The sequence below is a fragment of the Dicentrarchus labrax genome, unplaced genomic scaffold, assembly GCF_905237075.1.
Source record: "Dicentrarchus labrax unplaced genomic scaffold, dlabrax2021, whole genome shotgun sequence".
NCBI classification, from domain to species: domain Eukaryota; kingdom Metazoa; phylum Chordata; class Actinopteri; family Moronidae; genus Dicentrarchus; species Dicentrarchus labrax.
In genome coordinates this window covers 14,508,840-14,569,787 of record NW_026136723.1, presented here as the reverse complement: position 1 = coordinate 14,569,787, position 60,948 = coordinate 14,508,840, and the positions used below count along the sequence as shown (strand labels likewise).

Here is a 60,948-nt window from a genome sequence, read left to right as displayed (position 1 = left end):
GTGTCATTTCCAACCATCAACCTGATTGTATCAGAGTGAAAGCAAATACTTACAAAAGTGTTGATGATTGATTCCATGAATGCTGAGGGGATTAGCTGCCGATATAAGATATCTGGCATTAAAGCCTGAGAATGCCTGAAAGTCATTTAGCCCTGTCAGTCATTTGGATATGCACAGGATCCAGGGGGGTTGTGATAAACAGCTGCTGAAAAGCCTTCGCAGAGACCTGATCTTTGTGCTTTGTACCCATCTGTAAGTCAGATAGCACCTTGCTGCAAGTGGAAGCTTTTTAAAATCACATGTCCTGAGGCTAGGCCTTTAGAGATAGCAGGTCAGCTAGGATAAATACACTAAAACAAAGCATTCCTACAGTGGGATGGGCTCATGCAATCAAGAAATGCCAGGACCTCAACAGATCAGCCATTTATACCCAAGATATATCCAAAAACAGTCACATGTTTGTGTTTTTGGAAAGTGCAAATCAATGTCTACACAAAGCTAAACGGAACTGGAGCTAGTGTTTGGTTTGAATTACAGCCAAAGCCATACTGAGCTGAAATGTATACGCCTCGCTGCGCTGCTTATTGTGGATTCACACACAGATGCTCTAAAAGATGGCTTTTGTTAAAAGTCATGATCTTGAGAGCAGTTGGGATCTCGCAGCATCCTAAATCCCTCGCTTTGTCTACATGTCACCTTTCGTCTGCCCAAAGCTAAACAAATGAACAAAGCAGCACCAAAGCTTGATGCAGGCACAGTGTGTCAGGCTGACAGGGAGCTCCATTACAGCGGCCCCTTAATTCATGCAACATGAACCACAGCCTTTGGAGAAGTGTGTGTTTCGAGGCACAGATGTTTATACATACACATAGGCACTGATGTCCTATTGCACATCCTCTGACATTATCGCATACATACTCGCACACTGTAAAACTGGATAATGCTTGTAGGCAGGGACAGTACCAGCATGTGCAATACATTCATGAGGCATGCATGGGCCTGGACTTAAATACTATAATCACAGGATATGGTTAGCTTGAGGTGAGGTATTTCAACTATATTTATACAGATGATGCATTTGATAACTTGAAACTAAGCACAAGACTGAAATATTCCTTTAAACTAATGTTCTTTGTCACCTGGTGTTAGTGTCTGAATTCTTTACTCTTTCTCAGGTTTTACCTGATCACGATCAAGAAAAAAGGACCAAAAGAAATTGATTTCATACTAACTGTAGTGAGAATGTCTGCCATAAAATGTGTCACCAGCAGCTTTTAAGCAAACTTCAAACAAACAAGAGGTGAAACCGAATATAACTTGAACTAAAGATTAGCATTTTGCATACTTCTATTTAGTTTAGTACGATCCTGATTGATCTGTTATTGTCTTGGTTGGTAGCTGCAGACAGTTAAAGGGCTTTTATTAAAGGAGATCTTTGATAGGAAAAGGAAATGTCAGACAAAAATGTTTCACAAAAGCTATAAATCTAAGCCCTGCTGGGTCAGCCAGTGGAAACAGGCTGCTAAGAGAGAATAATGATAGTCTTTAAAAGCCTTTGGTATAAATCATTTTAATCATAAGCAAATTACTGTTCAGCTTTTGGCCCTGGTATGTGTACTTGTGTGTGGCAATGTCTGCATGCATTTTCACATCCAATAATTGACTGTGTATGTGTCTAGCACACCACTTTTCATTCAAAGTGTATTATGCAGACAACAGCATTGAGCATAAAACTAAAATTGTTTCTGGCAGGGCCATGACTTAGTAAATGATTGCAAGATGTGGGTTTTTCACTTAACAACAAAAACACAAGCATGAATGGAGACTTGTTTTTTTTATATAAATATCTCTCTTGAAGAACTGTAAGTTACTAAAGGTGGATGATCATTTACAATGTTGTGCAATCTGTCAGAGAAATAATACATAAATAATTACATAATAAATCAAAAGTTTAAATGGCTAACAGAGTGGAACACAACTTTGTTTGAACTGTACCTGTGTGCTGTTGACTCTACCAGGCCAACAGTGTTACAGTTAAGTGGTAGACAGTGTTAAGAATTGCTCGCTATTAAACTGCTCCGAGTTCATGCAGGTTTCTTCTATCTGTGGAGCCCAGCAGATGTTTTCCTCAGTCCATGAGTCTCAGACCACAGCTATATAAAGACAGTCTAATTACTGGACTGGTCTGAGAACCGCCTGCCATGCCCTTTCTCTGTCACACACACAGATACACACAAACAAACAAGCCACTCATATAGTTTATGCATGAAGGCATAGGCTACATATGGCTCACAGAGTTCAATCGAGTTTAAGGGAATAGAGATTTATGTAAACACCCAAATACGCTTTCTTGCTGAGAGTGAAAGTTTCTATGCTAATTTCTGTACTGTGAATCTGAAGTATATGTAGCCAGCAACCGATTAGCTTAGCTTAACATACAGTCTGGAAATAGGGGGAAACCGCTAGCTTGGGTCTGTCTGATGTAACCAAAGGCTTTGTTTACCTACCAACACCACTAAAGCTCAAAAATTAACATGTTATGGCTCATTTGTTTAATCTGTGCGAAACACAAAGTATAAAACAACACGTTGTGGTTTTGCAGGGACTATTTTTAGCAGTGCACAGTCACTTCCTGAAACACCCCCCCCCCATTAAAACCACAATGTGTCGTGTTAACACTTCAGTTTTTGTTCCTGAACAAACAAAAACAAGATATAACCTTTGAATTATTGAGCTGTAGAGGTGCTGGGAAACGGATCTGGCTAGTGTCAAAGAGAGCAAAGCTAGCCATTTCCCCTTTTCCAGTTTATGCTAAGCTAAGCTAGCCATCTGCTGGTGGCATCTTAGAGTGTAGACATGAGTGTAGTGGACTGTGTAAGGGTTATTGTCTGATTTAGATATTTTACTGTTGGTTTTATTGTAATTTAAATTTAATCTAGATATTCTACTGATATCAGCATATTGTATTAATCCTTGCACTTAAACTTTCAAACTTCCCTTTAACTACCGTCAGTATGTTTTTGCAGACTGATAGTTTTGATCCTGAGCTATTTCAAGCCTCAGAGAAAACACACACTGCTGTTTTAAGCAGTTTACAGTCTTTTATGAGTGCACTAGCCGCATACGAGTGATGTGATGTTCAGAATTTTTTTCCCACACTAGTGGTGTACTGTGAAGGAACTTTTTTTTATGCATCACCTCAGCAGTTTTTGGTCGCCTCAAGGTGTTGTAAATTCATTCTCCCATTCTAAGGAGGATTACCAACTCCACTTGACTTTGAAGCTCAAAGATTTCCAAAACACGGTTTGACTTCAAGGCTTCTCTGTGAGTTGAGAGGATTTTAATGAGGGGATTTTCAGTTTGACCAGCTATGCAAGACTTGAGTCATAGATGGTCGGCTCCCGTAATCAGGCCATCTATCACACTTTAATACCTAGAGTGTTTTACTGGCTCCTTCATTCTCGTGGGACAGATACAGCGCGGTACTCAGGGGGTGATGAGTTTTATTCTGCCATATTACAGGAATGTGATACAAGAGTCTAGGGGTGAACACGCTAGTATACGGGTGATACAGTGGGTCGGCGATTAGTAAGGTTGATCTCAGGTTCGATCCCATGTATGTGTGTATTTCTACCCTGATCAAGTGGACACTTTTAACTCACCATTGATATAAATGAATGAGTGATGAAAAAGTGTCTACACTACAGTGTTCCCTGCACTCCACCCAGTGCATGATGGGATATCTTCAAGGCCTGAAGAAAATGAAAGGAATATCGTTTTGGAAAATACACTTTTCAGAAAAGACCAATAGCTTACCACTGTTGTGTCTGTCCACAAAATATAAAGCTAAAACAAGTGTTTAGCTTAGCTTAGCAGAAAGTGGTGGATTTAAGAATTGAATTCATACACTAGCGCTCTTTGTTTCACTCTCTGTTAAGCCATTTCCTACAACAACTTTTAACTTGAATCATTCAAGGACACACGTGCATTAAATGAGTTGTTGGAAGCTTTAGCCTAATCATTTCTCTACTCCATGCTGGCTTTGAGAGGTCCCTTCTTTACAGAACTTCAGTGATTGGGGACAAAATACACAATCCTCCTGATTCTGTGCATAAATATTTTTACAAAACAAGCCAAAGCCAATATGAGGGTCAGTCTCAATTATTCAAATCAAGTGGGTATTAAAATCTTTTTAGTGTGAAATTCCCTCATACTGCACTTGGAGCTAACTTGTTCTTCACTTGAGTATTTCCATTTTCTTCTACTACACTGCACTCAGAGGGGAATATTGAATATATCAACACCCTGAATTGAAGTAGGCTGACAAACTGAGCCCTGTATCCACTTCATGCAAGAGCAGAACAGTAGTCGCCTCAGACCTGGCTTTCATTTTAAAATATTTTTGCCAAATGCAACAGACACATGAAGAACACTCACAGGTTTGCACATATTCTGTTGGTCCATGTGAAGCTGTGCAGTTAACACTAACTAACGCTATCGTTATCAGACCAGAAAATGGAGGACAGATGCTGACATGAGCATGAATGGTACCACCTGTGGTTTGAAATCTTTCTTTCCTGTCTCTGATGTTTCAGTGGAGGAGGGCAAGGCCTTTGGTGTGTGAGACAGCCAGTTTGTGACAGACGAGTAGAGGAAGGATTAAAGAGAGAAGAAAAGAGACAGACTGTGTGGGTAATACACAGAAAATCAATGTTGAATGAAGATTTATAAAGATCTTAGCTTCTTAACATCACAAACGTAGTACCCAGATCACTGCTAATGACACACATACACACACAGTAATGGGTGGTATTTTTGTGTATTTTGTGTTTAATCATGTTACCATGTGCAGCTGAAACTGTGGCCATATTGTTAATGTTTTGAGTCCAAATTGGCTCTTTGTTTGTGTATCAATGAAAACACAGACTGCAACTGGATAACTACATACATCCAAGCCAGAGTCTAGATCATACTGTATTAATAGTACATCACAAATTGATTTTGTATACAGAGGGAATCATTAAAGAAGTCAATCAGCTATGGGAAAGGGAATCAAATGAGGTTAATGAAATCCTCATACTGCAGAGAATAGGATCAAATTTGAACACTGGTGCTGTCTTAATTACACTAAAAAAGAAGGTTATATAACATTTCTACATTTAGTCACAGAGTGTCCATGGTTTGCACACATCTGAAATAATCCAAACCTTTACAATAGGAACACTCACTTTAGGAATTCAACATCACAAAGGACATAAGGACAAAATCTAATACAAAGAAAAGATACAAAACCTTAAACGGCACAGAGTAGGTAACACAGGTCTGACCAAATATACAGATGAACTGAACTGAACTGAACTGAGGTGAATGGAAATGGATTGAAGTGGGACAGAGAGAGAGAGCAACAGAGACAGAGAGAGTGGGTTCATTGTGCTGCGGAGGGGTCGGGTCGTCCCAGTCAGAGCAGAGAGAGAAACGCTGCTCAGATCAGCTCAGAGGCTGACAGCTCTCTGACAGGAATAAGAGGACTGCCTGTAAATAATAGGGGTTCAGACCTGGGGCACCTTACTGCTTGACAACATTCTCATTTCTGATCTATCACTCTCTATCCCTCTCTCTCTGTTGCCTATAGTGTCTAATTCTCATTTTCAGTGATATTTTCAGACCAGTGACATGAGACGTTCAGCAGAACTGAAATAAAAGATATTTTCCATATGGTTAAATAGCAGAAGCACTCTAAAGTGAAATTCTGTTGGCCCCCGCCTGTGTCGTCTCAAAGAAAAACATTCACATTTCCAGGGAAAATAGAAGGAAAGCAAAGTAGCAGAGTTTGAGATAGATGACATCATTGATTTAAACTGAACATCTGTGGGCCAGACACAGACCCAGCCTTAAAAAAAGAAACTGTAGGTATAAGGTAGGCTACCTGTATGGTATATTTATTCACCGCTTCTGAAAACAGATGCTTGTTTCAACAGTTTGTGTGCAGGTTCAGATAATTCTTGGAACAGCTACGGCTGAGTCATTTGAGGTGGAAGCAATGTGGCCTTAAAGAGTGTGAAGATGAGACCAGATGAGGTGAGCTCAGATAAATGAAACATCAGCGACTCTTTGGGGTTTGATTAGAGAGCAACAGTCCTTAATCAACGCTACTCATCAAACCAAGAAGCCTATGTTAAGATGTATATCGCAATTCAAGGTATTAAATACAACACAGTACACAAGGTTGAAGAAGCAGCATGACTCAGATTTTACCATTGTGTCATTCACAGCAGCATCTAAACCAAATGTGCAACATGTGCAAGACAATCAGTTCACAATCGAGCTCACTGTGACAATGTGATAAATGGTGGTGTGTAAGATTACATTCCCCTATGTACTGTGCCTTTAAAGAGTTACTGGCATGGGTGGAAGAGTTATTCAGATGCTTTACTGATGTAAAAGTAGCAATGCTACACTATGAAAATACTCCATTACAACAATTGACAATATTACTTAAGTAAAAGTAAGTATTATCAATAAAATGTAACACAGAAGTACTCATAATGCTGAAAAATTACCCCTTTGAGTATTTTTCTAATGTACATTGTATTATTACTAATGCATGTGTAATTATTAACATTTTGCTCTTGTCCAGGTAGAGCTGATTTTAACTATTTTGTATAGCCTATTGAGGGTTAGTTTCATATATTTTACATCCAGTGAACTGATGCATGATGCATTGCTATTATGTTTTATAAGTTCATCATGTTTTGTTAGTAAAATATCTGAATGCATAGTAACAGATACATGCAGTGGAGTAAAAAGTACAATATCCCCCTCTGAGTGCAGTGTAGTAGAAGAAAATGGAAATACTCAAGTGAAGAACAAGTTAGCTCAAAGTGCAGTATGAGGGAATTTCACATTTCATTTGAATAATTGAGGCTGACCCTCATATTAGCTTTGGCTTGATTTGTAGAAAAAAAACCAAAAAAAACTAAAAACATTTATGCACAGAATCAAGAGGATTGTGGATTTTATCCCTTCTCACTCAAGTCTCATAGGCAAAGCCAGCATGGAGTAGAGAAATGATTAGGCTAAAGCTTCCAACAACTCATTTAATGCACATGTGTGTGTCTCTGTCCTTTAATCTTAAATGAAGCAACAGCAGCTCAAGTGTCAAAGAGACCTCTGCCTGGCCCTGAGCGTCTCTGGCTTTCCAGACACGCCCTAACCACCGGGACTGCCAGTGCGCTGAGGAGGAGGATCGGGTGAAAGTGGAGCGGAGGGAAAAGCAAAGAAAGAAAAAAAAAGAAAAAACCCCGTCCCTCCTGTCAGAAGTATGCGGGGCTTGTCCTTACAGACCTTACGTCAGTCTGGACTCTTTAACAGGCTGTCAGTCCCGGTCCGGACACACAGACAGAGGTGCGCGGAGGAGATGAGAGCCACGGGACGAGGATGTAGCACACCTGCGGGGAGCGGCGAGCCGAGCGGTTAAAGCGGGACTCATTCTGGACTCAATGCATTTGCGGTTCCTCACCAGTGATGAGTTGGCTCCTGTTGTGGATTCTAACAGCAGCCGGGATTCAACAGGTGGGGTGGAGGGTAGATAGATAGATAGATAGATAGATAGATAGATAGATAGATAGATAGATAGATAGATAGATAGATAGATAGATAGATAGATAGATAGATAGATAGATAGATAGATAGATAGATGTGTGTAAGAGAAGCAGGGAGGTGCATTACTGTTATTCTGAAAATATGAGTTTCTGTTGCCCGTTGAACAGTGTCTGTGCTGTGTAGTTACAGCATGCAAAGATACTATAAACGTTCCTATAGAGACTTGGAGTGCGTTTGTAGAACTTCACAGTTTTAGCGGCAGTTTTAACTTTATTTTCCCAGCTCTTGCAATCATGTGTGTATAGCTTATGTCCCCAGTTTGACTCCCCTCGTGTTTGTGGTAATGTGTAATATAAATTAATGTAATGACCAAATGTTTAAAATGGGTTGGCTATTCCTGTAGGGACTGTTGCGTAATGTCCAATTATGACCATATAATGGACTTTCCTCCTGATAGCGCATCCTTCCTCCTATTATAGGGTTTCCATCTGTGGATGTGTGAACCCAGAAGATAAGCCATTGCTGACTGACTATGGAAAGTTGTGTAGATGCTGGCAGCTGCCTCACTGCAGCTTCACTTTCCATCGTTTGTTATATTTTAGTGCCACCTCGTGGTTCTATAGGAAACAGCTTTTTAATGGCTTCATCTATGTTTTTTTAAACAATACCCTTATTATCTATCTGTCAGTCTTGGATCAGCTTTTGGAAATTAGATGCTTGGGTAAAAGAAAGACAGCAGTGTCAGAATGCATTGGGATATTTTATAATCTATTACAAAAAACTGACATTAAATTCGTTTTGCTCAGACATATGGTCAGTTTTAACAACTGGAAAAATAATTTAAGCCTATAATAATTGTCAATATAAGATTTCACTCCGTACTAAAATGAGATCACATTAATACATTATATCATACAGGATGTGACTATTATCATTTTAGCTAATAATGTAATGTAGTCACACAATTTATCACATTCTTCTTGCTTTCATAGCATCTTTTAAAGTGTGAACATTACAGTTTGAAGCCATATTGTCTCTTAGACGTTGCAACTTTCTGCAGGGAAATCTAAGAAAACAATACCGGATTGACAGTTTGTTCCATTGCCCCTTGGCATTTTGGGAAAAAAACCCAAAACAGACCGGCTTATTTGAGCGTCTATCTCTCTCTCTGCTTGTAGTCTCGCTCAGATTTTCTTAAATATCTTTTTCTCTAATTCATTTAACATTCTGCCCTTCCCTGACTATGATGAAATTGAAAATTAAATTATGCTGTATTTAGTCAACAATGATGATCAATTTCAGGTTGAGGATTGCATTGGCTTATCATGTTTTCATAATTAGCTTATGAAACACTCCCTCCCTCTGCTATCTGTACTTTGTTTGGGTGATGGACAGGTTTTTTTTTAGTTGTGTTTGTTTTGTTTTGTTTTTTTGTTCTATGTAAATTAGCCTGATAGTTGCGGGCTAAATGAACTCCTCTGAGGAATGGCTTAGTGGCACGGCCGTGATTAAAACTCATTTATCTGCATTAGCTTTCAACACTGTGCACCGTAGTTATTAATATGACCATAATTCCATTGAAGTGCGGAGAACAAGCTCAGGGATATGACATAGGGTATGGCTTGCGTAAGATGATTAAGCTTGTTTCCTCACAATTAATTGCAGATTAAGTGTTCATGCATATGTGTGTGTTTATGCATGTGTATGTGTGTCTTGCGTGGATCAGAAGCTGCTTACCAAAGTGAAGCTCTGCTGTTACGAGCATATGGATGGAATTATGATTTATGAGTATACAGATAATATTGGACCTCCGATGCATTGTTTGCCTCCCCGTCTAGACCTAGTGTGGCTATTACAATGGACATGGTGTCTGCTACAACTTCAGTTTGTCTTAATCATAAAGACTGTTTATGATTTTATCATTACCTCATGTGCGTTGAATGAAAATTGAGATACATACTTGCCAAAAACATACACAGTTAGTTTGTTGTAGCAGAAAACGTGATGTAACTTTTTCTTTGCCTAAGAAGCAAATCTCAGTGTCTCACTCACTGGACAAACCATCTTCTGGCATTTCCTCAAGCACTCAAAACAAGCTGTATTTAATTTGGCCTCTACAAAATGTTATTTGTTGTCAGAAAGTTTCCTCTTCTGAGACTTATGCATCTGCTGTCCAAAACTGAGCTCCAAGTGCTGGGCTGTTAATGTGGCTCATGTGGCCTGTTTCAGTGAGAACATCTGCTTTTAAGAGCTGCAGAGCTCTTTACTGTGTGATCTTGGCTTGGCGGAGCTGCTTGTAAGAGTCAAAAACGCACTGAGGGGGAAGAAGTTGATTGAGTTTCATTGGCAGGGTTCTGTAACCGTTTAACACTTGCAGATTTTAAATACAATGTTGGAACACTTCCAGAGCGTGGAGTGCATACAGGACTAGACGTTGTCATTGATTTAATGAGATTATCTCCGCTGAGTGTTTAAGTCATTTTTTATAGCCTTATTTGATTTATTGCACAGCATGATCAGACGTTAGCAGGCTGCCATGTATTTCATCCATGTAGGCAGTGAAGCAGAAGTGTTGGGTTCAGCGTCTTTATGAGACAAGGTTACCAAAGAGGGCTGGATAGGAAAGAATTCCGGATTAAGGATATTAAGAATATTGCCTCACCACGGGGGGTCAAATACCTTTCTTGTAATAAAAGAAGGCATTTTGATTTTGCACAAACACAGAGAAAGAGTAGTAACTGAAGCCTTTGAATTTGTGTGATCAAAGCTAGTATTGTATAAATGAGGTTTATTCGTGATGATACAGAGATGAAATAGCTGCATAATGAGAAGGCAAAGAAAGAAAAACACTATGTTTTAAATATGAGCTGCACATTATACAGCAATAAACTGCATTTACTTTAAAGAAAGTTGTTGTTGTCTTTAAGCCTTAATTTGTCCTTTTTCCTCCCTCCAGGCCTACTCCCAGAATTCCACTGCCATGCCGCCTGCCACAGCTGTCACATCCCCGGCTGCGGACCTGTACAACCGGACGCAGTACTGCAAGTGGCCCTGCGAGTGTCCCAGGGTCACCCCTACCTGTCCGCCGGGTGTGAGCCTCCTCATGGACGGCTGTGACTGCTGCAAGGCCTGCGCCCGGCAGGTGGGCGAGGTATGCAACGAGGCAGACACATGCGACTACCACAAGGGACTGTACTGCGACTACAGCTCGGACAAGCCTAGGTACGAAAAAGGAGTGTGTGCATGTAAGTGTCACCCACCAAAACCAACAAACCCAACAACTGTCTTTAACACAGCAGGAGAAGGTTTTTTGTTTATTTTCTGATGTGGTATTTTAGCTTCACCGCAGTACAGGCTGCAGGAGACCAGATTGGATTTGAGCAGCGCAGGTGTTTGCTGCCGTATTGACACTGGTTGTCCTGGTAACAACACAGGTGTTACTTGATGTCTGCCTGCAGGTGTCTGCTTGATACCATAGGCAGCAGCAGCATGCAGTCTCTCACCTTCTATGAATTTATGTTTGTGATTTTTGTGGCTTGTAGTTGCATGAGGCGTTTTGATGCAGATACAATTAATCTGTATCAAACAGTTGCATGTGTACAAAAAAAAGCACATATGGAAGTGACATCAAAAGTCTGAATTTCATATGTTTAAGGGGTCTTTACACATTAGGGAAGATGTCATTAAAAAACGCTTTTAATATTAATAATATTCCTATTACGCGTCACACATCACAGACCAATGTCTCATTTCTAAATCTAATTTAGACGTTTTTTATGTTTCACTTTCCATGCTAAAATTCTATATATCAGTCTTGTTTTTATTTTTAGATGTATTTTATACTTTATCATTCACAGCATCTGTCATTTTTGGGAATGCAGTTAAGTTTTTGGCGAAGAAGGGTCTATCTAACACTGATATCTGTGCAGTAGCTCATGGAAAAAGTTTTATTGCTATTGTGTAATATCAGCTGTCAAACCACAATGTAATTTATCCTACAGTGTTTACCTCTGAGAATCTTTTCCTTGCCTTGCTTGTCTTTATAATCTGTGACTGCTTGTCATTGCTCTCTGTCAGATATGGTGGGAACCGGCTGTGAGCACGATGGTGTGATCTACCGTAATGGGCAGAGCTTCAAGCCGAGCTGCAAATACCAGTGCGTGTGTGTGAACGGTGCCATCGGCTGTGTGGCACTGTGCACAGAGTCCCAGCCTCCACGGGTGTGGTGCCAAACCCCCCGCCGGGTCAAAGTTCGAGGACAGTGCTGTGAGAAATGGATCTGTGATGAACCCAAAAGAGGGCGCAAGACGGCGCCGCGACACGCACCGGAGGGTATGTTGTTTTCTTTTTGAATTCCCAATAGCACTGCCAAGTCCGTTTCCAGTTAACTCAAATGTAACACAGATCACAGTTGAGTCTGACAAATTCAGGGCCTGATAAATCAAAAAGAATGCTTCAAGTATTGTAAGAGAACACAAAAACTAGGTCATACTGGGGAATAAACCTGGGATTTTATAAAAATGACTGGGCTTTTAAGGAGTCTTCCTTATTCTGACACAGTGTCATTGCTTTATAATCGTGGTTATTAAACTGATTCTTAGGTTCAGGCTTCTTGAAGGGCTCCTGTGATCTGGATGATATAGTTGTTTTTGTTCATGAGTAGATGCAGCTCTCTGAACAACTTCATAGGTACAGTTGATTATGTATTGTTCATTTAAAAAAAAAAAAGTTATAAGAGGTCAGGGAATGCATAGAGTCTATGGCCTATTGATTTTATATGGTCTTTGGATAGTTATGATAATACATTTGTGCTAATTTACAAGCACTTATTTAACGAAAAGAAAAAAATACAAATGTATATCTTGTTTTCCAATAGTGGATGGATATGGTATGATTTGATATGTAACATAGTTGCAGCTGTGTTTGAAATTGGCAGCCAAGGGTCTATAGTGTGAGTACAGTCTGTAGTCAAGGAGGATCGTAAGGTTTGGGTGTGTGTGCAGGGACAGACCAATCCTTTCCTGTGGAAGCCCTCTCACTGTTTCTGGGTCATGTCCAGTTTCCAGTCATTTAGTGCAGCAGTGCTGTGGAGGAAGATCTCTTTGTGTTGCATAAGGAGACTGATCAGATCCAGATTACTACGCATGTAGGAGAAATGTAGGAATTGTTCTCAACTGGCCCTCACTAAAAATGTTTAAAAATTTAACCGAGGCACTGTGGCTCAAATATGTTGAATAGGACTTTGATCCAGCAAGTTTGAATTATAGCTTTCAAAGCTAGCTCATTACTAGGCGATGTTATTAGAACTTTTCCCATTCAGGATACAGTTTCTTTCCTTTACTGAATCTGCTATCCTGCACCTGGCTAATGGCTGGCTAACAAATCCTCTGTATTATTAGCAGGTTTCTCAAAATATTTTAATCATTTTTCAGGGCTTTTGTCTTTCTTTGTTGTCATTATGTCCATATTTTTGTCATTCAACATGAGTTTATGCATTATTTAGTTTCTTGGCATCACTCAAACCTTTAAATGGAACCAGATGTATCAGGGTATCAAAATGTAGCAGTTTGTACACATATCTCTTTACCTCACCTCTCTATGTTGATGTAGCTTCCCCAGCTGAGAACAGGAGCTGGCACAAGAACTGCATTACCCAGACTACCTCATGGAGCCCCTGCTCAAAGACCTGTGGCCGCGGCCTGTCCCTGAGGATTTCAAACGCCAACGAGCAGTGTGAGCTGGTCAAAGAGTCTCGCCTTTGCAACCTGCGGCCCTGTGAGGTCGACATCACCAAACACATCAAGGTAGTCATTATGTTTTATATCTGAAGCCCTCAAGTGATAAAATGGCTGTTAACAAAGGTTCCCAGACTTTACATCTTTCTACTCCCTTTCTCCATCAGCCCGGAAAGAAATGCCTGAACATCTACAGGGAAGAACTGCCCTCAAACCTCACCATCTCTGGCTGCACCAGCAAGAAGCAGTACAGGCCCAAATACTGCGGCGTCTGCACCGACGAGCGCTGCTGCATCCCCTATAAGTCCAAAACCATCGACGTAGAGTTTGAGTGTCCTAACAGGACGGGATTCACCTGGAAGATGATGTGGGTCCAGGCCTGCTTCTGCAACCTCAGCTGCAAAAACCCTAACGATATCTTCGCAGAGCTGGAGAGTTACTATGGTTACCCAGAAGTCATGAACTAACAGGTTTCAATCATTCTCTCTCTGGGAGCACCCTGATGGTCTTCTGACTTCTCTCTCTTATGCAATGTTTTGTATTTGTAATGTGTATGATTATGTACAAGGGATTTTCTTATGGTCTTTTTTCCTATTGGAAAAATCTGTATATATGAAATATATATGTGTCTCCAGAATGGATTCATACAGCATGTGCTTTTGAAGAATAACTGCTTTGCAATTGAACAAATATTCATTCAGAGTGTGTGTGAAATATTGAAGGCCTAATTTATTTATGTAGCTTTTTGCATATGTAATAACACATGTAACGTTCTTGACGTGCTTTCAAGAACAGTCACTGTCTGTCTTTAAACTCACAAGTTAGATAATAAGGCATTACTGTATATATTTTCCTTTATATTTAATGGAATTTACTTTATGATACATTTTAATAAAAAGGCACAAACGGACTGAGATGCCAAAGACAAAGCCTTATTTTAGGACCACGTTTAAATATTCAATAATGACAGGATCAGGGATGATCAGTTACAAGTTTTTTATTGTCATTTTTTAATAAATACAAACTGTTATGTCATTTTAATGCTTTTCTACAGCATTAGACGGTTGTGCATTGCATCTTTACAAAGCTGTGTATGTGTTTTACAAAGCAAAATGTTGCTGTAGTGCAAGTAAAATACGGGAGTAAGAAGGTGTCAGGTAAGTTCTATGGCTATCCTCATGTTAACATGTGGACCTATCACTTCACTCACCCAAAAATCCACAACCACATAGGAGCATCACGTCTAAAAAATGAACAATTCCATGGCACATCTTTGTTCCATTGTGCTTGATTGCATAGAAATCATCGTAAAAAAGAGAAAAAACATTTTGTCTGAAGCCATGATCTGTTAATAAAGCATATGATGTAAAAGCTTTTGAATTTGTGTTTCAGAAAGTGTTTTGATTAATGACAAAGCATACCGTCTCATTGGAATGTACTAAATATGATCATTTGATTCCTGAAAAATTCATAAGTCACCAGTGAATGGATGTATAATTGTTCAAATAACAATGTTTGGAAGAAACTCAAGGATAATGGACATTGGCAAGATAAAATAATATTATTCGCTGTACATGATATACTTGAAGACTGTCCCTTAAATTTCAAAATTGTGTAGCAATTTGGAAGGCAAATTGCCATTTTTATTTATCGAAGTGCCTCCACATTTTCTCTCCACATCTACAAATCTGCTCCTACGTACAAACAACAACACTTCAAACATTGAAAATAAAGAATAAATGATCAAACAATTACAGTGAGAACAGAAAACAGTCATTTACAGTCAGGTATATTCGAGAAAGCTGTGTCAACATGGTAAAAATGGATAAAAACAAGATGAGGGAATGCAGAAATGGAAATTAAAACATCTTTTACATATATATCTGAGAGATTATGAGAGATACATGTACAAGCTGGTGTACTCTCCGACATTCTGCTTCGGTGTCCCCAGATGCTGCGTTGCCCCTAACTACACACTCACACTTACCTGACCAACGAGCTCAGGAGCATTCGGATATGTGTGAGTCCCTCAGAATGACAAAACCTAACCTCTCACTCAAAAGACATCATATTGTCAAATTGGGGCATCTCAACTGCAGTGAATAGACTGCAGGTGAGTGTCCATTGTGCGTTTTTACAATTCCAGGTATGCTATCTTAGTTTCCCTCTCCACATCGGTGAGTATGTGCATAGGAATGTGTGTGTCTGTGTGTCAGTTAGAGGCAGCGCAGCATAAGCCAAAGGGACTTTGAGAGGTTTGCGTGTCTGGAGAGTGGAGGTTCACTTAGCAGGACACTTCAGTGGACTTGGGCACAGCTTGGTCCACGTTGCTGTTGGCCGTGCCGTCCGTGGAGCCAGCTGTGTGGGAGCGGCCGCGCTGGTTCTCGGCCGTGTGGCTACGACTGCGGCTGCCCTCATTGGTGTGTGAGCGGGAGCGGTTTCCCTCGGTGGTGTGGGAGCGGGAGCGGTTGCCTTCGAAAGAGGTGACGCTGGAGCCGGAGGCGGTGCGGGAGCGGACCAGGCGAGTCATGCTGGCAGAGGGCACTGAGGGGAGAGGAGGACTTAGTAAATCCACTGCCACCTAGATACCTTTAAAATGCTGTTTACATGTTTCTGTATCAGTAATGAATATGTATATAACACCATAACTGGCTGGGTATTTTTACTTTAATAATTTAAGTAAATTGTACTTATAAGACTTTTCTTACTCGAGTGGTACTACTTAAATACTTATACTGCTGTTCTCTGCACACTCTGTAGTACAATAAACATCTGGAGTTGACCCTAGGCTGAGTTGAAGTAACACCCCAGTGAGTACATGGGTCATTTATCAACCAGCACAAAGGGACTAAAGGAGAATGTGAACTGTGCGAACTGTGTAGCCGAAGATCTCCATCTCACCACAAGGCGGCAGTAAACCCACATTTGGCAGGGAGTTGTATATAATTGGTAGTGGCAAATCTAACCTCAACATTCCTCAGAAGTAAAAAACATACTGCACGTCTCGAATACTTACTGTATCCCATGCCCTGAATGAAGTACTTGAAAGCCTCTGTCAGTTTGCCAGGCTGCAGAGAAGGAAAATACATGGAGGGAGATAATTAGTCCTCTTGTCATTAATTATTACACTTGTTTACACAACATTGACAGACTCAATCTCTCATCCAGCAGCTCACTGCTCTGGGTCTGAGATATGACAGCTGCTATGAGCAGGTGCTGCGCAGGGTGGAGGATTACAACCTGACAAGTGTGGTTCATGTCTGCCACTTGTTAATGCTCTTAAGTATAACCTTCTTATGCCATCCACCCGTCCACCTGACCCTCTGCGCTGATTATCCAGCCCTGTCCAACCTGCTCTACAACAGCGTCTCACAAAGCGTTTTTTTTTTCCAGTTTCTGTCACACCAACACAGACATACACACCTGGTCAACCTGGGGCATGCCTCCGCAGTCAGCCATCTGGAGAGAGGGGGGAAAACACAAAAGAGGCCATTAGCATTTAGCATGTTTGGTGCTTGTACATTCGCACTGCAGTGGACACACACCATTAACCCCTCCATTTGAACACGCCAAACACCTTGTCCATGCTTCGTCCAATCAGTGTTCCTCCAAACCCTGAACAGTTAACCCTAATAAACGGCACCCATTTTAGCTCTAACAGCCATTTGGTTTCAGTTGCGGATCATAAAAGGTTGCCATAGGCCAACACAAGTAGGTCAACTGCAGCAGATTGCGTCGCATACGCACGTCGCCTCTGAGGACGCATTCAGCTGTCCTAACCCTTGGTTAATATGTCACCAGATAATTGCTGAGCCAGTGGAATCTTATCAGCCGATACGTTTCCATCAAGGCTATTATAATCTGAATAAGGATATGAGACAGGAGGTGAAGGGAAGGAGAGAAACAGGGCTTTACCTTGAGCAGGGTAGTCTTTGTTGGGTCCAGCTTGGTGTTGCACTCAACCTGTGGATACAAATAACACTTTTTAGTAAAGTGATTATTTTTTGTTGCTGGCTTTTGCTAATAAATGCTAACAAATGAGTAATGCTGTTTGGCCTCCCCAACTAAAAAGCAGTATCCTTTAACATTAAAACTACTCTGCGTCACTTGATTCCCTTTCTCAACTTTGTTCTCGCCCTAAGTCATGCCGTCCTTAAGCATTTTAATCTTGCATATCTTTTGGGCTTAAACAAGTGACTGAAGTGAATGGAAAACCTGTTTAGCACATGTTAGCTGGGTTAACAGCGGTGGGAAGTCTAATCATTAGCATTAGGGCCTTGTTTTTAATGGCTGTGTTCACGTCAAGAGATTGTGTCTCAACTCACCACAGCCTCCACAGCAGGAGAGCTGTCGCCAACCACCAGCAGAGAAGGACACCTGGATAAGGGAGACACATACATGTACAAATCAGCATTGTTGAAATATTATATTCAATATATAGTGTGAAATAAAATATGCATATTGCTTGTTGTCCGATGAGAACTTACTTGAGAGTTCTGACAGTGGTTCCAGGGACCGGCCTCTCAATTTCAAGATCCCTCCGACTGTAGAGAGAGAGAGAGAGACATACAGGATGTTGTAGAAAATCTTCAAATTCCAATTTTTTTTTTTAACTAAAAGTTAATTCTACAAACTTTATTAACTTTATTTCTAGCCCTGGAATTCAAAGTTGTCACATATTCACTGTACTACCTGTGAAAGTAACTGACTGACTTTTATGTGTTTTCTTTACCTTTCGTAGGACTTGACAAAGAGATGCAGGTTGAACTGGTTCATGTCGTTGAGGATGTGGTGGCGGTATGTTCCAATTAGGTCGTGGTTGTTGTGGATCTCCTCCTGTGTTGACCAAACACAAAATCTGTTCAACTCACTGAGATGACCTAGAAAATCACAGTGCCCTGTACCAGTGAGATTTAGGTAAAAATCATACCTTTCCAAAGAGGTGGGTGATGATCATGTCAGGCATGGCATGAGTCCAGCCGCTGATCTGAAATTAGACGTAAACATTTTATAAAAAGCTTTAATGAATCATCTATCTCTTTTTTAGCTCTGCAAGAACACAATTCTTAGCTTCTTGTGCAAGCAATTATTTAAATGTTACTATATGTGTGTATGTTTGAGTTATTAATGTGTGTTACCTTGTGTGCAGCCCAGTCCATCCATCCCTCAGCACATGGGTTGATGTTGATGAGCAACAGCCCCTCCACCATGTTCGGGTAGTCCAGCTAAAACACACACAACATGAAATTTGAGATTTATTACTATAACATACAATGCTGCATTTAGCTAAATATATGTGCAAAAACAAACTGGTGGCCAATGTTTTGGGGGTACTTTAAAAAACTTTTTGTGTCATTTTTCATGATTTTAAAAATTTGCATTTCTGTTTAATGCTTATTTTGTTGCATATTCTCTGTTTTCAGACCAGGATATGTTTTAACTATCAAATAGGCTTCCTGATTAAAAACATTTTAAACAGAAATATATATGTATTCATTGTACAATGATGGACTGAAGACTGCAGCGAGGAGTTAATAGTTGTATCTCTGTCAGCCTTTTGTCAACAGAGTCAGCTTTCCCACTGAGCACAGTGTTAGTGTTGAGCTGATCTGGAACATTCCTGAGGCTTTTATGGCTCAGCAGGCTCAAGCAATAAGCAGTGTTATATTGCCAAAATCAGCAAAAAGAAGAAACACATTAACTGGCTCTGCTAATCCTAAAATGATTAAAACGTATTATTATTAATAATCCTGATTGAGAAGGGAAACTTACAGCGAATCTGGTCAAAATGTAGGCCCCGGCTCCAATGCCCATTCCAATTACAGTCTTCAGTCTGCGGTCAAACATACATGGATACTGTTAGAACAACAGGTTAGAAAAAATCTTAAAATAGAGTGTAAACAGTCAGTGTGAAAACTGCAGCTCAACTTACCCAAAGTGCTTCAGCACCAGAGGGAGGGTCTCAGAGAGTTGGTCCATAGAGGGGTATTCATATCTGGAAAACAAAAGACATTGTACAAAGCTTTAGCTAACAATCTAATAACAGTCACAATCTAATTGCCGCTCTTTATTGCTCCTTATTGTTAGCTGTTTCCATATCATGTTCAGCTCAGGTAGCACTAACAGGAGGCAAAGTCCCACCATTAAAGCAGAGATTAGGCTGAACGATATAAACACCTGTCCCAACAACACACATGTCAAATTAGGTCGCCTTAAGTACATCCGCAGGGATCTACCTGTAGAGTCAAAGGTCACAGACTGCTCGACATACATTGAGTTCCTGTGTGTGTATGTTTGTGTGTGTGGCTCACCCAGTGGAAAAGGTGTTAGCTCCCTCCTGTTGGCCGGGGGCATCGACATGACACACAGCAAAGTGCTGCATGATCTCTGACATATCCTCATGGTTGAAGAGCGAGTCCCAACAGGTTTTGTCTGGTAAAATGAGGTGGAGGTGGATATGTAATTCTTGGCTAATAAGTAGAAAGAACCTCAAGTAACCTGAGAATAAGTGTAAGACTTGCAGGGTTTGTTTCTGTACAACATGCAGGTGTTGTTCCCCAGTATCTTGCAAGATCTGACACGGCCATAAAAATCTGTTAGTGTAATAGATGTAATAGACTTAACAATATGAAGTTAGCTTGGGGAACCTAATCTGATCCCACGTGGTACAGTAATTCAAACCCAAGGCTTTAGTCACAACAACAGATGTTTCACCAAAGCTGAACGACTTACGGTTCAGTCCGATGTCATGGATCGTGAGAATGACCGGTCTGTCAGCCTTGGGGACCCCCTTCATTGTACAGTGGATTCTTCCATGAGGAGTCTCCACATCATGCTCCTACAGGTGCAGAAAAATGACCAGGCTTAGCATAAAATGTTTGGATAAAAAACATTTGAATAAAATGTAGAGTGAACATGTCAAGGAATTAAGTTTGAAGCTCAAAAAGATGAGAAAATGAGCAATGAGTGATATGTGAAACCTAAATACTTGCAATTACTACACTATCAAAATTTAAAACTTTTTTCTTTCCATTCTTGAAAACTACTCTCCAACCACACTAAAGCACAGCCAACCAAATTTAAGGATTGTCCACTTATTTAGGTAAATTCCTCCCAATAAGCCACAAACAAAAATATAAAACTATTCTCCACTTTGTGCTCCAACAGCAGGCAGCATAATCGACCAAATCCACTGGAAACCACTGAGCGCAAACATTTCAATATTAGTCTACTTACGCTGACTTCAATCTCAGCAACAATCATTTCCACATCAGAGTCCTCCAGAACCATGTTCGCAGGAGAGGAGGTCAATGCTGCTTGCAACTAAAAAAGTGTTGTCGCGGTGGGTCCCTGAGCTATAGATCCAAATGTTGGTAAGCCTCTAAAGTTGTTCAGCCCCGCTCTGAGCGCTGCGTTTTATACCCCCACTGCTTACCAGTTGGCCTAAGCTCCTGGACTCCCATGGTGCATGCGGCCTGGTCAAAACAAGCTAACTCTAGATGAAGAGATCCCTAAATTGGATCAGCCAATGTCAGACAGAGGGTTTATTGGCTACTGAGTTGACATGATGAGTAAGTATGGGTGTGTTATCAATGGAAAAACATGCTGAAGAATTAGGGAGGGGCAGATGGCAAGCTTTATTCAGAAATATTTCATCATATCACTGTCAAATTAAGGGCTTAAATTATACACTGTAGTAAACTGTCTGTTATGGCTAGAAAGAGCTTTGATGACAGTCATAAACATTTCCTGAACTTACTCCATAAACAGTCAGTGACTTATCGATTTAATAGGCCTATATAGCTTGAAGCAGTACAGAAAAATATAATACAAAATATCTATTTCAAAAGAAAAGCTTAAACTCTAAATATTTTAAATTGTAAAGATTACATGAATAATGTTTCATACATTTTATTTCAAGATGTAAGCTGTGTCATACTTATAAGTTTGTATTTGATGAATTTTGTTTTATTTTTATTTATTTTTTTAAACGCACTATTTATTGCAACTTCCTGTCTAAAAAATATTGTTCTCGTGAAAATATACTAGTGAATATTTCAGAAAAATGTTATTATAGAAGACAAATGCTTGTATACGGCTCGAAATTAGAGTATTTTCACCAAAATATCGTTTTGAAACTAAAATGTGTGTATATTTCATTTTTAGGAAAAAGCACAAATGTGCCTGAAGGTGACCTGCAGGTCTAGGACACTGTACAAAACAACCTATTGGGTAGTTTTCAAACCAGTTCTGACTGCATGAGATCTACTCTGGAGGAAAATCCAAGGAGGCGTATAACCTATTTACTGGACGTAATGTACACGTAAACATCTAAGGATTCACCTCGCTCCACCTATCCTCCACCTCTACGGGAGACACTCAAGCACGTAAGCAGCATAGCCAAGATAATCCTGCAATGCGCACATGTGCACACTTGTATTTGTGAATGCATGCATGTGTATCTAGGGAACTCAAAGGGGGGAAAGCAATGTTTGTGCATATGCCTGTATATCAATGTCACGAGTAAACCCCCCGATATCTTCACCCTCCTTTAATCCTATGGCACTAATTGTTGGAAGCTTAGCTGCCAGAGAGATATCAAACTCGCCCTGGATCCTTCAGTGTGACACCAAAGTAAGTCAAAAGAGCTTTAAGGGCAAATTAGCTCTTTGATCTCTAAACACTGACTGCCTGACCAGAAGACCCACAATCTCACACACTCCTCACCTCACAGACGGGAGCCATTATGTTTGAGGTAAAGGTCAATACATTTTTGAGGATGTCAGAATGTGTTCATGACACTGTGCAAGCTGCACCCATATAATAACCAAAATTAGTATGTGTGTGTGTGTGTGTGTCAATGTGCTGGAGAGGAAAGTGAATGGGTTGATGCACTGTAGCTGTGTTATCTTACAAATCCAGTCCAAAGTGTGTTTCATCACTTTCAGTAGCTGACTGAATTAGTGGAGACCCAATTAGATTTAAGTCCTAATAAAATCACAGCGGATGAAAGGTCATCACAAAGATAGATTAGCCACTGCAACAGCTATGTTGATTAGAGGCTGACTATTTATTTTTATCAGCCACTAGATGGTACCAGACAAGCTAAAATAATCAGATATAGGGTAAAACCGTGTGTGTATACAACCAGGAATTGGCGTCATCTGTCAACACAAGTTTCAAGTCATAAAGCTGGGTTTACAACCGGTGGACAACAATAAACGCTGGCTCTTATTTCTAGGGTCTGCAAACATACCTTGATAACGAGCTGCTGTATAGCCTCTCTCAGGCCCTGCAAGGAAAGAACAGAGTGATGAAAATATAAAACTAATTCAATTACAGTGTAACATCCTATAATCAAATATCCTGAGGGCGTCATCCTGTTACTGAATGTATTTTCACATTCATATGACCTTTGTCATAGGAGTACAATTGCAACTGCACAACTTTGGCTTGATATAATATATGATCAATGATTGAACTGTATTCTTTGTAGAACTCAGTGTTCTAAGTACTGACTGCAGTGAACGAAGGTCAGCAAGCTACCTTTGCAACTAACTTGTTGCACACAGTACGATTTGACTTTATTAGTTAGTGTGACATTTAATATTATTGACATTATGTGTAGATCCTAATCCAGGCCCACAGTTATGAATTGGTAATTGTAAGATTATGTATTTTCTTAAATATGTTGAATTTTGTGACAAACTTCTACACCTACTTGAATAAAACAAACCTGGCACATATATGCCATATCACTGTTTGTATTTTAATGCAAAACCAGATGAAGATTGTCCTCTCTGAGTTCTTACTAGTTTGACAGAACTATGACTCATAAAGTCATATCTCTGCTGTGAGACTGATATTCACATATCTTGGTGTATTTTCCTTCCGAAAAGAATCTCCAAATCTCCAAAATATGCTTTATATTGCTTTTATGGCTCAGATCTTTGACAGATAGATATAGAGATATACAGTAAGTCATTTATAATCATTTTAATGTATTTATATCTGAATAGCACCTGTGGTATTAATTTGTTCATTCTCATACGCTGCAATCAGATTGAACCACAGACGTACTAATGAACTACTTAAGCAACTTGTCAGGTATAAGTTGCGATACAATACTCGTGCAGGTCCAAACACATGTATGTACAAGTCTTTTCTAACACTGTTTGACTTGGCTCTGTTAAGAATACATACCGGCAGTTCCCTGTCAACCAGCAGGGGTTTGGACTCAACAACCTGGATGTCATCCATTTCAAAGAGCTGCAGAGCCTGGTGGTCAAAGAGATCAGAACAGTTAGTGAGCTCAACCTGTGTTTCAGAGGCTTCAAGCCTTTCATGGGCGAGGTTCTCCAGGTTATGCAAAAGCAAAGAAAATACACACAAAATACTTGCATGTGTCCCTTCCAGTGATCTAAGATATTATAATTGCATTGCTGGATCTCAAACTTCTTCTTAAAAAAGGGTGTGGCAAAGGTTGGTGGGCTACAGGAGGCTGACTTACAGACAATAAAATGACAGATTGTTTGAATGTTGGGGTGGGCGTGTTTCTTATCCACACAAAGCTAATAAAGAGACCTGAACTAAAGAACTGACACACACACACACACACACACACACACACACACACACACACACACACACCCATACACTCACACAGGTAAATAGACACAGGAGCATGCAGAAACTGGTGCTGTGATCTGCACTAACATGTGGGCAACATAATGGGCCACACCTAGAGAAACACAGCAGACTGGCTGATGCAGACACACAAACAGAAAAAAAAGTCTCACAGACAACCTCACAGAGTTGATCATCTACAGAACTGATAACTGAAGTAGATCCTCCCTCAAGATTGGGAGCATATTTTAGAAAACAACACTAACGTCCAGATTCAAGAGAAAGAAGAGAGGGACAGACAGACAGAAAGGCAGTGGAAAAGGCAGGGAAAGGGGGAGTGTGAAAAGAAGCCAGGCGTCAGCTTGTGCTGTGGTTCATGATGGTGGGTTGGAGGAGAGAGCGGGCAGGCTGCGGCTCTGCATGCAAATCAAATTAGCCGGTTAAGAGGGCTCTTTGTCCGCTGGCACCGGTGGCTCCTGAGGGCCAGAACCGTGCCCTCCTCTCTACCCCTGCTGAAGGGGGCCTTCACTGACCTACACACACAGGAAGCAACAGATACCCTGGTTCCCATCAATACAACCAAGTCTCTTTTCATCCCTCTGCTGGCTTTCTAGCTCTGTGCATTCCGTCACTTCTCTCTGTTTGTCTTGGTTTCTGCTTGGTTGCAGTCACTATGTTTGCTCTTTCCAGCCTCCTTCCATCTGTTTTGTGCTCTGTCTTCCTGTTTGTCTTTGTGTACAGCCACCAGCAGAAAACTAATCAACATCAACCTACAGGACAGCAGCGTGGCTCTCAGAGCGGGGTGGTCTTTTTAGAGGAAGTGATTCATTACATTTCAAATGTGGAGAGGACAGTTGTCCGGCAGAATACGCCCTGGTCACAAATACACATGCTCCTCTGTCTGGGAGAACAGAGACCGGAGCCAGCTGGATCTCACAATAGCACAGAGGAAGAGGAGTATCAAACAACAGGTTCATTTTTCTGCTGAGGCCTTCAAAAACATGGCCGCCATCACACTGCAGGAGCTTTGTTGAAGAGGACAAGAAATCAGCCCCCGTCGAGATTCCACAGCCATGTGAGTGAAAGCATGTTCATGCTGTTGGAAACTGAAACAACTGAGGAAGTTTCACATTCAAAAAAGGGCAGAAATCAGTTCATGCATCAATGTGGAGGGGAATCCTCTAAGCCTATTTTCAAGCCTATTTGCAAAGACGGCTATGTAAAACAAGCTCAGGGAGCTCATTAACAAATAAAACAGATAAAACGGATTGCAGACTTCCTCTGTACTTGGCCACAATCACCACCTGTTGGCGGGCTGGCAGCAGAAAGAGGGCCTGGCGGGCAGCAGGCTGAGGCAACTAGGTCACCAGCGGTGTGCCTCCAACTGTTTGCCTTGCTGAGCTAATGTTTTACCTCGTCAAGAAGAGCAGCAGGAGGGGGGTGTGGTACTTTAACCCTGTAGGATCCCAATCCAAGGCAACAAGATATGAGCATTGTTGTCTTGACATTTGTTATGTAACAATTTGTCAAATTAATTTCTATGATACAGCATCATGTATGTCAAATGATTGGTATGGGAAAAACATTTAAAATATCCATATGAATGAAATCTGAAGAGCATGAAAAAAGAGTTTTGTATTGTTTATTAGATTTTCAGAAATCTGTCAAATGCCTGAAATGACATATTAAAAGGGAAGTGATGTTTTTACTGTGAATCTTTTTCTCACAGGGATTTTATGCTGCTGCTGCAGCAGGGCTCTGTCTTTAAACTAGCTTCATTCCACAAGCAACCGTCACACATTGTATTTAACTAAGTCAAACTAGTTTCTACATGTATATCCCCTAATGAATCGTCTGTGGTTTTTTTTAGAAAATGTCATGCTGTGGGGAAGAAAACAAAAGTATTCACTGAAGCAGCTTCAGCCTGGTAGAAGTTAGACTGTGTTATGCAATCATGAACAGGAAACAGGGGGAGGATATAGGCCTGGGATGATCTGAAATGTGAAGCCCAAAAGCAGCTGCATAACAAAGAATACAAACTCTATTCTTTTTGGAGAAATACTGGTACAGTTTACCTATTGAAAAAAAAAGGAAAAATAAACATAATTTGTTGACTGAAAGTCCCCTAACAACATATGTTGTAATAAGCCTTTACATGACTATATTATTCTGCTCTTATTATCCAATAGATAATCCATTCTCATGATTAGGTTTTCTGTGTTGATTCCTGAAAAGCCTTACTTTTTGAAAATCCAATGTTTTCGCTTGATAGCGAGATAATGTGATTTGAGCTTTGGAGGGAAAACAGCAGCACTGATGCAGGCCTACATAACATGTTAGTGCTTGTTTTCCACAGTAAATCCAGAGATACGACACATTACTCTAAACCACAACATCCTAGTTACAAAACAGCAAGAGCTCAAACTCTTTCTCTATTCGCCGAGAGACAGAAACATATGTACTGATTAGATTTGGACGGCATGTCTCAATTTTAGGCAGCCAGAATCAAGGCCAGACCATCCTTCCTCCATTCCCTCCGTATAGTTTTAAATCCACGAGCCTGCGGGATCCATCTGCAGAAACAATGATTGCTTCCCTAATCTTTGGGAACTCGTTTAATCTGGAAAATCCCTAGTTCTGAAACATCAACACAGCAGCAGCAGGCCTGCTAAGCTGGCACAGACCTACATTTTCAGATTGTAAAAGATATCAAAAATGTGGTGGTCTCCCATGCTACAGTAAGTTGGTGGTGGTGGTGGTGGTGGTGGGGTGTGGGGGGCGGGGGGAATCACAGGTCCATTATTGTGACAGGTATCCTACTGTATCACCACAGCTCCAAAGTCCTCCTGAGAACAGGTTCAACATCTTCTACACAGGACTGAAGACTGGAGTTTTACATGTGCAAACATTAGAATTATATAGCCGGCAAACAGGTTAGGATACAATGTTACTTTGATAGCAACTAATAGAGAATACCTATGCTTTATATTTTGACTGCCGTTAATAAACAGCATGTTTCACATTTGGATTTAGCCATTTGCACGCACCATCCCTTCCCCCCTGCCCCTCCCCTCGTGCATGTGAGTATTTCGTTATGCAAGTATTGCTTTCATGATATTTACAACATTTTTCATAAAAGCTTCCTGCTTCTGTTTGCGCGTCCAGGGTCACGTGTGCAAAGCCTGTTGATCTACGGTCCTGTACCTGTTTACACACAGGTGGAGTCACTACTATTACTTTAAAAACACATGAAACATCGATTTAGAAACATACAAAAAAACACATGCAAATGGGCCCTCAGAACACAAAGTATGTGTATATGTAATATCGAGTGTTTTGCATGTCCTTAATATGCAGAAAAATCGGCTCTGGATATAAATACCTGAAAAGTGCGGCCGTTTTCTTGTCCGAAAGATATGAACTGAAACAGTTGCCTATACTGTTTTTCATTTCAGTTGCCAAACAGGAATAACAACGTGCTCGGACATGTTGCGAAACGATCAGACCACTGTAAGGAAAGCGCCTGGTTCGTTATATATATATAAAAAAAACATAAAAAACACTTAAATGAAGTTATTTGAATCAGAAACCTACCTGTTGCTTTAACTTCTGATTGTCCCGAGATGAACACACCCCAACAAAAAGTCCACAAAAACTTTTTTTCTTTCTCTTTTCAAGCGCAGATGGTCGCAGTGACAGAAGCGTAGCTTTGTTTATAACGTGCGGCGCAAGGCGGAGGTACGAGGGAATTTTTTTATAAAGGCTTGGGGGTGTGCAGCCCGGCCCACTTTCCCCGCCGCTCTCTCTATTGGGCAACAGCAGCTGTGGGATTGATATCGCAACTTGACTCTCTCCAGCGGTTGCATGTTGAGGAAGCTGATGACAGCGACTCATTCCTGAAACTCGATTTCCCCTCCCTCCCTCCCTCCCTCACCAATACTCCCCCACTATAACCAAACTGCATGTGACACCTCATTGTGGATTCATAGAGACTTTCTCTACTTGTAATGTCTTTTTTGCTTCTCTATATTCATTATGGGGTGTGGTAGTTATTTTTTCACGTGGGTGCTGACAAAACTGGAAGTATCAAATGTCATTATTCTATAACACCCCCTTTGTGCCATCATTAGGCTACACCTTTTCATGTGACACATTTGATTGCTTGCTTTCATAGTTAGGTGGTACTTACATTGGTATAACAGAGCGCTCTCTCCTCCACTATGAACTGACAGGGTGTGGGGAGGAATCTTGGAAAGGCTGCTTGTCTTTTTTGACATTAACCCACTGCAAACTGTAATTCATCACACTCTAACTGAGGAGTCAAAGCCGCAGCAGTATATTTTTTATTTTTTATAATCTCTCACAAAATCCTAACGGATGACATATTTTAAGATGTGTTTGAGGCACTGTGGACTGTGTGAGGCTGAGGAGCGAGGAATGCAGCGAGGGCCTGCAATCTTAATTTGAGGCCAAGAGGAGATCAGTCTGTACAAAGGGAAGCCCTTCCCTCTCCTTGGATCACGTTGCTTTTCCTTGATAGCACACTGCTATTGTCTAATCAGAGTTAGCTTGTCCTACAGATGCAATAATCAATACCACGATGGTAACAGTTGATTCCTGTGTGAGCTGCTGTACAAATATCACTTTGAGGGAAAGCATGAAAGACATCTGCAACAATCCCCTCTACAAGTGGCTCTAAAGAGATATCTAATCTGGAATAAAGCCCTGTGTTGAATGGCCTCTTTGTGGTTTGACACCTTTTAACATGCATCTGAGTGCTGAGTGCGTATAAATGCATCCCTCAGCATCTTCCATTCATTTTACTTACCAAGCATGTACTACAGTGCAGGGTTCTCCATGGAAATTTCCACACCTGCAGGATTCTGACTGTTACACTGTGAATCTGCCAATAAGTGCTAGTATTGGCGATGAGTGTGTGAAAGGTCCTTGTCAAGATACAATAGCCGCACTGTGGGATTGTAATGTGAGGCTCTCGATAGGAACACATCGAACAATAGGCGCATTGGAGGGGAAAAATATAACCACTATGCAAATTTCAGGTCACTCACTTAGTACACTGCAAAGCATGGAGAGCTCACTGATAACTGAAATATTCTTATTCTTCCATTAATGAAAATGCTGCATTGTGAGCACCCTTGTCTGTGTGAGTGAGTTCATGCATCTGACTGTACAGTTCCTGACCAGCTATCCTTGTGAAACAAAAATTGTGAGAGATATGTGGGTCGCAGATTGTCTCAACACTTGATAAAACTAGTGGACTTTCACCTGGCTGATTGCAGTGGGGCAGCTGGCAGAGCTCCTCAAATCCTTGGGATTCATCCCTTATATTGTAACTTCTTCGTTTAGTCTTTAGTTCTCTCATTTTTCACATAAGGCACTTTGCTGACTTCATTTTTAAAAGTACTGTACAAGTAATTATTATTATTAGTAATCATGTACAGTGATTTCAGGGAACTTGGTGTAAGAACACAACATGTAAACAGAAAGACTAAAATCTAATGTAACTTTTGAATCCTGAAATCTACAAGGAACACTCGAGCAAATTAGATTCTGCTTTTTGTGTCGTTCATTTGTCTTGTTCCTCTTTTCTTCTTCTCCTGCCTCTTCCATTTATACCGTAGGTCGATACTGTACATGCAGCAGTAGCACTGGCTGTAACTATCTCCTGCTGCCTGTACGCCAGTCAAGGGGCCACTCAGTTGAAGTGTGTTTGACCTCTGTTCACTGCAAACAGCAGATAATAAAAGACAGAGTATGTAGCACTGAAGGTCAAAGCTCATCCATTACACATACTATTGCTGAATGCTGTACATAAAATGTATTTACATTAAATATAACACAATTATGAACTGACACCTTTATTCACTGCACACGCCCATCCCTTTGTGTGGCCCTCCTTTAAAGTGGATCCAACCAGTCATGACAGCCAGAGTGATGCAACATGCTTGTAACTGGAAAGGGTGATTCAGACACACATGACATAAAATGTGTCTGGGGTCACGTAGTAAAAGGTCTGTAAAGATGATGTAAATTTGTGTCCAATGCGGAAAGGTATGCCTGCATTGTATTTTCAGTGAAAAGCAAAACAACACTGATGATGAGTCATTGACAGTGGCTACTGACCTCAGGGGTAAATCTTTACAAACTTTTTGTAAAATGAACCAAGAAGTTAAAAAGTTACTTTCCATTCTAACCTGTGGTGTCCAGATAAATCATTTAAAGAAGTGCATGGCCCAGTTTTGTTTCTTGTTATAAATAGCACTCTCAAAGCAAGCAGTTAGTTAGCTTAGCTTAGCTTAGCACAAATACTGGAAACAGGGGGGAACAGCACCTCTACAGCTCACCAATTAACACAGTATATCTCATTTGTTTAACATGTACAAAAACAAAAGTAAAAGCTAAGCTAGCTGTCTGTAACTTTAAGCTCCCTATACATCTACAAGCTCCTCACATTAACTATTCCTTTAAAAACTAAATGTGTTAAAAATATGCTTCACATGTTTTCTATGTCTGATTTATTCATGCTTAGCTTAACAGACATATCTTGTTCCCTTCACTGATAATGATTTTTGTAAACCACTTTGGCATGTTAGTTTATTTTGTGGGTGTATATCCTAGAAAGAGATCTTTTAGCAGCCAGCACCCAGGTGTTTATGAATTTATGCAGACCTTATCACAACAGACAAATAAACTTTTTTTATTCGGCTGTAAAGTGAATTTACCAGCAGGTTCTGATGTGAAGTTTTCCGCAGCCCGACCTATATTCAATATTGATTATCTCAATAAGGTGCAGCAACTGCTATGATAAGACTGTCCTCTTTTCTCTTGATGTTGATAAGGTTGTTACTGAGTGACTAACCACGTTGGGTAAATGTTACTAATGTATAACAGTCATCATTAAACGGTAAGGCCTTAATAACATTGTTTGTTTGGTCTGTGAGCGCCTGGGGGCAAAGATTAAACTAACTACAAAACGTGATCACACTCCGCAGGTCATTATTGTTGAATGAATTTCTTCTCCTGTCTAATGCAGATGCTGCAATCTGAGAACATATGTAAATCATAATAAAGAAAAGAAATCAGTCTTCTTAATTGTTATCAAAGCTGTTTATCAGACCTGTTGTTTTAATGAAAGCAGCAGTTTAGAGTCACATAACCACACTGACAGTCAGCTGATGATTCTGAGACAAACAAGTCTGTGTAATTATTAAAGGCCTTATCTTAAAAAGACATGAACAACCTTCTGCCTTTCTAAGAAAGGCAAAGACACAAGACTAGTAACAAATTAAAGCCTGGACATTCACAGATTCACACTGTGTAACTGAATAAGAACAAAGTATTATATTATTATTATATACAATGTAGTCAAGTGACAATCTGATATGCACAGTTGCCCTTTGTGCTTATCCAAAACTCAGTAACTCATAATGATAAGAGGGAATAGTTGTCATCTATGCAACTGCATACAAAGCGGAGTGCGATTGTATGAATGACCAGCATGCATCTGACTGAGCGCATTCTGTGTTGCATAAGAAAAAGCAGATAAACAAACAGTGAGTGGACTGGAGCTAATCTTCCCAGAGCTACTGTCCCTGTTCGTCAAGTTCTCCATCGTAGCGCTAATGTCTTTATCACCAGTACCAATTTTAGACACAGTAAACATGTCAAGGCACACTGGGTACTGATGACACACTAGAACAAAGCTGGAGTAGCACTCTCAGAGATTTTCACACAATGCCGTGTGTAAATCTGTACTGCTCTACTATAGCTGGGTACAGGCTTGGCACTTGGTGTTACCCAGGAATCGCTTAAATTAACACCAACATGAACATGTACTTTGGTTACATTAGCAACAAATTAATGCTGCTGTTTAATTGTGCCTGTGACATTTAACACGCTTCCCTTCCACATGTGTGACTTTTTCATGCATGTGGAAATCCTGCCTAATTGCAAAGTTATTCTTCTGCATTTCGACCTGGCAGGAGCAACACATTCCAGCAGCAGGTCAGCCTGCGCTGATAAAGTTGGACCGGTTGCTAAAGTGGAAACTGCACCTAACCAGCCTCTGTTTTGATTCCTGAGGAAAATATGCAAGGTCAGGATGACAGGGTGAGACTGCACCCTCTTAGATTCAGACTTAATTACAGAGAAACACAGTAGAAAATCGAGTGAACAATCAATTCACAGCTTGATTCAGCTCCTATCAAGTTGATTGGAATTATTGGAGCCTAATAGTGAAATATAAATCCCAATCCTGGTCATGGGCATCCTCCTGTATGTATTAAAGGGGCGGTCTGTGATATACAGAGGGAAAACAGTGAAAACAACCCCTGCTGTGTCGCAGATGGGACTCTGTTTTCACTCGTCCTCGACATCAGCAAAATGAGTTGATGTACTGCGGAACAACAGGGTTTATATATAAACATCGGACACAGCTGTTTGGATTATTGGGATGTGGGTGTCCAATGAAATAAATATAAGGGTTGGTACGTTGTGGATGAGGGGAGTGGGGGTATCAGTGGAAATAAGAATGGTAAAGTGGGAATTAGCAGGATTATTACACCTCGCCTTTCATTGTCTGTGAAAAACACAGGGACACATGGACAGTGGAAATATCAACAGAGCATTACTGTAATTATTTAAAAGAATTGTTTAACATTTTAGGAAATATCTTTGGATTTCTTCTCAGGAGTTAGATGAGAAGATTGATACCACTCTCCTGAGAGAGTATACCAATGTTCTCATATAATTTATTAAAGCAAATTAGGGTCTTTAACAAAATGTTGAACTATTACTTTAAAAGGTATCTGAGGGGTGTTACAGAGGGCAGGTAGGGCTTTGGAATGACAGTCTTGCATGACTGCGTGTGTGGGAAGGATGATTTGACTGACCTGCATGTCCTTAAAGTTACAGACTCATGCGCGGCCAAGGAAAACTTACAGCTGATTAACTCAGTGAAGGCTCAAACTTACTGCACTGCTGGAAGGAGTGAATACTGTAACACAATGTTTAATGATTGACAGTTTGTTTTGGTAAAATTTGGACACATAATTGGAGCACTGTGATACTACTTCACTGTCAGAGCTGTTAATAATTAGTAAAGAATTAGTTGGTGACCCAAATAGCCCAGCTGTTAATTATTCCTTATTAACCATATATAAATAAACAGCCCACTCTTTAAAAGTTGGTAATATTACACACAATATCACAGCTGTAAATCAAAGGTCACTTTTACGCTGTCTGAAGACAAAACATGTATCAGTTATAAAAAAGTATTATCAGTGTATTTCTACTGAGATACCCTTGTGATAGGCCTGCTGCTGTTTTTCATTTTCATGCATCAAAGTAATAACAAAAAGATGTTTTTCTTGATGGGACAATGTGTTGATACAGAAAAAATCTTGAAGGTTTCTTGAAACAGTTTAGGTCAACTCGCAAAACCCTTTACAAAGCACTTTCAAAGTTATCACTAAGGGCTTATTGATTGTGTGTAATGCTGCCTTCAGGGGTTGTTGTAAATATAGCTTCTGTCATAAATTCAAGTAGGAAAAGGGCAGTGGGAGAGGAAATAGTCAGTTGTTTTATTTAAGAAAAAGTAACAATACTACTCAGTTAAAATACACCATCCTGCATTCAAGATGTTTAAGTCCATTATTAGCTAAATGTACCTAAAGTATCAAAAGTAAAAGCACCCAGTTCAGTAAAATGGCCAGTGGGAGTGTTTTATTATTATTATTATTATTATTATTATTATTATTATTATTATTATTACAACAGAGTCATTATTGTAGCAGTTTACTGTTATAGTTTGTGGTGGTGAAATTAATCTTAATTTATTTGATAATGTATATACTTTTGCATATTTTGATTAAGGACAATGCATCCTATGTTTTGTGTGTAAAATCTTTGTAAAGTAACTAGAAACTATAGTTGTCAGAAAACAGAGTCCATTTCCCGGAAAGTATAACATAGTAGGCCTATGAAATGAAAATCCACTTTGATTAACTTCCAGTTACTTTTTTTTTTTTTTTTTAACAACAACTATTCTTTCATTTCTACTAAGTTAGTGCAGCTCAAAGTAACTTCATGTAGCTTTCAAAATAACAACAATCCCAACGACAACAGGGCTGAATGTGTGATATGACGTTTTTACGCGCAGCACTTGAACGCAGCACAGCCCCGCAGGCTGTATGAACAGGCTGTAATGATACAGTAGTTTCAGGATGGCTGCAGCAGCTGTGGGCGGGGCCGGGACGAGGAGGACGAGCGCGACGTGACTGCCCCGATTGTTGTTTGTTGTGAGCGGATGTCAACGTGGTGCTTGTTTATCCTCTTACGTCCGAGTGCCACACCTTTAGGACAACTCCGGGTCGGGACATTACGGCATTAGGACAGGGAGTTCCGTGAGATGATGTGCTGGACTTAAAGTCTTCAAAGTCTACTGTACCTTTAAGAAAAAATCAACACAACATACCTGTAGTAGTTTACTCCCTTAGGCAGGTTTCACATTAAACTTCATGGTAGTTGCTATTTCTCAAGGTGTTACTTAACTGGTTTACTAAATTTTATGTTACCTTTTAGTTTAACTCCACATTTTAGAGGGAAACATTCTACTTTTTACATTTATCAGGCAGCTATAGTTGCTACAGTTACTTTACAAGATTTTATACACAAGTGAGCCACTTAAAAAATATGCTGCATTTTTACAAAAACATAACACCCACAAACATAATACCCTAATGAAAACATAGTAATTATTCATATTGTTTTCTATTTCTGCCAGTAGAGCCTCCTAAATGTAACACACGGGACATAACAATAAAATAACACTGAGCACTTTTGATACTTTATGTGCATTTTGGTGATAAAACCATTTTTTCTTGTAATTGAGTATCTTTATTTTGTGGATTTTGTTACTTTTACTTGACAAAAGGATTTGAATACGTCTTCCACCCCTGGGTATTACTGCAATATATTCCCAAAAGTGTATGATGTTGCTTTTATTGTACAGTGAGCCAAATGGTTAAATTGTAGTATTATTATTTTTTGTTTGCTATTATAGTACGAAGCATAACACCTTAAGTTAAAATGACAACAAGATATTTTTTTCATTAATCTTGGGACTCCACTGTCAAATGGGAGGAAAAGGAAGTCTGTGGGCTAATAGTGTGTTTGTCCTCAGTGCATCAGGCTCCCACGGTGTCTCCTGGCCTACATGTAAACAAGATGCAGAGCAACTGTCTAGGATTAGCCTGAAACATGCACGTACACACACACACACACACACACACACACACACACACACACACACACACACGCTCATACAATGGGTCATGGTGAGAAGCGCGGGCCAAAGACAATCAGGCAATTTCTAGTGGAACGGAAACCTTACCACTTTACTAACAAATAATTAAAACAACAATGTCAGAACATTTAAATTGTCACTGTGCATGTGATGGTGTTACTGACCCAGAGCTCAATTTGATCTGTTCTTATTTGAAAGGAGAGGAGATGCATATTTTGGTTCAGGGGTTAGGAAGACTGTGTGGTTGGGAAGAAGACCTATTTACAACAAGAGTAACATAAAAACATGTATACATAGAGACACATGGTAAGGTCAGCAGTGCTCAGCGGCCCTGTCTGACTGCCAGGCTCTGCTCTCTGAGAGCCTGGCAGATCTCTGTCAGGGGAGGAAGGGAGGGGGGAAAAAAATGGAGGGCAGGAGGGCTGCATCACAATCTAGGTCGTCCACCAGTAATCCCACAGGGTGGAAGTATGTCGTGGGCATACGATGCCAAATGCTGAGCTCACCCAACTCCTCTTCTTTGCCCTCTGTCCGGCCAAGTCCTCGTCTCATGACAGAGCTCCCCCAGTGTTCCTTTGACTACAAGACTCACGTGCTCTGACGTTATCTGTGAGAAATTTCTGACCTTGATAAGGGCTGTCAAATAACGGGGATAAAATGAATAAGAATTAACATCTAAACTTGACCTCAGGTCTCTCAATCTACTGAGTTATTTGCTTCATAACTCGTAAGTGCTGAATAAAAAACATTCTCCTCCAGACTGAGGCACACTATATGATTTAAAGCCTATTTACCACCAATTAGCTGTGGCGTCTTCTTGTAAACATTATCTTGTGGTTTGTGGGGGCTTATGACTTAAATCTACTGCATCCAAGCCTCAGACCACCTAACTCTTGCTTTATACCAAATGTTTGATTTCTATAATTGGAAACTGAACAACATAAGTCTGAATGTGCAATCTGGGGTCAGGATTTTAAAAAGGTATTCTACCATGTTCTTGGTTTTAAACATCATGTGTAACCCCCGGCTCTTGCACACCCTTTACAATACACCATACCACTTGTAACCAAACCTGCTTGTCGAGACAAGCTGTAAATTACTACCTGTCTTTCCTGTGTTCCCATGCAGTGACCTAACAGCAAGATGTGGTGATGGAGACAGATACACTCTTATGCTGTTCACATGAATTAAGTAGGTTAGGGTTCAGCAAATGTACCTTGTTACAAGGGAGTGTGCTGGCATGGTGATGTGCTGCAAATAGAACAGCAAACAGATTTCATCTACTACCTATTTGCTTAACTTAACCTTGCCACTGTGGTCAGTAAACTCAAGTATTAGGTCACCCACTAAATATGATGACTGCAGCTTCAGGGAACAAGGTTTAAAGTTCAAATTTAACAATTTAAACAGAAGAATGGTTTTCAGTATTTGGTGCTTGTAATCATGGCATGCACCATTAGATGTTGTGGTTTTCTCTTTACACCTTAAACGTGGCATGACCTAGATTTACAGGTGAGATTAGGATGTTAAAGAGCTATAAATATGCAAATAATTATAGTGTTAAAAGAAAATGTCACATAAATGTTGTATTAAAGTACCAGGATGCAGAAGATCTTTGACAGCTTTAATTGTTCTGACTTTGATACAAGGAGTGTGTTGACAATTGTTGCATTTCAAGCTAAACTTTGAAATACTAGTCTGCCCTCTTATGGTCAGATATTGACCTCAAACACAAAATAAACAGCAAAAAAAAAAAAAAGTACACATCAATAACTTCAGGAGATAAAGACAAGTTAAAGACCAACAAAATTGAGCCACAAATGAAAGAAATGAGACCAGTTGTTGGTCTTGTGGTTTGATTATTTTTTTTTTTATAGAAAAATCTCTGAAGTGTACGCTCCACTCAAAAACATAGAACATACATATAAAAGTGCAATTTGGAAGTAGTAAAAACTATATTTATAAGCGAAAACGGGGAGCATCATGGGTAAATGTAGGTACAGAGTAAGTGATGTAACTGCTCTGTGGGCTGGTGAAATAAGGAGCAGCACTGGCTCTTGTGTAGACGGGGAACAAGGCCTCAGTGCACACATGCATCCTCTTGATGGGCTTAGCAGCTCCATTACTAGTGAGTCCATGGTGTGTGCTGCCCCCTGTTGAGCAGATGGAGGAACTTCCAGCTGGAGCTCGATGGAGGAGAAGCTCCTCAGAGTCCCAGTTGAAGCTCCTCTTTGTCCCGACTCTGTGGAGCTGCTGCTCCACTCGGACCGGCACACCAGACAGAGGAGAAGCTCTGGAGGTCTGAGCAGAGGGACTCTCTCTCTTCAGGAGGGATTCAATGGAGAAAGGACTGCTGAATTTCACCTCACATCTGATCTGAACAGTTCTGCAGGCTGCAGGTTCAGGAGAGTGGACAGCTGAGCAGCGCTCTGATGGGCTGCTTGTGTTCTCTGTTTGCACTTTGGAGGCCAACTCAGGGAAGAGCTGCAGCATTCCTTTGAAGTGACGACGCACCATCTTTGCTGTGATCTGACTGGGGTCCAGTTTCCAGTAGTTTCTCTTACTGTCCAGTGAATCTGGGACCACTGGAATCTGAAAAATACAACACATGGTTTTTAGAGTCAGAGTTTAAGTTGTTCCTTTAATAAAATAATATAATCATTTGAAATATCAACAGGTTGGAATAAAAACTTACCTTGACAAAACATTTGTTGGCTGATAAACAGACTCTGATGTTATTCTCAACGGATTTTCTGTCTTCAGATATTAGTGGTGCCAGCTTGTCCATCAGCTAGAAAACATTAAGTTGAAATTAGAATTTCTATGTGACTGTCTTGCATATGGCAATTTTATTAAGAGATCGTCTTCAGTCTTTCTTACCTGAGTAAAAGTGAGCATCTTGCCTGGAGCATCTTGGAGGACGACAGCGATCTTAGCCAGGTAGGTGGTACTCTTCCTGAACAGACGCTGCTGAGAGCTGCTGGCTGGAACAAAGAAAGGCAGCTGAGCTGCAGACCTCTCCATCTTGTCCTGCATCTTGTTTGCTGGAGAATCAGATGAGTCAAGTCACACACACACACACACAGAGTTGTGTGATCACAACCTCACTGAGTGCAGATGTGGACCTGAGTTGGGCAGCTGTGGATATAAGTCCTGTTGGGACAATAGGACATCAGAGGGTGTGCACTGCAGGTTAATGAGGAGCTTTTGATAAGTAGATGAGCCATTAATGCTGGAGGTGGAGTCAGTGATCACAGTATCCAAAAGTTAATCAGCATCTCTATATGGATGTTCTGCAAGTCTGATCTGCTTCTTTGTTCAGACTTGATATTTAACATGGACATTCAATGTGGGTTTGAGGCTTCATTAAAAGTAAACCATATACTCAAATCAAATTGGCTAAAGAAAGTGTAAAAATTGGGTACAATCAAAGCCAAAATAGATCAACAAACTAATATACAAAAATATATAAAAAGGTATTGTGAACCTTAGAAGCTATAGCTATAATGACATTATATAAGAAATGCTGGTAATTCTAGTAACCTACTTTTTAAAATAATTAACATCAATAATTTGCATCAGTTTTAGACAATTCTAATAACTAATAATCTTTTTTTTTTTTAAATAACACTGGTGAAATATAATCCATCTCAGTCAGACTGAAGTTGTTTCCACATGAAGCAACAGGCAAACTTCAGCTGATTCTCAACAATCTGCAGGTGTGTGTTGTTCCTGCTTCCTCCTGTGATATTGTGGACATTATAACTTCAGTAAATGTTTCACAAACTTAAAACTATAAGGTTTCATCTTACATTGTGTTCAGCATTATTTCTGAAGTGGTGATACAAATAAACAAGGCTGGTCTGATAATACACACACTGACATTCCAATGAGCAATCTAATCACATTCCAGCAGTTAACTCCTCTTGAGTCAAACCTATTGTCCAACATAATGACCAAAGTCATTTACATCAGTGATCCCCATTCAGATGCATCAACACATTACCTGTGCTGAATGCTTTTATGCAAAAACTAGTTTAGAACTTGACTGTGATGGAGGGCTGTGAGTCCGCAAGTTTCCATTTTGACCAAACACGAGACCAGCTGATTTCACTTGTCTTTGATTGAGGTTGTGCTACTCAGCTGCTCTAGGGTCTGTTCCTAGAAGCAGGTTCAGTAAGACATCTGGGTGACATTGCTAAACCTGGATCCAGTTGGTCAGTCAGTGGCACCCAGGGAGGTTATAATACAAATGCTAATTTACAATGTACTGTTCCTGAATTTCAACTAAAACTGTCTCCATAAGAAGACCCAGTGTTCTTCTATTATATAAATATTCATCTCAGAAATTACAACAAAGTGAAGTTAGTCAGCAGCAAAACAACAATCTATTAGAATAAAATAAAACAAGCACAGAGAGGCAAATCATTCTTTGACATTTTAAGAGTCATTTGTTTAGTAATGAAGAGGTAGACAGGTGTTTTCTTAGGACAGTCACATTTTCAATTGAAGTTGCTTCCATAAGATACAGATGCTGAGTTTGATTTTAGAAAAATACTTTTTTTATCAAGGATATATCAATATTGTGTTAATAAATAAAGTGTCTTTCCAACACAAGATTAAACAAAAAACAAAAATATTAAATTCTAAAAGTTTTGTGAAAATGAACATGTTTTTAATTTAAAGACATTTCTTCATGTAGAAATTTAAAAAACACCAACTCATACAATGTAGTTTAAAATGTGTTTACTATGTGTTAGTGGAATACTTCACTCAGTTAAACTAAATGTGACTGAAGACCTGTTACATTCCAGTCAAAACCATTGTGTTTGTTGTAATCACCCAATTGAACGGTTACATTCCAGTGATTGTCACCTCTTTCATTACAGCCTTTGTCTGTGAGAGTGATTTACTGGTTTACACTAGTTTAATCTACTAAATATGTATTATATATTCTTTAAGTCATCTATATACAAACTATTAGAGAAAGTCAAAAGGTTGCTCAATAAATGAATATACCGATAAAACTGCACACCTTGTAGTGATTATTAAAAAGGGCAACATTAGACTGTGTATGTGATCAATATTTCATAAAGAATGCCCCCAAATCTTGCCAGTATGCTCATCCTAACTTTCATCTTAAGAAACAGCTTTTCTCAAGAAGGCCTGTTGCTTTGCGCGTCAACATCGTTTGATATTTAAACGTTTTCTTCTTGGACGGAGAGATTAGATTTTTGGTAGGGCTGCACGATATGGTACAAACATCACATTGTGATTATTTTGACAGATATTGTGATTCACGATTATGTTGCCTCAAAAATTAGATTTTCATCCCTCAAAAAACATGATTAAATCATAATGATGTGAAATGTTTGGGGGTCTGTATCAAACAAACATGTTTTCTTAAATGTGGCGAATAAGATTTGTAGACCAGGGCACCTCTGCAGCACTATAGTACTTCACTAATTCATTTTTGTCACACATTTATTTATTATTTATTGCGATTTTGTTAATATTTCAATTAACTGTGCAGTCCTACTCTCTGGTTAATAAATTCCACTTCAAAAGCTACCTGTATAGAATGAAAGGATGGGAATAAGCAACAACTTAAGAACGAGTACAAAACACTGACTGACTGTGACACTGTAATGGACTGAATCAAAAGAGATTGGCACTTTGATATAGCACAGGTTTGAATATCAGCAACTTTTTATACTTTTATGTTTTCTGTATGAAGAATGTCTTTGAGTTCTTTGAAAAGCACTTTATAAATAAAATATATTATTATATTATACATTATTATTATCTGCAAGACAATTTATGATGGCTGTAATGTGTCAACCCCATTACTTATTGTACCGTAAATGACGTTGGGGAAATTTTTAGTTTTAAAATCAAATAACAAAAACATGAGCACAGGAACATTTCCTCATTTTCCCCCATCCATGCACTAGCACCACACACACACACACACACACACACACACACACACACACACACACACACACACACACACACACACACACTGCTACTGATTGGAGACACACAACTAAACTTAATAGAGAACATAAAAGCATAACAAAGATTGAGAGAAAATACAAAATGGAAGTTTAAATTCAAGATCATTGAATGGTTAATAAGAAAAATCACCTAAATGTTACATACTGTAACACTTCAAACTTAGATTTTACTCTGAATATAATAATAAATTATTAATGGAGGCCTCAAAAAAAAAACTGGACTGAGTGCCTTGAGCATTCAGAGATGCTGATGATCTTTTAGTAATGGACTATTAATGATCACTGACTCCACCTCCAGCATTAATGGCTCATCTACTTATCAAAAGCTCCTCATTAACCTGCAGTGCACACCCTCTGATGTCCTATTGTCCCAACAGGACTTATATTCACAGCTGACCACTTCATGTCCACATCTGCACTCAGTGAGGTTGTGATCACACAGCTCTGTGTGTGTGTGACTTGACTCATCTGATTCTCCAGCAAACAAGATGCAGGAAAAGATGGAGAAGTCTGCAGCTCAGCTGCCTTTCTTTGTTCCAGCCAGCAGCTCTCAGCAGCGTCTGTTCAGGAAGAGTACCACCTACCTGGCTAAGATCGCTGTCGTCCTCCAAGATGCTCCAGGCAAGATGCTCACTTTTACTCAGGTAAGAAAGACTAAAGCCATTTTACAGTGATGTGACTGTTTAAGAAGCACATGTGGTCTTTTTGAAACCTTTAATTTAATTTCAACTTAATGTTTTCTAGCTGATGGACAAGCTGGCACCTCTAATCTCTGAAGACAGAAAATCTGTTGAGAACAACATTAGAGTCTGTTTATCAACCAACAAATGTTTTGTCAAGGTAAGTTTTTATTCCAACCTGTTGATATTTCAAATGATTATATTATTTTATTAAAGGAACAACTTAAACTCTGACTCTAAAAACCATGTGTTGTATTTTTCAGATTCCAGTGGTCCCAGATTCACTGGACAGTAAGAGAAACTACTGGAAACTGGACCCCAGTCAGATCACAGCAAAGATGGTGCGTCGTCACTTCAAAGGAATGCTGCAGCTCTTCCCTGAGTTGGCCTCCAAAGTGCAAACAGAGAACACAAGCAGCCCATCAGAGCGCTGCTCAGCTGTCCACTCTCCTGAACCTGCAGCCTGCAGAACTGTTCAGATCAGATGTGAGGTGAAATTCAGCAGTCCTTTCTCCATTGAATCCCTCCTGAAGAGAGAGAGTCCCTCTGCTCAGACCTCCAGAGCTTCTCCTCTGTCTGGTGTGCCGGTCCGAGTGGAGCATCAGTTCCACAGAGTTGGGACAAAGAGGAGCTTCAACTGGGACTCTGAGGAGCTTCTCCTCCATCGAGCTCCAGCTGGAAGTTCCTCCATCTGCTCAACAGGGGGCAGCACACACCATGGACTCACTAGTAATGGAGCTGCTAAGCCCACCAAGAGGATGCATGTGTGCACTGAGGCCTCGTTCCCCGTCTACACAAGAGCCAGTGCTGCTCCTTATTTCACCAGCCCACACAGCAGTTACATCACTTACTCTGTACCCACACTTACCCATGATGCTTTCCGTTTCTGGCTGTGATGTGTTTACATAGCTGACATTTCGTAAGCACTTTTCAATAAAATGAAAAAACAAATGATTGTTGTGTTTTTTTCACTGAGAGGGAAAAATAACAAACCCAATCTTCACTGATGGAAAAAGTATGTGATGCAAATGAACCCAGAACTGAATACCAGACGAAATAAGTGTGAAATATATTTAACAATGCAGACAACACTTCAGTTTTAGTAAATATTACAGTGAAGTTCTGTTAGAGAAATAACATCTTCTTGACACAAGGAAAAAAATGGCAGTAGGTCATTATCACTCTATCACTATATATTTGCACAATTTAAAAAGTTAAATCAACAACAATGTCGATTGTGAAAAAAATATTTTATATTACGTTTATCATAACTCAATAATAATCTCTAAAAATGTCTGTTGTTGAATTTCTATTAATGACAATAAGCAAACACCACTAAGTTAAGCATTATTAAAAGCCCTTATATGTGTTAAAAACTGCACTTTCATTTATTTTCTTTTGTTCGGGAGGCCAAAGCAAGCATTTCAGATTAACTCAGACAAACCTGGAGGTCCAAGTTTATTTTTGTTTTAGAGACAACTTATTTTAACATGTTTAGTAGATGCAAAAGCCGGGTTGTCCTTCCCCAAAGAAATCACCAACAGAGACACCAGCATGTAATAGATGAGGTGACAAACACTGGAATGTGGGTGATTAAACAAGAACGATGCTTGAAATGCTTGTTAATTGAAGTGGAAATCTTTAGGCACCATTCCGGTGATTATCAGCTCATCTGAGCTCAGTGAGTGACCAGACATTGGGAGCATTTCACCAACACACAGTAAACATGTGTGAAATGATGATGATTCTTTATTCTTTAAATACTGTTTGGAATGAAAACCTGCAGACAAAGATGCAGGATTGTCTGACACTAATCTAGACTAAATATGAATGTAAGAATAAATACTGCACCACGTTTACACAGATAAAAGAGCAACAGCGGCAACCCTACCCACCCCTGACATTGAGCTTCAGATGATTCTTGTTCCACATGTAATAATGTATTTTTTAGTGTTATTACTTCTTTTATTTAACTTAAGAATCTGAATACTTCTTTTGCCACTGAGGAGCAGTGATAAAATACTGATTTATTGAATCCATCCACCAAATGTGTGAACAGAAAGTAACAGTCTGACCGTAGTGATGGCTGAATTCCATTTAGCTGCTTCAGTTTCAGGTTGCTGGTATCATGCATGCTTACTGGCACCCTTGAATAGAACAGAGCCATTGTTAATGTGATAATGCCTGCAACCAGCATAAAAAACCCTGATTACTAATACTGTTAGACATGTTGTTGTGTATTACTACATAATGAGAATATTGGAGAAGAGTTATATTCACATGTTAGAGTACGAAAGGAGTTCAGTATCTTCTTGTGTGGGGAAAAAATAATATTAGTGACTTTTTTTACAAGCAAAAGCTTTAGTTGTTTTAACTTTTTTATTATTATAAAGTGCTCCAGAAAGCTGATGTCAGGTACAACACACATTTACAGACAGAAACGGAGAGCATCATGGGTAAATGTGGATACAGAGTAAGTGATGTAACTGCTGTGTGGGCTGGTGAAATAAGGAGCAGCACTGGCTCTTGTGTAGACAGGGAATGAGGCCTCAGTGCACACATGCATCCTCTTGATGGGCTTAGCAGCTCCATTACTAGTGAGTCCATGGTGTGTGCTGCCCCCTGTTGAGCAGATGGAGGAACTTCCAGCTGGAGCTTGAGGGAGGAGAAGCTCCTCAGAGTCCCAGCTGAAAGATGTTATAAGCATATTTTCCAGCATAAGTTTTGTTTAATATTTTTGAATATATTGGAGTAATATTTGTAAGTGGGTCCCCAGAAGTAGCACTGGACACTCATACCACCAATTGTTTGTATCTGTATGTGCAAATTATATACATAAGTTGTTGAATCCTGCTGGTTTTAAGGTTCATTAAAATTTGTTCATATTTGGATCTCATACATTCACCAAACCATTGGTGAGCCACTGTACAAGGTCTATTAACATGTACATGACCACGCCTGAAGATCAACACTTTCACTCTAATGTTGATCTTAAAGGCCTGTCTGAAGGGTCTGTAGACTATTTCCAAAGATTTCTTAAGACATAAATGTATTAAATTATTATTATATATATAGAATAACTATGAACACATTACTGGAACAGACTGATATGTTTTGGGTGCAAATTTTGAAAACTAAAAAAAAAATATTTTGAAAGATTTTCATATATTTGTGTTTCACTTAACATCCAATTACATAATTAAAATAAATACTTGTACTCTTAAAGAACTTACTTAATATGAAAGCACTTTGTAACTTTGCTTTGAAAGGCATTCCATAAGTAGTTATATTATCATACCATGAAAGTCTAATTGAAAAGTGAACTTCTGTCCTTTCCTCCTTAAATTCTCTCATAAACCACTTCAAACTTATTTTGACAATGTCTTTGACACTTTTATACAAGCACTGCTATATTGTTGAAGCTCTATAACCATGACTCATGTTCTTAACTGCTTTGGCAATGTGGATATTAGATTTTTCATTTGAGCTTTAGCTAAAAGTAAAATAAGAACTAAAATGGAACAGCTTCTATTGAGGATGGAAAGGCTTTGAACATGCCCTTGATGAGTCTTTCAAGTTCAAACTTAAGACTGCTTGTGTAAATGTTTCTGAAATACACAACAGCAGGAACAACTACAGGGTCCATGACCACACAGTATGGAGCTTTTCTCCCGACTTTCAATGCTGCTGTCAACACTTCACAACCTGAGCCGTCTATGCATCACTGGAGGTGTAATTCTGATGAATGAAATCAAATCTCTTAACTGACATCAAGAGCCTTGGTCAGTTTGCCCTAAGGTTAATTGTACTACTATCTGAAGTATAGGCTGTGGTTCTTGTATTTCGCTAAACTACTAGTACTTCCCAACATATTGTGGTTGTATATAATGCAAATTAAATCCTCTTGGCACAATGAAAAGCATTTATTCTACTTACTGGGTGTTTCCCTGTTGCTTAATATGTCAGATTATCCCTTCTGTATCCCCCGAAACAGCAGGTGAGGCTCAGGAGACGACACATTACTGGAGGTAACGGTAGTGATGGAGAGATTAAGGAAAGAGTGTGATTAACTGCAGCAGAGATTCTTTTCTCACACCTAAACTAAGAGCATCTTATAGTAGTGAGTTTATCTAAAACTATTTCCCAGGCTTTCCTCCATAGCGTTCAACCTGTGAACCAGAGAGCAGCAGCTTAAATATGTATTAGTGGAAATGACTTTAGTAACATTTAAATGGACAATGTCATGTCCTTATTTCAATTTTTTATCCTGAGCTCAGTCATCTTACTGGTGTGAATTGCAGCTTTGATATTTTGTTTTTGAGTACTCAAGACATTTACTTTAGTTTGCAAGGTAACAATTGACAAAACATGAGAAATACCACTAGAATTTTCATTAGGACGATTAAGATTGTGTGACACAATGTGAAGGTAATTTCAGAGGCCATGAATTGCAGTCATTTCCCCGTCTATTAAAGTAAACAATCACTTCATCACATGGATGGACAGAAGACACAGGACAAAGACTAAATGAAATAAAATGCCATTTTATTGTTCAGCCGTGTCATAACCTCGTCTCCAAAATAAGCACAGCAGGACTACAACTGGTTCATCAACCTAGCTACCCTTGATAGCACATAAAACTGGGTTTTATTAGACCACCAATGATAGCATTAAAGACTTTTCTATCAGACATCCAATGATAGCATACAAAATAGTTGTTAACCTACCAGTGATACTGTATATAAAACACTTGTCTCTAGATTTATCCCCGACCCACCCTCAATTTCACCCATATCCCTCTTTAGAACATTTGTGACACTGACATATTTTATGCTTAAACAAGCACATATTAAGAATGCATAATTCTCCATTTTTGAGATTATAAAAAAAAAACTACACAATGTTACACTTTAAGTCAGAGTACAATTCAACTGATTATTAGTGTTCTACACATTCGGCAATAAACCAAAGGAACATTGTATAATATCACTATAACTTAACACTACATGTAATATACGTTTAAAAAAAAAAAAAAAAAAAAATTACAAATGATTAGCATTGAAGAGAAAATGAAGATGGCTAGTGCGAAGGCAAGCTGGGTCAGTACCATAACAGAGAATGAGTAATACAAAAAGAAATAAAAAAATAGAATAAGAAAAATAGAAACAAAAAAACTGATAAGAATACAGGCAAGGCTAAAACATGTGTTTCAAACTTTTAAGATCCACCTCATGTGCACTCATCCATTTAGGTAACCTGCTCCAAGACCTCCATTGTGTGATTCCACATCTCTGATACTTTAACCCCTGCTTCCCCCCAACCCCCCACCCCCGCTTCGACTTGCTTAAACATTCCCGTGGCAACCATCTTCTTTGTTTTCTTGTGTCAGGCACTTTCCAAGACCCCTTATTCCTTTCTTTACCTTCAACAACTCTACAGGCCAATCATAATGCTGATTCAGACAATACAGGCCAATCACAATGCAGGTTCTATCAGAATACAACTGCAAAAAGAGCACAGGACAACATTTTTTAAATCAATTTGTTTCTATTTATGGAATAATATTGCTTTTACTGTGAACTTCCAAGTTTTCTGTGGAAGTCTATCTTACCAATCCTACAGGTCGGTGTCAAACCAGGCCAGCTGGTTGCTGTCCATCAGGTCCTGGGTGTGGCCAAGGTCTGGCAATGGATCAGTGTGGTGGCCCAGGTCGGGCAGAGTGTCAGCATGGTAGTCAGCACCTTCCATCATGGGGTCCAAAAGGGAGTCCTGGCCATAAGCAGCGGGGTAGGCCCGGTAGGCTCCATCTGAAAGGCAAAAGAAAACGAACAACCTCATTAAATTGGTGCATAATATTCCAATCAGTGATCAGCTGTCATTGCTGGGTAGCACACAGAGTTTGATAGATGGATGGATAGATATAGACATATTCCATGATATGTTATGGGTCTTTATGAACTCATGGGTTTCTACCGATTATTTCTCAACTGAAGAGACAAACTAAATGATGAAGAGTTGAATAGGGATTTTATTATTAGTTATAAAAACAGGCACTCACCATCCTGCCTGTATGCCAGAGGGTCTCCCTGAGCTCCCATATCCAGTCCCAGGTCTCCAGTCTATAAAAAGGTAGAACAGTGATGAGCAAAGCCTGGCATAAGCCAGCCTACATGGATGTCTTTGTTCCAATTCTATAGTACGTTACCAACTGTATACAGTACATACTCTAAAATACAGAAATTATAATTTTTGTTTGATTATTTGAGTGTGCATGTACCTCATTCCAGGCCATAGGCTCAGTTCTGAACAAAGAGCTGGTCAGCTCCACTGACAGACGCTTCTTGTAGTCCTGGGGCTTGTCCTCAGACATACGGAACAGGACAGCTGCAGCATAGGTTGCTACAGGAGACGATGCACAGGAACACGCGTCAAGTAAACCGAGTACAGGGTCAATGTAGATACATACAATGGCAATCAGAAATGTATGGCACAGTATTTGTGCACGTATACTCACCAACGCCCTCATTACGGGAATGCAGCAGCTCAGTGAGGGGTGCGGTGGCTCCTTCAGCTTCTATTGCCTCAGCAGCCTCCTTGTCCTGAGCCAGTTCACACAGCACACCTGCTGCCACACGCTGGATATTCTCCACTGGAGAATATAGCAACTGGAGAAGGTGACCAGCAGAGAGAAAGATTAGTTTTAAATACATTTACATACAGCTAATGTGTGACTTTATTAGACTGATTAAGGATTTAGTTTCACCTGGACAAAGAGTGGAATGGTGTTGAGCCCTCTGATGACAATTCTGTTGTGGACGTCCCGGGCCAGGATGTGCAGAGCTCCTGTGCAGCCTTCCACTATTTCCTCCATACGCACACCTTCCTGTATGTGTTTGAGTAGGGAAAAATGGAAATCAAATACACACACAAAAAAAAGCTCAAATAAAGAAAGCTTGGTTGTTGGCTTGGTTACATACCACAAACTGCTGCTGGTTGCCTCCCATGCTGGTGCGCCTCTGGGTGTCCTGGTGAGCCCTGACGAGCAGTTGGACCAGTCGGGGGATGGCTCCCTGCTCCCGTAGAGCACTGTGGTTGGCTGGGCAGAGAGCCAGGTTGCGGATCAGACCAACTGTGGCCTAGACAGGGGGAAATTAAACATATTTTAGTTAGCTGGGATCAAATCATGTGAGGTTGAACCAAAATTATGTTCTGGGAAAAATCTGCACATGCAGAGAAACAGATGGCTAATGACCTTGATTAGTGGCCAGTGGGATGGCGGGTGCAGTAGTTTGACCACCACAGGCAGGCCGTAATGAAGGCGCACAGCATTCTGGGCCATCTCAGCATCCTGGTGGCGGGAGGTCAGGTGACGCAGGGCACAGACTGCCGGCTCTGTGATGTCCTCTCTGTCGCCGGCCCGAAGCACTGTCCGCACCAGAGCCTCAATACCTCCAACCTAATGTGATGAGATCAATCAGTGACATCTTGAATCAGAATACAACATCTACCTTCCACATAGCAATGTCCAAAAACTGATAGCATGCGTCTTGCTTTCTTACACAAAGAAAAATTTCCCAAAAAGCTGTGTGTATTATATGTACCTGGCAGACCATGAGTTTGTTACTATAGTTGTTGCAGGTCAGGTTGGAGAGAATGCCAGCAGCACATGTCACTACATTGATGTCATCACTGCCCAGCAGCTGGACCAGGGTCCCCAGGAGACCCTCCATTCCCTCCTGGAGAGAGCAGAGGACGGGTTAGAAGGGACAGAAGAAAACAAATAAAGAGAGGAAAACATGCATTCTAAACAATTTTGCATTGGGATTCTATGAAATGGGCAACAAGTTAAACTGGAGACTCCTGAATGTTTTATTCATGTAGTTGTAATGCTGCTAAAAGAAAACATTTCCTATTATTAAAAAAATAAGTATTTATTATATTGTTTGTTACACACTATGCACATTTCAAACAAAAACTACAGAGCAGCAGTTCTCAACTTCATAGGAAGTTAGCAACTGTGACTAATGAGTCTGTGTCTGTCTGTGTGTGTTTGTCTGTCTGTCTGTCTGTGTACCTGTTTAGTGGCAGCATCTGAAAGATTCCTCAGAGTCCAGAGGCAGTTCTGGACCAGACGCTGGCTGGGGTCTGTCAGGTGAAGCCCCAAGGCCTGCATGCCTCCTACACACACAAACCAAAGTACAACAAACAAATTCATTACATCTGAGGACTTTCCTCTAAGGTAGCAAACCACAACTACAAAATGTATCTAAGACCTGTAATAACACCCACAATTGTGCCAGAGTTAGACCAGAACATATGTATTTTTTTTACTGTACTGTTTCTAGTCCATATCTGTACGAGGACTATGTACGTACCAGCCTCTACGATGGCAGGCTTGTTGCTTGAGCAAACAGAGAGCACCTTAAGCACTCTGCTTGTGGTCCACAGCAGTTTCTCGTATGTGAAGGTCCTCATAATGTTGACCAGGGCCTGGGGACCACCACTGGCCAGAATGATCAGCTAAAGCAAAAACAGGGTAGTGTTTTAGACATGCTAACGTGCTGGACATGGTGAACAGAACAGAAATGCAAGGCCCTTTATGAGCGAATGAATAGTAATGCATGCATAAATAAGTTGATGTTCCAATACCTTGCTTTCCTGGTTGCCATATGCCAGGATCTGCAGGCAGTCAGTAGTGATTGCCAGGAACTTGACGTTGGTATTAGATAACAGGGCCACCATCTTCTGCAGTCCACCAGCCAGGCGCACAGCCATCTTTGCTCCTTCCTGATGCAACAGCAGGTTGTGGAGCGTGGTGATGGCATAGAACAACACACTGTCCACTGGCGAGCTAGGAAAAAAAACAGAACAAAAAAAAAGGAAAAAATAAATCTGAAAATCAGACAACTTTAAAAAACACATTTTAAAACTAGTGTCAGATACAAATACACACAAAAGGGACACTTTTGCTTCACAAAACATTGTGACAAGATATCCATCAAGACAGGAATCAAGGCTTTGTAGATTTCCTCTATGGTAAATAATCACCAAAAGCCGGTCGCATTGTCAAAACAGAACAGAACTCATATTTTGTTTTTTTAAAAGTATATTTTTTGGGCTTTTATTGCTTTTATTATAGTGACAGCAGAAGACAGACAGGAAAGGGGGGCAGAGAGAGGGGATGACACAGCAAAGGGACGCAGGTCGGATTCGAACCCTAGGCCGCTGCAGCAAGGACTGAGCTTCGGTACATGGGTCGCCAGCTCTACCCACTGAGCTAACCAGGCGCCCGGGATGAACTCATATTTTACATAAAGTATCTGACTGCAATCAACTTTTTTTCTCCCTTTTTTAAACTATAACGGTTGAGCTGTACTTACAGCATATAACGCAGTAAATGACATACATATTTTAAAACAATGTAACAAAATAAGTATAAGTATAAATAAGTATATAGTTACTGATTTTTAATGATTTGTATGCTGTGCTTATTAGCTACCTTTCATTGATGGGACGACCATGTGCATTGCTCTTTAACAGGGAAATAGGTAACACTGGCTTTTTTGTTTGTCCATCAGGAATCCTTTAAAACTGCCAAGTGACACTTGACCAACAATGAAACTTGGCAACTACACATCACCACAGAAAAACTGCTGGTCTGACCTGCTACTCACAACCACTGTACCACTATAACACTGTTTTCCATACTATGTCAACATCTGCATTTACAATCCAAAATTTAAGGAACAACTAGCATTGACAAAAATTTAGCACAATAAAGAAACTCAGTCACTGCAAATGTGATGTAAACAATTTTCCACTCAGGGTGGTTAGATAATCCAAATTACTACCTGTATTTAAAATCTATTGGTAATACTTGGCTTGTAGTCTAATAAAATCAGGCAGTTCATCATCCACTCTCATGCTACTGTTCTATCCTGCATATAAAGTGGGGTAATGTGATTCCAGGTGCAAATTCAACCCCACACACACACACACACACACACACACACACACGACAACCAACAGGTCACAACTTGCCAGCCGGCTAACTATTTTGGCTTTGTGAAGAACACAAAGGAGTAGCGTAAGGAAGACATTTTAACTGTTTCAAATGTGTCACATTGGGGAGTATTCTGTTATTTGGCAATTTAGCTGGTTTGCAAAGATTTGGTTATTAGAGAATATAGCCACCATTTGTCATAATGCTTTTCCAACAACAAAGTAAAGTCAGTTTTTACACCATTAGTCTAATACAGGCTGGTCTGTTAGGATTGTTTTAAGATGTGCTTCTGCTGCAGGTGATTGCTGGCTAATGCCTGGTGAAAGCTATACCATAATCACGGTGTGCCTTTATTCCCAGTTGAATCATTATTTGCATAATAATGATTGATAGGCTCTTGGCTGTTGCAGCAGAGTACATTGTTACGTTTCTTAATTCTTAACTGTATTCAGCCTTCACCCACAGTGTAGAGTGAGAGAAAGAAAGAGAAAAGCGGGGAGAGCGGGAGTGTTTCAGACACACAAATGTGAACACATTTTAGTTCACTTGTGCCACTGTGACTGATGAGCCTAAAACAAACATGTCTTGCCAATTAGTGGCCAATGGGATGTAGTCATTAGTCAAAGCCTGTAAAACAGTATTAGGGCCTGCCTTATAAGCCACCACTTGTTGATACAGTGCAGTGCTGTATACCAACAGAGATTTGAGCTGCAATGAAATCCAAACAACTCTCATCAAAACCACTCTATAGCCATTATATTGCACTGCAAAAACCTCAAACACAAACCACTCAGACTCAACTTTTCTGCATTCTGGTTGATGGTGTCGGACCATCTGGGTGTGTGCGGGCTGACAATATACTGTCACATATTGAGTAAAAAGCCCCACAATTCCTTCAGTTTCCTACCCAAGCATCTTGACCAGGGCGGGGATGCCTCCAGACTTGAAGATTGCAAGGAGGCCCTCACGATGGTGGGAGAGGTTGTGCAAGGTGCCAGCAGAGCAGCGAGCCGTCTCCACATCACCAGTATTCTGCATGGCACGAACAACGGCCGAAACCATTTGTGGGGAACGCATCAGGGCGTGGCGGGATGCCTCCTTCTTTGACAACTGATGCACCATTACAGCTGCTTTATTCACGACAACCTAGGACAAAGAACAATGTTTGTTAGGGATGTAAACTGCATTGCTAATAACTTACATGACACCACATGTCACTCAGTCTGTACCAATTTGTCATTTCAGTGTGTTCCTGATTCACTTGTAAACGCACCTGGTCCTCATCATTGAGCAGTTTGGTAAGTTCAGGGATGGCACGAGTGGCCAACTCTGCATCATCTTGATAGTTAATGAGGTTGACCACAGCATGCTTCAGCATCTGAGATGGCTCTGCCAGGCGCTGCACTGCTGTTGGGTGGGCAGCATCCAGCTGGGTTGGTGGGATCTGGATGCCCTCTTCCAAAGTCTCTGGGAACATGGCAGCACGCACACGCTGGGCCCGGGTCATGGCATACCCCTCAATGTCTGAAAGTAATGCAATATCATGAAATAACAGAATTTGCCATACCATTTATGCTTTAGCTATCCTGATGTTGCAAATACCCTATGTAACAATATCTCGTATACCTGTAGGCTCAGGAGTGAAGGGCTGGTTGAATTCCCAGTCATAGAGAGTTGGGTCGTCCTCCTCAGCATCAGGGTTTCCCTTGCCGCTCAGAGATGGTGCTGTGGTGGTGACTCCAGACTGAATGCCTGAATCCAGGTAGGACTGCTGCTGCCACTGGCTAACTGCAGCCTTGCTGTCTCCCATTGCCATGTCCAACTCCATCAAATCAGCTATACAAAAAGGGACAAAAAAAGTGGAACAACAAATCACAGATTTGAAGAAAGGTAATCTGTACTTCAGTGTTTGGCTTTAAGCCAAGAATAGTTTTTAAGAGGGATCTAGAAGGTTTAAGTAATCTTATACATAACTTTATTTCATTCCTAATCTTGCAGAAAGCCAATGCAGAAAGGAGATTTAGGAATTAAATAAGTTCTTGTGAAAATATGGAGGGCCAACATAAAATTCGAGTGACCTTTTATACAAAAGAAAATCCTGTTAAAGCAAACGGATACAAACAGAACAAAAAGCAAAGGAAAAGCTTCTGTTCCTCTATGCTTGATACCCTCAGGTAATGCTCATAAATTGGAGCATGTAAACATTAAATTCCTCTTACAAATCCAAGACAGTTTTTTTTCTCCCTGAAGGAGAAACTCAGATGTAACAAAGGCGAATTATAATTACTCTGGATACTGTGACATGTGCTCACCTAGCTCCCATTTTCCCAATTTCCACAGTACCTCAAGGCTTACAGTAATTTGTGTATTTACGCACAAGGAAACTCTTACATATGGATATAAAAGACAAACCATAAAAGGCCGTGTCCACATCCACACAAAACTTATTAGAATTAAAGTTTCTCATACTTACACTGGGTAGCCATTGTTCTTGCCTGCCCTCAGCCCGCACAGCAGATATGTCTGTGTAAGAGGAAATAAGTACACAGGGAAAAAAATAAGACAAGTCGCACGCAACCTTGAGTTCTTGTTTGCCCAAAAGCAAAAACCTAATCGTAGTGTTTATGCGTTTTCTCCTACGTGGTCTCAATAATAAACTCCCTGTCTGTCTGCGCTACCTGTGCCCGCTCCCCCCCTGATTCAGACGCTTGTTTGGCTTGCTAACGCAGCTTCTGAGGGGAAATGCCGAGCCTCCACCTCCAGCCGAGAGAGCAAAGCGGTGGGTATTTCCAGGCCAGCATGAACACAATTCACCATTCAGCGGCAAAGAACATCAAAGGCATATTTCTCCCCCTCCCCCTACCACGGCCAAGTTCCGACCTCGCAGCTTGGGTTTCCAATGAGAGAAACTACCCCCTCCGCCCCGCAATCACTTCCATGACTCCTCCTCTTATGGAGGGTCTAAGTACGAGCGTAACCAGCCGCCTAATCACAACTATAAAACCCCAGATAAATGCACAGGTTACATACCGTAAATCCCCAGGTTAATTCCTACAGACATATAATTCAAGACCGAGGCGCTAGCATGTAGTAGCCACCAGTGTTAGCTAACAGGTTGGCTAGCTTACCTTGAAAGCTCGCTAAGCTAACCTAACGTGCCTAGCTAAACCCTCCGCTAGTTAGCGAACTAGCTAACATAAACAAACACTGTTTAGGGCTTCACTCACGCAGTCTAAATTGGTCAAACTTGTCCTGAGACGCGACCAGCACTAGAAGTCACCATTGCAACAAATAAATTAATGATTGGAGTCGTGACTTTCAAGCGAGCCCTCCAAATGTTTAATTCTGGTTTGATTAGCGTAGCTAGCCAGGACGTATGAAAAGTAGATCCAAGCGCCACCGTACAAAACCTGCTGTGCTGCCAGCCAAATCAGAAAACCCCACCGGAGCCCCCTCCCCCGGCCAAAGATGATTTTCTTTGATGAAGCAAACATTGACGCGCTGCGGATCCGTTGTATAATACATGTAGTAAACACACCGTCTTTACCAGAGTCGAGCGGCTCCTCCGTGGTTCTTGTCAGGGAAAATTTCTCCTTTCTCTTGGCTGAAAATGGGAAAAGGGCTGCTAGGTGAACCACCCGTAGAAGTCCGAACCACACCCGCTGTTGCTCCGCCGAAGATGTTGCTTCCGCCTGTGCGATCGAACATCAAGATGGCGAATGAGGAAAATACAGTATTCTGCCGCACTCCGGAAAATAGGGCGCCATTTTAAATAAAGTTTAAGCATCAAAACTGTTATTTTACAGTTATTTCTCGATTTTGGTATCTTTTTTTTTTTTACGTTAAGAGCAGTTGGCCATTTCAGTTTGTTGAGATTTTTCACCCACGCAAATGTAAAATTTGTGATAGTTGCCATAGTGGTGGGGAGGGCGAGGTGCATTCATTAGTCTGGAATGTGATTCATGAGCTGCTGTGATATGATGGAGGGGTTTAATTAACATGCAGTTAACTCCGACTCACAAACATTTCCCGTAACGGCTCTGTGTCATTCAGTCACTCATCCTATTCAATCATAAGTCATAATTTGACAAACATGAAGGTCGCTTGTCAACAATCTCATACATGTTTCACACACTTGCACACAGTTACTGGGATATGATAAGCTGCAATGGTTACAAGAAAAAGTGACCACAACATTAAACCATATGGAAACTGTAGAATGCAATGATTGGATTTCAGTTTTCCACAAGAACCAATAACTTGATCCCATGACACATAAAATGCCCATATTAAAAAACAAAACATTGATTGAAAGGAAAACATGCAGTGGCCACAATAACATGATACTGTTCTGTGGTTTTAATGGCATTTGTCTCCGTAGCTGTTTTTGTTTGTTGTGACATGAACTGCACAACTTGTGACAACTGTGAGTTCAATCCACTTCTAAGGATGACAGTAAAGCTCAGATATCATCGGCTATGTCTTGGCTACTTAAATTTGTGTGGCTTTATAAGATTTGAAAACACTGTATTCTTAAAAATATATAAAATATTCTTATGTATGCATTTTAGTTTAATCATAGGCTAGCTGTAATCATATTGTAATGTACGTATTCTGATATCTGACCTATTATTATAGCTATATGAAAATAAAATTGATATTAAATGAAAACAGTCAAAAGAGAAAGTGTCACATACAGTATAGTGCATGTTCACGCGTCTACCACGTGCTATAGACTAGAAAAGGTCAAAGTCCAAAGTTTTATCGGGTAGCATATTAGTATTACTGTGAGAAATGGAAAAGGGAAATTATGATCATTTCTTATACCACAATAATCACCTGGAACACTTATTCATATCTCTCAAAGAGTAGCAGAAGTGTGTAGTGAGAGAATAAAACAATATTTGGTCACAGATCTGTAAGTGGTATGACTAATATTAGAATGAGGACAGTAATAAGATGCCACTGCCAGAGCAAATGGAAGAGTGCCGATATATTTTTTCATACACTGCTTAAAATGAATCTATCATAAGGTGAGGATATTTATTCCAGTATGTGGGACCATTTCAAACCTTCGGAAGAATCCCATCCACTGTCTCCAACTGAGGTGAGAGGAGCAAGAGTATTTAATTTACCTGACTAATGACAAATACAACACAGTGAACAGACAACACAACATAAAGCCCAACTTTTGCATGTCTGCAAGGTATCGTCAGAAAATTAAGACTGGCCATCGGGAACTTCCCCTACAAATTACATAACCAGATTTATTCATAAAATAGAAATGCAAACCCTTTCTTGCACATATATTCCTTTATTTGGCAAAAGTAGTCAATCTTATTCCTTGCAATCGGTCATGCAAATGCACATTAGGTTTGAGAGTGTGTCATTCCAGCCTTCAAATGATAATGATCTTTTATCTGCTTAGAGCTCATGAAAATACAGACAGAATGATGCTTAAAGTAAGTTGCCCACAAACAGTATTCCTATAAAGATATCAAGAGAAATTATTCAGATACAAGACAGTGGAGCATTGTATAAATATACTGTACATAAATAATAAAATCAGTTCAGGATCCCTTCAGAGCGGTTAGAGGCCAGACATAGAGCCAACGCAGGGTGGACAAAATAACAGAAACCACTTACAATCAATATAATTACACTCTTTCCTACTTTGTACAGCAACTGCTGCACAACAAATTAAAATAAAGTTGTATCTCTGGATACTTTAGTGGTGAGGCTCCTAACAGTTATGAGTGAGTCTGAGAGGGCCCAGACCAGCACTGATCAATAAACACTTACTAGCCACAAAAATGGCAATTTAATTGAATCAATACATCCAATACTCCACAAAAACTGGATTTTTTGTTTATTTGTGTCCCTGATGATATTCAGTGTCTTGTCCTCAATTACCCTGTTGTTTCTGCCTGAGGAAGAGCACTGTACTTCAAACAGCAGTGCCTGCTAATTGTGTTATTTTTCAACCAAGACAATGCCAAAATTCTGTGTCTCACAACAGCAGCTTGATGCTTAACAACATAGGCTGTACCCAAGAGATCTAACTGAAGGAACCTCGAGTCCCTCTGTTTATTCAGAGTGAGGAGAGGATGGATGACTTGTGAAAATAACAAAACAAAGGGAAGCCAGGTGGATGAATCGGAATAAATACACCTTTTATTTGACTGATTAACAGATCTGATTATACAAACGCCAACACAGAGCTCTGAAATAACAGGACCAATCAGCGAGACAATGACTGTACATTCGTGGTGTGACCCTCCCTTGTTCAGACCGCCCCTTGCCCGCAGTAACCATGAAACTGAATCACTAGTGCTTCTTTCTGTACAAGTAAAGCTCAGCTACCCACCCCCTACTACCCCTTTAACACCCTCCCTTTTTCCAGTGCACTGTCTGTCATCTACAGGTTTTAGCAGTATGTACCACGCGGGGGAAGTTTGGCCAATTGTAGTACTAGGTTTCATGATGGACTTTAGGTGCCTTCTACACATGACTAGTGCTCGAGTGTTAACATTGACTCTGAAGTAATTTTTTTTTTTGTTGTGGTCATGTTTGGTTTGTGTAGTGTAGCAGACAGGGCTGCTGTAATAATAGTGTATGCTGTTTTAAGAGCTTGTAGTGTAAGAGCATAGTAATGTTTTTTGCCTTTTGGTTGAAATGCAAACAGCCAAAAAAATCTCTCAACATACAGGTTCAAGTAGCTTGCTTAATTTTCTTGATCTGCCTCACTTGTACACACTCACACTCACACTCTCCACACACACACACACACACACACACACACACACACAAATACTGGTATGTTTGTCCCTTCAACTTAAAAAACAAGACTGTTTGCAATTGTTGTTTCAGGCGTTTTTTTTTCCCGTTCTCAATCTCTTCCTCTGGCCTAGCGTGACTTGCCCCACATACATTAAACACACAATCACCCCTACAGTACCTAAGTGCAGATTATTCAACATGCACCCTTCAGCAGTTCCTACAGTAAAAACACTAACTGTACCATCACAAGGAATGGATGGATAAAACGCCCTCGCTTTCATTCTTGCAATCAATCTTTTTCAACCCGTCTCTCACGTCCTCTCATCCCAACCTCCTCCACACACCCATTGGTCCCCCATACCCTTTAACTCTCATGTAACAGACAGTCTTGTATGTAACAGTGACAAATACTCGCCCTCAGCAAAACAGCCAGGAAGAGAAGAGAGGGAGGGGGGAGTGGAGGGTAAGGGGTAGGGGGGTAGAGAGAGGGAGTTCTTTGTGAACTACATCCCTCTTTCTCTCCCCTGCATCTTTGTGATGGGGTGGAGGTTTTGAGTGGAGGGAGGAAGGACAAGGGAGGTGGAAGATGACTGGCGGGGAGGGGCGGGGGGAGCAGGGTGACGTGTGTGTTGATCTTCATGTGTCCTGGCTGTCGGTGGCAGGCGTGTCGTTGGCATTGGGCAAGTCCGAGTCAGTCTCCCGGCTGGATATGCGGTCCAGCTCCGCCTGTACATCGCCCAGGCCCAGCTTTGAACCTGTGTCAGATGCATGCAAATACAGAAAAAGTGAGTGCCTATATCAAACGAGCAAATAATCGAACGAACATTTTAGCCAGTGCAATACATAAGTGCATTTTTACAGCATTGAGTGGTTGAGGCACAATGCAATAAGCACCAAGGCAATTACACATGGTTAAAATAAGAGCTGGGTCAAACATTGAATATTAGCAAAACATTCGCAATAGTATCATTGGGATAGTATTAATATGGTTTTACTTTTCTTAATTAGGCTATTTATTCAATGTAATACTAAAATTTCTCTCATTCTATTTGCAGGGGAGAAGACATGAGTGCATACTGTGATAGAGAGGTGGTAAAATAGTTTGACTTGGTTGATTGGATTAGTTTTGGTATGGTAGGTTATGGTATTCAGATAGTATGAAACAATTTGTTCATACCCAGGTTTAGTGAAATAATACAAATGTGATCATATTTTTCCCTTTCTTCTTCGTGCACATCTTGTACAAACAGAGCTTTAGTAATACTGAATGTATGTTCATTTATTTGCATTTATTGTTGCACTAAATATCTATGTATTTAGTGTAAAAAATTCCTTATTGCAAGAGACAAATCCAATGTTTGTTAACCACTGTAGGACAGACAATTTAATCAGTATGCAACAAGATTCCTATGTTGTAGTAGTACGGATATAATTTACTGCATCTTTTTTTGGAGTTATCTAGTTAAAAACAGACCTAAGTGGAAGCCAGATCTCAGATTGTCCAGCCTTAGTTAAAATCATGTGTAATGTTTTTAGCAGATGTTAGTCATGAGAAATGCAATGCAACATGCCAAAAAAAAATGTAGAGGAACAGAATGGAGAGAGGGTGTTAGGAGGGGAGATGTTATGGGTGCAACTGTCATCAAATCATCAGTCAATCAAGTTAAATGATCCTGGCATGTCTGGCACTTCCTCACCCTGCTGAATAGGTGACAAGAATGCTGCTTTGAGACATGGCGGCCTTTCTGCTGGTGAGTTTCACATCGTTCTAGATCCTGCCACTAATATGAAATCAATACACATATTCTGATACATATAAGCCAGATCCTGCTTCCCCTAACAGCAAAATGAAGGCATATGGTGCAAAAGTAATTCAATAGCCATGGGATCATCTCCTGAACCACAACGTTCTCAGATTGGTTAGAGAAGTTAATATAATATAATCTAATAATCTAAATAAACGAATCATAATAATTTATAGCCCACAGCCGAGTCCATGTATGTTTGTACAAGAGATAAATGGGTGATACAGGAAGCTTGATCCCTTGATTCTTCCTCGGATGCTGGAGAGAGTCGGAGGCTCGGGGGAAGGGTGGGTCAAAGGAAATATAAGGATGCTTGAACGATGACATACACAAGCAATAATGAATGAAAATTATGTCTCTCGCACACACCT

At 40.2% G+C, this 60,948-nt stretch overlaps 6 protein-coding genes across 10 annotated transcripts in view; 2 read left to right on the top strand and 4 right to left on the bottom strand.

The window, feature by feature from the left end:
* Positions 1-7,250: 7,250 nt before the first annotated feature.
* ccn4a (cellular communication network factor 4a) lies at positions 7,251-14,717 on the top strand. The gene is made up of 5 exons (XM_051389812.1): positions 7,251-7,572; positions 10,559-10,847; positions 11,680-11,934; positions 13,213-13,406; positions 13,505-14,717. The coding sequence occupies exons 1-5, from the start codon at positions 7,525-7,527 to the stop codon at positions 13,802-13,804; spliced, it is 1,086 nt and encodes a 361-aa protein (XP_051245772.1). The 5' UTR covers positions 7,251-7,524; the 3' UTR covers positions 13,805-14,717.
* Positions 14,319-27,712, bottom strand: ndrg1a (N-myc downstream regulated 1a). 3 transcript variants are annotated; one of them, XM_051389810.1, is made up of 17 exons: positions 27,558-27,683; positions 27,346-27,471; positions 23,541-23,615; positions 22,594-22,629; positions 20,070-20,175; positions 19,649-19,769; positions 19,270-19,332; positions 19,110-19,170; positions 18,476-18,562; positions 18,268-18,324; positions 18,070-18,173; positions 17,825-17,881; positions 17,663-17,714; positions 17,253-17,300; positions 16,761-16,796; positions 16,354-16,405; positions 14,319-15,881 (listed from the first exon to the last, which is right to left on the bottom strand). In XM_051389810.1, the coding sequence occupies exons 3-17, from the start codon at positions 23,595-23,597 to the stop codon at positions 15,622-15,624; spliced, it is 1,197 nt and encodes a 398-aa protein (XP_051245770.1). In that variant the 5' UTR covers positions 23,598-23,615; positions 27,346-27,471; positions 27,558-27,683; the 3' UTR covers positions 14,319-15,621. The 3 variants fall into 3 exon arrangements, with proteins under 3 accessions (XP_051245770.1, XP_051245769.1, XP_051245771.1); XM_051389809.1 differs by lacking the exon at positions 27,346-27,471 and having other exon boundaries at positions 27,558-27,712; XM_051389811.1 differs by lacking the exons at positions 22,594-22,629; positions 23,541-23,615; positions 27,346-27,471; positions 27,558-27,683 and adding an exon at positions 20,574-20,880.
* A 6,490-nt stretch (positions 27,713-34,202) lies between these two features.
* On the bottom strand, positions 34,203-39,388 carry LOC127358297 (forkhead box C1-A-like). The gene is made up of 5 exons (XM_051391278.1): positions 39,296-39,388; positions 38,170-38,333; positions 37,985-38,080; positions 37,341-37,881; positions 34,203-34,336 (listed from the first exon to the last, which is right to left on the bottom strand). Exons 2-5 carry the CDS (start codon positions 38,323-38,325, stop codon positions 34,203-34,205), a joined length of 927 nt encoding a protein of 308 aa, XP_051247238.1. The 5' UTR covers positions 38,326-38,333; positions 39,296-39,388.
* Positions 39,389-41,737: 2,349 nt separating this feature from the next.
* LOC127357709 (forkhead box C1-A-like) lies at positions 41,738-42,928 on the top strand. Its single transcript, XM_051390070.1, has 3 exons — positions 41,738-41,953; positions 42,054-42,149; positions 42,253-42,928. The coding sequence occupies exons 1-3, from the start codon at positions 41,798-41,800 to the stop codon at positions 42,883-42,885; spliced, it is 885 nt and encodes a 294-aa protein (XP_051246030.1). The 5' UTR covers positions 41,738-41,797; the 3' UTR covers positions 42,886-42,928.
* A 3,585-nt stretch (positions 42,929-46,513) lies between these two features.
* Positions 46,514-55,705, bottom strand: LOC127357703 (catenin beta-1). Of its 2 annotated transcripts, none has more exons than XM_051390059.1 (17): positions 55,540-55,705; positions 54,466-54,515; positions 53,619-53,828; positions 53,266-53,516; positions 52,900-53,138; positions 50,639-50,840; positions 50,365-50,509; positions 50,064-50,167; positions 49,591-49,725; positions 49,242-49,445; positions 48,967-49,125; positions 48,753-48,872; positions 48,504-48,654; positions 48,267-48,388; positions 48,048-48,108; positions 47,601-47,796; positions 46,514-47,492 (listed from the first exon to the last, which is right to left on the bottom strand). In XM_051390059.1, exons 2-16 carry the CDS (start codon positions 54,476-54,478, stop codon positions 47,606-47,608), a joined length of 2,307 nt encoding a protein of 768 aa, XP_051246019.1. In that variant the 5' UTR covers positions 54,479-54,515; positions 55,540-55,705; the 3' UTR covers positions 46,514-47,492; positions 47,601-47,605. The 2 variants fall into 2 exon arrangements, with proteins under 2 accessions (XP_051246019.1, XP_051246020.1); XM_051390060.1 differs by having other exon boundaries at positions 55,531-55,691.
* Positions 55,706-58,140: 2,435 nt separating this feature from the next.
* The window catches only part of dync1li1 (dynein, cytoplasmic 1, light intermediate chain 1), an 8,616-nt gene continuing 5,808 nt past the window's right edge, over positions 58,141-60,948 (bottom strand). For both annotated transcript variants that reach the window (XM_051389830.1, XM_051389831.1), the window contains one exon: positions 58,141-59,527. In XM_051389830.1, the coding sequence (XP_051245790.1) occupies positions 59,409-59,527 (119 nt within the window). In that variant the 3' untranslated portion in view covers positions 58,141-59,408. The remainder of the gene's footprint in view (positions 59,528-60,948) is intronic.

Coding starts and splice junctions, on each gene's coding strand:
- ccn4a (XM_051389812.1), top strand. CDS start 7,525: ATGAGTTGGCTCCTGTTGTGGATTCTAACAGCAGCCGGGATTCAACAG. Junction 10,848..11,679: donor CGAAAAAGGAGTGTGTGCAT/GTAAGTGTCACC, acceptor GCTCTCTGTCAG/ATATGGTGGGAACCGGCTGT. Junction 13,407..13,504: donor ACATCACCAAACACATCAAG/GTAGTCATTATG, acceptor TTTCTCCATCAG/CCCGGAAAGAAATGCCTGAA.
- ndrg1a (XM_051389809.1), bottom strand. CDS start 23,597: ATGGATGACATCCAGGTTGTTGAGTCCAAACCCCTGCTGGTTGACAGG. Junction 17,301..17,662: donor CTCCTGCTGTGGAGGCTGTG/GTGAGTTGAGAC, acceptor TTGTATCCACAG/GTTGAGTGCAACACCAAGCT. Junction 16,797..17,252: donor CAAAGACTACCCTGCTCAAG/GTAAAGCCCTGT, acceptor CCCTCTCTCCAG/ATGGCTGACTGCGGAGGCAT.
- LOC127358297 (XM_051391278.1), bottom strand. CDS start 38,325: ATGCAGGACAAGATGGAGAGGTCTGCAGCTCAGCTGCCTTTCTTTGTT. Junction 38,081..38,169: donor AGATGCTCACTTTTACTCAG/GTAAGAAAGACT, acceptor AATGTTTTCTAG/CTGATGGACAAGCTGGCACC. Junction 34,337..37,340: donor CCCCGTCTACACAAGAGCCA/GTGCTGCTCCTT, acceptor GTTGTCCTAAAG/GTGTGGCACTCGGACGTAAG.
- LOC127357709 (XM_051390070.1), top strand. CDS start 41,798: ATGCAGGAAAAGATGGAGAAGTCTGCAGCTCAGCTGCCTTTCTTTGTT. Junction 41,954..42,053: donor AGATGCTCACTTTTACTCAG/GTAAGAAAGACT, acceptor AATGTTTTCTAG/CTGATGGACAAGCTGGCACC. Junction 42,150..42,252: donor CCAACAAATGTTTTGTCAAG/GTAAGTTTTTAT, acceptor TGTATTTTTCAG/ATTCCAGTGGTCCCAGATTC.
- LOC127357703 (XM_051390059.1), bottom strand. Junction 53,517..53,618: donor CTTCACTCCTGAGCCTACAG/GTATACGAGATA, acceptor CATTACTTTCAG/ACATTGAGGGGTATGCCATG. Junction 49,726..50,063: donor CAGATGCTGCCACTAAACAG/GTACACAGACAG, acceptor TGCTCTCTCCAG/GAGGGAATGGAGGGTCTCCT.